General features: G+C 39.2%; 1 protein-coding gene across 1 annotated transcript; it reads left to right on the top strand.

Annotated features, from left to right (window-relative positions):
* Positions 1–22,935: 22,935 nt before the first annotated feature.
* On the top strand, positions 22,936–23,850 carry LOC130962921 (uncharacterized). The gene has a single exon (XM_057889078.1). It carries the CDS (start codon positions 22,936–22,938, stop codon positions 23,848–23,850), a length of 915 nt encoding a protein of 304 aa, XP_057745061.1.
* The last annotated feature ends 37,098 nt before the right edge of the window (positions 23,851–60,948 follow it).

The following is a 60,948-nucleotide window of genomic DNA, read 5'->3' as shown; positions in this document are numbered from 1 at the left end:
ACTTTGAGTGGTTGTTTGGTTTATTTTAGGTGAAGAAAAGAAAAGAAAATGAAAAGCGTGGCCTAAGAAGCGTGACAAAAGAAAAGGGAAGCATGGCCAAAGAAGGGAGAAGCGTGCCGCATCACAATGGAGGAAGCAACCTTGCCCTCCACAAGGGCAGAATGCCCTCTAGGAGGGCAGCATTAAGTGACCGAACCAAGAAAGGCAACTCTGCCCTGCCCACTCCAAAGGGCAGAGCACAAAATAATGCCTTGGAACCAAGAGAAGCAATTTCTGCCCTGCCCTTGTGGAGAGCAGGATCGGGCTCCATGAGGAAAGAAATCCAATGAAAAATAGCTCCCATGCATGCTACAAGGTTCGAACCAAGAACCATGAGGAAGCCAAGCCTTGAAACCAACTAGCGTGCCAAGAAATCAAAAGAAAAAGTGGCGTTTTTGCAAGCTCCCAGGATCGAACCCGAAGCGTGAAGGAAGGACCCTGCCCTGCCCTTGGCACGGGCAGGGCGGCAATTGAACTTGGCGCATCAACAAGCACCAACGCGCGCACCAATTCCTTCCTTGGCACGATCCTGGCGCGCGCGTCCCATCCCTGGCGCACCAACCCGTTTCTGCCCTGCCCTTGGCGCGGGCAGGGCAGCCTCCCACGCACCAGCGATCCTGGCGCGCGCGTCCCATCCATGGCCGCACCAACTTCTTGTGACTAGCATCAATTTTCTGCCCTGCCCTTCACAAGGGCAGGGCAGCCTCCTGGGAGTGGATTTTTTGGGCCAAAATTCAAATTAAAAATTAATTTGAATTCATTTCTTCACCAATCCAAAAGCCCATCCAAATCCCAAAATCCAAGAATAGAAAGTGTATAAATAGTAGTTAGTTTGATGTAATTAGGACTTTTAGCTACTTTTATGCTCACTTTTGAATTTTTACTTTTACCTTGGCTTTTGAATTTTCATTTTCACATTCCTTTGGAGCTTTGACTCTCTTGGAATTGTTCTGGAGAGAATTGGCCGAGACTTCAGAGGATCAAAGGAGAGTTGATTGATCTCCTTCCTCAATTCCCTTGGGCAATTCTACTCTTCTGTTTTCTGAGTTGTGGATGTGTGAAATTGGGGAAATTCTGTCCCAATTCCCATTCTAGCTCTGTTTAAATTTGCTTTCTGCATAATTCACTTTAAATTCTGTTCTTCTACTGCTTCATCTTTAATTTTCTGTCAATTGCTTAGTTCATTCAGATCTGGGAAGGAAATTGGGTTTTAGGCTCTGCTACCTAAGCCCTTGGGATCCTGAGATCACTTTTGGTTCCTCTATGAACCTTACTGCACTTTAATTTCCTTGCTGTTTAAATTTCTGCTTGCATCCAATTCAATTTCTGCTACCTTCTTTACTGCAATTTACTTCTTCTTGTTTAGATCCTGCAATCCCATTCCTCAATTCCCCTTTACATTCAGCAATTTATCTTTCTTGCCATTTAAGTTACTGCAATTTAAGTTTCTTGCACTTTAAGTTCCAGTCATTTACTTTCTTGCTCTTTAAGTTTCTGCACTTTTACTCTTCTGTTCTTTATTTTACTGCATTTCTCCCTTCCCCCTTTACATTTACTGTCATTTAATTTCTGATAAACACAAATCACTCAACCAACACTTGATTCGCTTGACTAAACCACCCACTAAACTAAAATTGCTCAATCCTTCAATCCCTGTGGGATCGACCTCACTCATGTGAGTTATTATTACTTGATGCGACCCGGTACACTTGCCGGTGAGTTTTGTGTTGGATCGTTTTCCACACATCAGGCACCATGACCTTTGAAAAAGCTCTGTGTGATCTGGGGTCAGGGATAAATCTTATGCCACTCTCTGTAATGGAGAAGCTGGGGATCATTGAGGTACAACCTGCCTTGTTCTCATTACAATTGGCAGACAAGTCATTGAGACAAGCTTATGGAATAGTGGAGGACGTGTTAGTAAAGGTTGAAGGCCTTTACATCCCTGCTGATTTCATAATCTTAGACACTAGGAAGGAAGAGGATGAATGCATCATGCTTGGAAGACCTTTCCTAGCCACAGCAGGAGCTATGATAGATGTCAACAGCAGTGAATTAGTCCTTCAATTGAATGGGGATTACCTTGTGTTTAAGGCACATGGCCATCCCTCTGTGACAAAAGAGAGTAAGCATGAAGAGCTTCTCTTAGTTCAGAGTCAAGAAGAGCCCCCACAGGCAAATTCTAAGTTTGGTGTTGGGAGGCCACAACCAAACTCTAAGTTTGGTGTTAAGACCCCGTATCCAAACACTAAGTTTGGTGTTGGGACTATACAACATTGACTTGATCACCTTGTGGCTCCATGAGAGCCACTGTCAAGCTATTGACATTAAAGAAGCGCTTGTTGGGAGGCAACCCAATTTTATTTATCTAATTTTTATTTTATTTTATTTTATTGTTATTTTGTGTTTTATTAGGTACATGATCATGTGGAGTCACGAAAAAAATATAAAAATTGAAAATAGAATAAAAAATAGCAGAAGAAAAATCACACCCTGGAGGAAGCACAGGCTGGCGTTCAACGCCAGTAAGGAGCATCTGGCTGGCGTTCAACGCCAGAACAGAGCATGAATCTGGCGCTGAACGCCAAAAACAAGCAACATTCTGGCGCTGAACGCCAGGAATGTGCCTAGAAGAAAAGCTGGCGCTGAACGCCAGTAACAAGCATGAAACTGGCGTTCAATGCCAGAAACATGCTTTACATGGGCGTTGAACGCCCAGAACGTGCACCACTCGGCGTTTAAACGCCAGAATGGTGTGCAAAGGCATTTTACATGCCTATTTGGTGCAGGGATAGAATTCCTTGACACCTCAGGATCTGTCGACCCCATAGGATCACCTCAGGATCTGTGGACCCCATAGGATCCCCACCTACTATATTCCCACCTTACCTCCTAATCCTATTTTACTCTTCCCCATGTCACACTTCCCAAAAACCCTTCACCAATCACCTCAATCTCTCTTCCCAATCACTTATTCACCACTCACATCCATCCACTCTTCCCCATAAACCCCACCTACCTTCAAAATTCAAAAATATTTTCCCACCCAATCCCACCCTAAATGGCCGAACCTACCCTCTCCCCTCTCCCTATATATACCCTTCCATTCTACTTCATTTTCACACAACACTACCCCCTCTACTATACCTTGGCCGAATCCATCTCCACTCACTCTCTTCCATTTTATTCTTCTTCTTCTTCTTCTCTTCTTTCTTCTCTTGCTCGAGGGTGAGCAATATTTTAAGTTTGGTGTGGTAAAAGCATAAGCTTTTTATTTTTCCATTACCATCAATGGCACCTAAGACCGGAGAATCCTCTAGAAAAGGAAAAGGGAAGACAAAAGCTTCCACCTCCGAGTCATGGGAGATGGAAAGATTCATCTCTAAGAGCCATCAAGACCACTTCTATGATGTTGTGGCAAAGAAGAAGGTGATCCCTGAGGTCCCTTTCAAGCTCAAGAAAAATGAGTATCCAAAAATCTGACATGAAATCCAAAGAAGAGGTTGGGAAGTCCTAACCAACCCCATGCAACAAGTCAGAATCTTAATGGTTCAAGAGTTCTATGCCAATGCATGGATCACTAGGAACCATGATCAAAGTATGAACCTGAGTCCAAAGAATTACCTCACAATGGTTCGGGGGAAATACTTAGATTTTAGTCCGGAAAATGTGAGGTTGGCATTCCACTTGCCCATGATGCAAGGAGATGAACGCCCCTACACTAGAAGGGTCAACTTTAATCAAAGGTTGGACCAAGTCCTTACGGACATATGTGTGGAAGGAGCTCAATGGAAGAGAGGCTCCAAAGGTAAGCCAGTTCAACTAAGAAGACTGGACCTCAAGCCTGTGGCTAGAGGATGGTTGGAGTTCATTCAACGCTCCATCATTCCCACTAGCAACCGATCTGAAGTTACTGTGGATCGGGCCATCATGACTCATAGCATCATGATTGGAGATGAAGTAGAAGTTCCTGAGGTCATCTCCAATGAAATCTACAAAATAGCCGAAAAGCCCTCCACCATGGCAAGGCTAGCTTTTCCTCACCTTATTTGCCATCTATGTTACTCAGCTGGAGTTATCATAGAAGGAGACATCTCCATTGAAGAGGATAAGCCCATCACCAAGAAAAGGATGGAGCAAGCAAGAGAGACCCTTCACGGTTCTCAAGAGATGCATGAGGAAGCTCATCATCAAGAAATCCTTGAGATGCCTCAAGGGATGCACTTTCCTCCCAATAACTATTGGGAACAACTCAACACTTCCTTAGAATATTTGAGCCACAATGTGGAACAATTAAGGGTGGAACATCATGAGCACTCCATCATTCTCCAAGAAATAAGAGAATATCAAAGAGCAATGAGGGAGGAGCAACAAAGGCAAGGAAGGGACATAGAAGAGCTTAAGGACATTGTTGGTCCTTCAAGAAGAAGACGCCACTAAGGTGGATTCATTCCTTGTTCTTATTTCTTTCTGTTTTTTCAGTTCCCATGTTATGCTTATCTATGCTTTGTGTCTCTACTTCATGATCATTAGTATGTAGTAACCATGTCTTAAAGCTATGAATAAAATCCATTAATCCTTCACCTCTCTTAAATGAAATATGCTTTAATTCAAAAGAACAAGAAGTACATGAATTTCGAAAATTGTCCTTGAATTTAATTTAATTATATTGATGTGGTGACAATACTTTTGTTTTCTAAATGAATGCTTGAACAGTGCATATGTCTTTTGATCTTGTTGTTTATGAACGTTAAAATTGTTGGCTCTTGAAAGAATGATGAACAAGGAGAAATGTTATTGATGATCTGAAAATTCATGAAATTGATTCTTGAAGCAAGAAAAAGCAGTGAAAAAGAAAGCTTGCGAAAAAAAATAAAAAAAATAAAAAAATAGAAAGAAAAAGAAAAAGCAAGCAGAAAAAGCCAATAGCCCTTAAAAACAAAAGGCAAGGGTAAAAAGGATCCAAGGCTTTGAGCATCAATGGATAGGAGGGCCCAAGGAAATAAAATCCAGGCCTAAGCGGCTAAATCAAGCTGTCCCTAACCATGTGCTTGTGTCATGAAGGTCCAAGTGAAAAGCTTGAGACTGAGTGGTTAAAGTCGTGATCCAAAGCAAAAAGAGTGTGTTTAAGAGCTCTGGACACCACTAACTGGGGACTCTAGCAAAGCTAAGTCACAATCTGAAAAGGTTCACCCAGTTATGTGTCTGTGGCATTTATGTATCCGGTGGTAATACTGGAAAACAAAGTGCTTAGGGCCAAGGCCAAGACTCATTAGTAGCTGTGTTCAAGAATCAACATGCTTAACTAGGAAAGTCAATAACACTATCCAAAATTCTAAGTTCCTAGAGAAGCCAATCATTTTGAACTTCAAAGGAAAAAGTGAGATGCCAAAACTGTTCAGAAGCAAAAAGCTACAAGTCCCGCTCATCTAATTATAATTAATATTCATTGATATTCTGGAATTTATAGTATATTCTCTTCTTTTTATCCTAATTGATTTTCAGTTGCTTGGGGACAAGCAACAATTTAAGTTTGGTGTTGTGATGAGCGGATAATTTATACGCTTTTTGGCATTGTTTTTAGGTAGTTTTTAGTAAGTTCAAGCTACTTTTAGGGATGTTTTCATTAGTTTTTATGTTAAATTCACATTTCTGGACTTTACTATCAGTTTGTGTGTTTTTCTGTGATTTCAGGTAATTTCTAGCTGAAATTAAGGAACTTGAGCAAAACTCTGAAAAAAGGCTGACAAAATGACTGCTGATGCTGTTGGAATCTGACCTCCCTACACTCAAAATGGATTTTCTGGAGCTACAAAACTCCAAATGGCGCGCTCTCAACGGCGTTGGAAAGTAGACATCCAGAGCTTTCCAGAAATATATAATAGTCCATATTTTATTCGGAAATTGATGATGTAACTTGGCGTTGAACGCCAAGTACATGCTGCTGTCTGGAGTTAAACGCCAGAAACACGTCATGATCCGGAGTTGAACGCCCAAAACACGTTATAACATGGAGTTCAACTCCAAGAGAAGCCTCAGCTCGTGGATAGATCAAGCTCAGCCCAAGCATACACCAAGTGGGCCCCGGAAGTGGATTTATGCATCAATTATTTACTCATGTAAACCCTAGTAGCTAGTCTAGTATAAATAGGATAATTTACTGTTGTATTAGACATCTTTTGACAGTTTAATCTTTTGACAGTTTAATCTTTTGACTGTTTAGTCTTTGATCATTCGGTCTTTTGATCATTCAGGGGGCTGGCCATTCGGCCATGCCTGAACCTTTCACTTATGTATTTTCAACGGTGGAGTTTCTGCACACCATAGATTAAGGGTGTGGAGCTCTGCTGTACCTCAAGTTTCAATACAATCACTATTATTTTCTATTCAATTATCTTTTATTCTTATTCCAAGATATACGTTGCACAACACTTTGATGAATGTGATGATCCGTGACACTCATCATCATTCTCACCTATGAACGCGCGTGACTGACAACCACTTCCTTCTACCTTAGGCCGGGCGCATATCTCTTAGATTCCCCAACAGAATTTTCGTGGTATAAGCTAGATAGATGGCGGCATTCATGGGGATCCGGAAAGTGTAACGTTGTCTGTGGTATTCCGAGTAGGATCGCGGGAATCCAGAAAGTCTAACCTTGTCTGTGGTATTCCGAGTAGGATTCCGGTATTTAATGACTATGACGAACTTCAAACTCCTGAAGGCTGGGCGTGATGACAAACGCAAAAGAATCAAGGGATTCTACTCCAACCTGATTGAGAACCGACAGATGATTAGCCGTGCTATGACAGAGCATTTGGACCATTTTCACTGAGAGGATGGGATGTAGCTATCAACAAGGGTGATGCCTCCAGACGATTAGCCGTGCAGTGACAGCGCATAGGACCATTTTCCCGAGAGGATTAAAAGTAGCAATTGATGATGGTGATGCCCTACATACAGCTTGCCATGGAAAGGAGTAAGAAGGATTGGATGAAAGCAATAAGAAAGTAGAGATTCGAAAGGATTCTAGCATCTCCACACGCCTATCTGAAATTCCCACTATTGATTTACATAAGTATTTCTATCCCTTTTTATTTTCTATTTATTATTAATTTTCGAAACCCATAACCATTTAACCTGCCTAACTGAGATTTACAAGGTGACCATAGCTTGCTTCATACCAACAATCTCTGTGGGATCGACCCTTACTCACGTAAGTTATTACTTGGATGACTCAGTACACTTGCTGGTTAAGTTGAACGGAGTTGTGGAAAGAAAGTGCTGAGTTAATTTTTATGCACATGCCAAAGAGCCATTATTGTTGATCACAATTTCGTCCACCAGTTGCCCAATTGGCTGTTGATGACATTTTTATTTAATGATATTTGAGGTATTTCAGTTTAATATTGCTCTCTTTGATTTATGTTATTGATGCTTCCCATCTGAGGATATTTTCACTCTAGCAATTTTACTTTTTCCCCTTTTGGTTCTGATTAAGAATTTAGTAACTCAACAGTTATTAAACTCAACGTAATTAATAATCGTTATCTTGCTAATTGAGCTGAACCTGAATAATCCCAACCTTTTCTTAGGAAATAATTAGGATTCAAAGGTCAATTTAATTAGTCCCTTGACTTTCCTTTGCCCTGGTAAAGGTTGACCAAGTGGAGTTTAGATTCAACTTTTATTATAGTTGAGAGAGATAACTAAGTTAGACCTCCAAATTCCATTATCTTGCCAAGAGTTGTTTTACAGTTATTATTTATTTTTAATTGCCATTTAATTCACTCCTCATTTAAATTACTTGCTTCTCACCTTCTAACCCCGATTACAACCTTTATAACCAATAATAAGAACATACTTCCTCGCAGTTCCTTGAGAAGACGACCCGAGGTTTGAATACTCGGTTAACAATTTTTAAAGGGGTTTGTTACTTGTGACACCCAAAACGTTTGTATGAAAGGACTTTTGAAGGTTTAGAAACTATACTTGCAACGAGGATTTATCTGCAAATTTCTAGACCACGCAAAAGTCCTCTCATCAAAATGGCGCCGTTGAAGAACTTATTTATTTTTAACCAAGTAGGTAGGAACATTTTGCATTTAGTTGCATTTAATTTAGGTTGCATTGCATTCCATCACTTTAACCTTAATTATTTACCTTGAATTTAGCATGAGGACATGCTAGTGTTTAAGTGTGGGGAGGTTGATAAACCCATATTTCATGAGATATTTTGTGCTTAATTTGAGTGATTTATACAATCCCTCACCTACTTATTCACATTAATTGCATGGTTTTACTTTCCCTTTCTTATTATGTCATATTGTGAAAAACATGTTTCCTAAGCTTTGAAAATTAATTATTTTAATTACCTTTATTTCTATTCGATGCCGTGATTAGTGTGTTGAGTAGTTTTAGATTTTCTAAGGCAGAATGACTTAAAGGATGAAAAATGAAACATACTAAAAGGAAAGGAGAAAGCAAAACGGAGCTTTAAGGAAACTGGTATCCACGCGATTGCATGGACGACGCGATCACGTGCCAAGCACGAATCAGCAGCGACGCGGCCGCATGACTGACGCGACCGCGTGCCTTAAGCAAAACGCACATGACGCGATCGCATGACTGACACGACCGCGTGGCAAGGAAAAGCTCCGAATGATGCGACCGCGTGACAGAGGCCACGCACCAGAAAATTACAGAACATGCCCCAGCGAGTTCTAAACCCCTTTTTGGCCCAAATCCAAGTCCAGAAAGCATAGACCAGAGGTTATAAAGTGGGGGAATGCATCCATTCATAATCATGCCTCTCATAATTTACTTTTCATGTTTTAGATGTAGTTTTGGAGAGAGAGGTTCTCTTCTCTCTCTCTCTCTTAGGATTTAGGACTTCTCTTTCTAGAGTGACTCTCGATCCAGGTTCAATATTCCTTTTTCTATTTAAATCTCTCTTTTATATTTTGATTATTCTGAAGCTTTTATTATGTTTGATTGATGTTGCCCAATTAGCTGTTGATGACATTTTTATTTAATGATATTTGAGGTATTTCAGTTTACTATTGCTCTCTTTGATTTATGTTATTGATGCTTCCCATCTGAGGATATTTTCACTCTAGCAATTTTACTTTTTCCCCTTTTGGTTCTGATTAAGAATTTAGTAACTCAACAGTTATTAAACTCAACGTAATTAATAATCGTTATCTTGCTAATTGAGCTGAACCTGAATAATCCCAACCTTTTCTTAGGAAATAATTAGGATTCAAAGGTCAATTTAATTAGTCCCTTGACTTTCCTTTGCCCTGGTAAAGGTTGACCAAGTGGAGTTTAGATTCAACTTTTATTATAGTTGAGAGAGATAACTAAGTTCGACCTCTAAATTCCATTATCTTGCCAAGAGTTGTTTTACAGTTATTATTTATTTTTAATTGCCATTTAATTCACTCCTCATTTAAATTACTTGCTTCTCACCTTCTAACCCCGATTACAACCTTTATAACCAATAATAAGAACATACTTCCTCGCAGTTCCTTGAGAAGACGACCCGAGGTTTGAATACTCGGTTAACAATTTTTAAAGGGGTTTGTTACTTGTGACACCCAAAACGTTTGTATGAAAGGACTTTTGAAGGTTTAGAAACTATACTTGCAACGAGGATTTATCCGTAAATTTCTAGACCACGCAAAAGTCCTCTCATCACTTAGCCATCTCTATGACCAAAGTAGGGAATGGGAGTGTGCCTCTGACATGGGCTCGCCACATAAACTTCTCGATCAGTTGGGGAAAGTACAACTTATTCCCCTCCATAATACACCCAATCAAGACGAGCATGTCCACTGGAATCTCAGTAAAGTGCGTGGTAGGCATGACATAGTGGGCAAGAATCTGCTGCCATATCCTAGACTCCCTCATCAAATAGTCAAACATCATCCCCTTGGGTTTCACTTTAGTGGCATCCATCTCCCAAGGGGCATCCGGCTGTGCAATAACACTCCACAAGGCATCATAATCATAAGTCAGGCAATGCATCTCCTCTTTAGCCTTCTGAAAAGCGTCTTTCTCACTAACCTTGGGCTAACAGTGGAGTGCCTGCTCAATATCCACCTCTGTAATCAGAATCTGTCCTCCTCTCAAGTGAACCGAGTCAAGGGTCAGTCTAAAGAAATTACAGTAAAATTCACGGACCCATGACTCGTTCACCCGAGGTAGCTCCCTATCCACAAAAGATAAGCCCATCCCCTCAATCCGAAGCTCAATAGATTGCCTCAAATCAGCAAGAATAGGCAGCTTCTTCTCCAAGTTGAGATGCCACTTCTGAAAGAGCGGGAAGCGAAGCTCACAGTACAAATTAGGGAACCTTTCTGCTTCAGTCGGAGGCAATAGCTGATCTGCCTTATCCTTCTCAGATAGATATATCTTGGCATAACTGGAGGTTACAGAAGCAGTGGAAGATTAAGAGTTCTTCCTTTTTTGTGAGGTAACATATGCTTTTCCTTTTCCTCTGTCACATATCCTGGAGAAAACAGAGATCACAGGATACAAACAATTAAGCAAAGCAGAGGAGTGTAAAGTAAGGAATCAAGCATCAGACAGAAAACAAGCAACCAGAGGATATTGAGACATATCATGATGTGAGTTAAAGAAAAGAATTATTGGAATGCATGAAAATAGAATTCAAATATCAATCAGGAATACAAACCAACAATTCATACAAGAATAACAAATATGCTTGTCTATTAAGCAACAGTAATCGTCATGCCCGAAGGAATATGAAAGAGTTAAAGTAACAACTAAAAAGAAGAGTCAGAAGGTTAATCAAGTTAGAAATAAAAAAAACTGGGTCAAAGATTAGTGGCACGATGGTTATTGGCGTAACTAAGAGAAATTCAAAAAGTGTCGGAAACAAACATACTCACATTCATTAAAATGATGCAAGTCATTGATGATGAAATATAAAATGCATACAAGCATAGAAGAGAAAAGTAAGTCATCATCAATGTTTTGGTCACTAACTTTGTAGAAAATTGGTGTTGAAAGATTTAGGATTAGCACTTGGGTGAGAGCAACTTCAATTTAAAAGGTTCACCAGTGAAATGCACTAATTAATACAAATGTGAGAACCTTAAGTAAAAAGGAACAGGTTTAAATCAATTGGTAAACTATGGCATTAGCTTCATTGATTAAGGAAAGTCGAAATTAACCTGAACCAAGAAGCTATAAAATTTTGATTTAAACCGAAATGTTGAAAGCACAAAGAAGGTTCACATTGACATAGTTAATCATGGTTCTATTTGACACAAAATTTCGTCAAATATTTCCTTGATTCTGTCAATCATCAATACATATTAATTGAACTTGGTATAAGTCAATTGAGTCTTAAATCAAAGAGTGTCAAGTTCAATGCCTAAGTTGCAAGTTTAAAAACAAGACGATTTCCAAAATTTTGGCAGCATTCCGGCAGTAAATTGGATGTTTTCGGATAACAAACAGCAGCAATATAACACACATGAATCTAGATTACATCAAACAGGTAAAACAAGCAGCCAATTCATATGGTTTAAGCATTATTAGGCAAAATAAAACAACTCAACTTAAATCAGCACAGTAGCATCAAACAGTAGGAAGCTCCAAAATTAACAACAACAGCACATGCAAACAAAATTACAGAACATCAACACCATCACCATTTAGCAAAGCAAATGAGCATTCACCATTTCAGACAGCAAAAAATAGCGAAAATAAATCAGACCTAAATCCACTAACCACATCCTAAAACTTCCTAACCACATGCATTCTAACTAGTGAGCCCTAACAAAAATTAAACAAAGGTAACAAAATTATCTAAACAGAATAATAAAATAAGAAAAGAAATGCAGGGGGAGACAAGGGAACCTGAAGGAAGCAGAAGCAGAACTAGAAATGGAAAGGAAGGGGGACGAAAACTGGAAGGGCTAAACCAGCTTACTAGCGGCGTTGCCACAACGGAAGAATGGAGGCGCTGAGAAGTCACGCAAAGCAGAGAGTGACGGTGTAGAGCAGCAAGGGTACTAGGCTCTGTTCCGGTCAGGAGATGGGAAAGGGAATGATTGAGAGAAAAAGAAAGGTTGGGTGATGGTGAGTGGTGGTTCGTCGGCGGTAATGGATGACCGCGGCAGTGCTTACGGTGACAGGGAGGGGAAACGGAGAGAGAGGGGCAGAGAAGGTAAGAAAGAAAGAAAGAGAATAGGGTGGCGGTCGGCGGCGGTCAGGTCGCCGGCGTGGTGGTTGGCGAAAGCTGGAAGGTGGCTGTTATGGTGGTTCTGCAATTTTGGAGGGAGAAGAAGAGGAAAATGGAACGTTAGAGGGAAGAAGTGAAAGGACATGACTGGCTAGGACTTGCGCGTCCTGATTGTTAGTGGGTTTGAATCCACGCGTACGCGTAGTGCACACGTGTGCGTAGGTGGACAGAAAAGGAAAACACGCGGAAGCATCATCGACGCAAACACGTACAAAGGGTGAGTGCTCATCGACGTGTATGTGTAATGCACGCGTACGCGTGGAATGAAAATTGTGCTAGGCGTAAAATTCTCGCACCAAACTCGCACAACTTTCGGGAAAATGTACGAGGGCTGTGCTGACGCATACGCGTCTATCACGCGTACGCGTGACTGCCCATGCTTTTTTTAAGAAGCATAAAAACATAGCTTAAAACTCTCCTAACATTATCTACAACTCAAAACCAACCAAAATGCAAAATTAACAAAAATCTTTTTAGATTTTGAAGAATTTCTAAATACAAAACAAGCAAAACTTGCACCTCAAGAAAAATGCAATTCAAGACAAAAGTGCAATTTAAACAAACTAACAACCAAAGCATTAAAACAAGAATATCCAAGGAAGAAAAACTACCTACAATGGCAACTCAAATCACTCATTGATTATATCTACAAAAGAATGGAAAGCGTTTACCATGGTGGGGTGTCTTCCACCTAGCACTTTTATTTATTGTCCTTAAGTTGGACTTATGGGGAGCTCCTAATCAAGGTGGCTTGTGTTTGAATCCATCCTTGAACATCTACCAATGCTTGAGTTTCCAATAAGCTCCATCATTCAAAATCAATAACTCTAAGCTATGATGGAGTTCTTCACAAATCATGAGCTCCCAAAGTTGATTCTCCTTGTGCGATCTGGGATCCCACACTTTGTTTTGACACCCGTCTTCAAGTTGATCTCGGTAATTTCCTCCGGGTGGTAAGTTCTTGGAATTCTCATTTAAGCACCCAAACATCCTCCTAGACCTAAGCAATCTAGTTCTACACCAAACCTTGCAATCAAACCTTGAACATGCAACCATCATGAACCTAAGATGATGTTTCCAACCACTAACCATCTCTCTTTTGCTCTTAAAGCCACAAAGAGCTCTGAGTTGCCCATCCGTCTCAAGCAAACCATATTCAAGTGGAATAATAAAGCTTAGGGATAAGAGATTTACCCACATGAATGAAAGAATGGATGGTGATGGCTTGGGGAGAGGTGTTTCCAATGGCCTTACAAGCTCCACTCCCTTGTGTTCTTCCTCGATTTCTTCCTTGATTACCTCCACCTTGATGGTATTTTTGTGGAAAAACGAATTTCCAACACACAAATCCAACCGGCAAGTGTACCGGGTCGCATCAAGTAGTAATAACTCACTTAGAGTGAGGTCGATCCCACAGGGATTGATGGATCAAGCAACTTTAGTGGGTGATTAGTTTATTCAAGCTAACATTGAATGAATTGTGTGAAGTTGAGCAATAGAATGTAAATTTACAGGGAATTTAAATTGCAGAAAGTAAAGTGGCAGGAAACTTAAAGAGCAAGAAAAGTAGATTGACAAAATCTTAAATGACAAGAAATGTAAATTGCATCAAATGTAAAGGGGGCTGGGGTGCTGGAAATTAAATGAGAGCAGTAGATCCAAGCTTAGAACAATTGCAAGGAAATTAAATTGCAGGAAAAGTAAATTCAAGGTCACAGTAGCTTAAATGTAAATTGCAGAAGAACACAAGTGCAGGAAATTAAATTGGGAGCAATGAGATGCAACAGAGAGACATAGATCATTTCTCAAGTCTTAAAGTGAAATTAACAATTTCAATGAAACAGTAAAAATAGAAGGAAAGTCAAGAGCTCAATTGCTCACTTGATCAAGACAGAAACAAAATTCAACTCAATTGTGAAATTCAGAAAAGAAATTCAAGATCTCAGGGAATCAATGAGACTAGAGAACAAGTCTAGATCTCAAGCCCTTCCTTGATCAATGTAGAAAGCAGATTGAAGAAGAAAGAAAGATGGAAGCAGTAAATGAGAACGCAGATTCAACTTTCAATTCTTAGAAATTATGCAGAAGATGAACAAAGATGGATTTCATATTAAAGATTGAAACAGAATTCCTCTAACCTCAATCCAAAATTTCAAAACAGAAATGAAAACTAAGAGAGAGAGCTCTTAAATCCTAATACTCCCTAGTGGAGCTAGCACTCCTCCTAATTGAGCTCTCATTGATGCCTTTATATAGGCTTTACAAAATGAAAAATGAAAATGAAATTAAAACAAATTACAAAAATGAAAATCCTAATTTAATTGATCCATGTGCCTTTGAGTGATGATGTGGGCTTTGCTTACTTTGGATTTGAGGGAGAATGGGTCTTGGATGGCCTTGATTCAATTTGGTGAGGAATTGAATTAAATTGAATTTTGGTTGATTTTGGCCCATATGTTGCTCCCAGGAGGCTGCCCTGCTCTTGTGGAGGGCAGAGCAGGGAAACTTTGTGTGGGTATCCAATTTGCGTGCCAAGGCTTGGAAGCATCAGGATGCTGCCCTGCCCTTGGGGAGAGCAGGGCAGTGGTGTCATGGTGTGCCTTCTGTCCGTGTCAAGTGCTGCGCTCCTCACTCCCCTTAGGTGCTTGGTTCGAAACCCATAGGTGGCACTTGGAGTTGATTTTTCTTGGATTTTCTTCAAGAAGAGCACGACATTGCCCTGCTCTCCAAGAGGGCAGAGCAGAATAATGAGCGCTACTTTGCTTTGGAATGAGGCTCCAGCTTCGAACCTTGGTGGAAGCACTTTGGTTTATTTTCGCTTATTTTTGGCTCTTAAAGATGCCTTTAATTTATGCCTCAATTGTACGCCAAATATGGATTTCTATATATCGTTGGAAAGCTCTGAATGTCAGCTTTCCAACGCAATTGGAAGCACATCAATTGGAGATCTGTAGCTTAAGTTATAGCCCTTTGAAGTAGGCATGGTCATGTTGTGAACGCCCAGATTTTAACTTAGCGAAAATTTGCTTCCAACCTCACTTTGCATCACGATATTGCCCTGCTCTTGGCAAGGGCAGGGCAGTGTGCGTGCTGGTTGCTTTCTTCTTTGATTTGGTCATGGGCCACGCTTTTAAAAGCGTGGCCTAAGGCTCCAAAGTGTACCCCAACTTCAAAGTGTACCCCAAAGCTCTTTTTTTCTCCTTTTTAGCTTATTTTGTGCTTCTTTGCTTCTTTTTCTTCTTATTTCCTACAAGATTTATAAAATTAAAAGATCAAGAAAATATATCATTTAAGCACAAAAGAATGCAATATTTAAGCACTAATCATCAATTTATTGTATGAAAAAGCATAGAAAAATAGGTATATGATGACTTGTCATCACACTTCTTGACAACTTCTTTCAATTTCTCCTTGCTTGTCAACTTCTTCCAATTCCTCCTCATCATCAATCAAATCAAACCTTGAAAGTTTTGTGAAGTCCACTTCAACATCGACTTTACATCCAATGGAAAAGTCTTCAACAAGGCCACCAACGTCACTTGGTGTAAATTTGTCTTCAGTAACCTCAAATTCATGCCCAATGGGGATGAATTCAATTTTAGACAAGAATTCATCAATGATGGAATCCATCACTTGATCAACCTCTTCAAAGTCTTCAACCATGATATGCCTTGGAGGTTGTCGAGACTCCCATGGTTGTTCCGCATCTCCTAAATCTTCAACCACTTCTTCCTCGTCTTCAACAATCATGGCTTCCTCTAATTGCTCCAATACAAAATCTAATTCCTCATTATCCACTGGATTTTTCAATCTCTCCTTCATGCTATGCTCTTCTTTTGATCCTTCATATGTGGCCGTGGAAGTACTTTGAGTGTATGAGTATTGGGAGGCCAAAGTGTGTACTACCTTGGTCAAGATAGTCACAAATTCTAGTGCATTCCTTTGCATATCCTCTTGCCCTTGAAGTAGCAAAGTGAGAGAATCGTCTAATGGGGCTTGGGGTGGATAGGAGGGTTCATTATTTTGGAGAAAGGGTTCATAATAGGAAAGTGGTTCTTCTTGGTAAAGGTATGGAGATTGTATGTATTGAGGTGGTTCTTGGGGGGTAATTGTGTTGGAATGTAGGTGGTTCTATAGGGTTTCTCTCATAATGGTCACAAGGATGTGGTAGAGGGGGTCGATGGTATGATGGATATGGATCATAGGAAGGTATTTGGTAAAAAAGGGGCTTGTGAGTATGGTTGAGGGTCATGTTGAGGATGAGGTTCATGGGCATATGATGGTGGTTGTTGATTGTCACAAAGAAATTCACCATAGCCATTGAATTGACATGCATTAGGATGGGAATTATACCTATAAGTAACCAGAGGTTGTTGCCAAAAGGAGTGATCAATGCCTTGAGGCTCCTCCCATCTTTGATTGTTCCATCCTTGATGCATGTTGTCATTGATATTCACATTTCCTACAACATAATTTGAACTGAACTCATAGCTAAAGGGGTGAGAATTCATAGTGAAAGGACAAAATGAAAACAAAAACTAACAAGAAACAAGGAAAACTAGATCCTAAAACTAGTAAAACAACCAAAATCAAGATATATACAATATCAACATATGTACAATAACCAATAAAAATAACCGAAGTATTTAAACCTCGAGTCGTCTCTCAAAAAATTGCAGGGAAGTGTTCTTGTTATTGGCTATGAAGGAATGTTTTGGGGTTTTTGTAATAAGGTACAAGAAATGTAAATGGCAAAGGAAATAAACTAACAACTAAGAGCGCTCTTGGCAAGGAATGAGAACTAGAAGTCCTTTCCTCATTATCATCATCAATTGTGAAAAGAATTGTCCATTGCTCCTACTTAGTTAACCTCTAACTATGAAGGAAAGTCAAGTGGATACAATCAACTTGAGTCCACAAGTCCTAGTCAAATCATAGTGAAAGACTAGCTTTAGTGGCATTCAAGTCAACTAGCAACTTCCAATTATCAATCAACAAAAGAGTTTGATAACTCAAGAGTCTCCAATTACTCAACCCAAGCCAAGAGGAGAAAAATCTATTCTAACATCCTACCAAGTATTTTATCAAACACTTGGAAGGCATAAAAGGAAAGCATAGTAAAATTGTAACAATTGTAAATCTACAACTACCAATTGCACGGAAATAATAATAACAAAGCAATTAAACAATAAGAGAACATGAAACATGAAATTGCATTAAATGGAAGCTGAAATTTACAAGAGTGTTCATAACATAAACATAAACAAAATGAGAAATTAACAAGAGGAAAGATAGAAATCAAGACAATAAAACAAAAAATTGTAAAGGAAAAGTAGATGAAAACATGAAATTAAACCTAGATCTAAGAGAAATTAACCTAACCCTAACCTAATTCCTAGAGAGAAGAGGAAGCTTCTCTCTCTAGAAAACTAACTAATGGCTCATCATAACTACCATAAGTGCTCCCCCCTTGTCCAATCTTCAATTCTGCATGAAATAGTCCTTGGAATCAGTTGGATTGGGGCATGGGAAGCTCAGAAATCGCCCCCAGCATTTTTACTTTAATGAGGTCACGTCCGAGTAGCGACGCGTACGCGTCTGTCACACGTACGCGTTGCCATGCGACTTCATCTTCCACGCGTGCACGTATGTAACGCGTGCACGTCGATGGAAGCTCTCCGAATCCTTGATTTTCTATGTATTCTCTACTTTGCATGCTTTTCTTTTCACTTATTTGAACCATTCCTAGCCTTTTTAACCTGAATTCACTAACAAACACATCAAGGCATTTAGTGGAATCAAAGGTGAATTAAAACTAGCAAATTAAAGGCACGAAAAGTATGTTTTTACACTTAAGCACAAATTAAGGGAGAATTACAAAACCATGCTATTTCATTGAATAAATGTGAGAAAAGTTAACAAAACCCTCTAAATTCATCACAAGATAAACCCTAAAATTGGGGTTTATCAAGCTCTATCCAAGAAGAATGAAATGCCTCTAAACCCTATTCTTGAGGTTGAACTATTTGACGTTTGGAGCATAGACTTCATGGGACCATTCCCTTCTTCCTACTCTAACAGCTAGATCTTGGTTGCAGTTGATTATGTCTCTAAATGGGTGGAAGTTACACCTCTAGCCACCAATGATACCAAGGTGGTGATGAGTTTACTTATGAAGTACATCCTTAGTAGGTTTGGTGTTCCCCAAACTTTGATTAGTGATGGTAGCAGTCACTTTTGCAATAAATAGTTAGATTCACTTCTTCTGAGGTATGGTGTCAAGCATAAGGTAGCTGCTCCTTACCATCCTCAAACCAGTAGTCAAGTGGAGGTCTCTAATAGAGAGCTTAAGATAATTCTAGAGAAGATTGTGGGTGCTTCAAGGAAGGATTGGGCTAAAAATATTGATGATTCCCTCTGGGCCTACCGCACAGCCTTCAAGATTTTGATTGGGATGTCGCCTTATCAGCTTCTCTATGGCAAGGCATGTCACCTATCGGTAGAGCTAAAGCACAGAGCTTACTGGGCAAAAATTTTCTGAACTTTGATGTAAAGGCGCCTGGAGAGAAAAGACTCCTCCAACTCAATGAACTTGATGAGTTTCAGATGGAGGCATATGAGAATTCAATACTCTATATGGGAAGACCAAGATGTGGCATAACAAGAGAATTACTTCAAGAATTGTTTAGCTTGGATAGCTAGTGCTTCTATACAATTCCAGGCTCAAATTATTTCCCGGAAAGCTCAAGTCCAGATGGTCCGGTCCTTTTACAATCAACAAAGTTTCTCCACGTGGTCATGTAGAGATTATGGAAGGCAATTCAGGGAGAACTTACACTGTCAATGGTCAGCGGTTCAAGCATTATCTTGGAGGCAAGATAGATCACCAAAGGACTACACAACTCCTCACTTAGAAGGGGTGAACTGTTAAGCAAGTGACGTTATAGAAGCGCTTATTGGGAGGCAAGAAGATTTACAGGAAGTTTATTATCTTGTTGTTTTTTTTTTACATAGTTTTAGTTATTATCTTGTGTTATAATATGCATGAACATTTACAGGAAGTTTGGTGCAAGAAGATTAAAGGAGAACATTTGATTCGACTTAAAGTATGGTGTGGGGGAAGCCCTTACATTGTACGTGAAGGCACTAATGACAAGTCATCTTACGCTAGTTTTACAATTATTTTTCATTAGTTTCATTAGGTTTTATGCACTTTCTTGCACCATAAGTAAATAATTGGAGTGGATTTTCATGATTTTGTTGAATCAATCAAACATCATTTATTTTACACAAAATTATAGGTTTTATGCTAAAATTAATTGATTTTATAAATGATGCAAAGATCCAGTGATTTTGGTGGGACTTTGATTAGTTGTTTGGTTGCTTGTAGGTGAAGAAATGGTGGAAAGAGGAATTTTTGGCACACTTTTGAAGTCTGAGCACGCTTTGGACCTTACGCCATGCTTTAAAAAGTGTGGCCCATGAAAATAAAGCGTAGCACACCAAGAGGAAAGCTGGGCACATGAATCAAGCCAAGGAGGTAGCGCTCCAAAATGTGAACGCTACGCTCACTTTCTCTCACTTTTTCTTGGAGCTTAGCTTGGAAACAAGGGAGTAAGGGTGCAATGTAGCGCTCGAAGAGGGAAACCAAGCAAGGCTGGGCGCATCAAGACAAGGGGGAGTAGCACTCAAAAATTCGAGCGTAGCGCTCCCTTTTGCTACCTTTTTTGTGCTCTCTTGGCCAAGGAAATTTGAGTTTAAAGCTGGCCAAGGAAGGAGCGTTCAAAAATTCAAGCGTAGCTCTCCCTTTCTTTCACTTTTTCGTGCTCTCTTGGCCAAGGAAAGCAAAGCTCACCCAGGGAAGCAAAAGAATGTAGCACTCAAAGAGTGAGCGAAGCATTCAGAAAGTGAACGCTAGGCCAAGGAGCAATTGCAACCAAGGCTCACCAACAAAGAGTGAACGCTAAGTTCACAAGACCGAACAGAGCGCTCCCTTGGGAGCTGACCCATGCCTCCAACTCAATTGTTCAAATCCAAAAACCAAAAGGCCCACTCCAAGCTTTGAAGACCAAAAATAGAAAGTGTATAAATAGAAGTTAATTTAATTTGTAAAGGACATTTTAGCTCATTTTTACTTTTCACTTTTGAATTTTCATTTGGGAATTTGGGAATTGGGAATTGGATTTAGTTTTCTTTCTGTTTTCATTTTCTTTTCTTCTGCAACTTCTGCTATCTGTTCTTGGAATTTGAATTGAGATTGAAGAGCTCCATTAATTCTAAATCTGAGACTCATCTTTCACCTTTCTTCTCAATTGTTCTAAGAATTGGATCTGAGTTTCATTTACTATTTTCCTTTTTATTTCTTCTGCAATTACTTTTATGCTTGATCAAGAAAGCAATTGAGATTTAGATTTGCTTTCTAATCTCATTTCTCTTCTTCGATCTTCAATTTATCTTTAAGAATTTTATAATTGAATCAAGTTTTCTTGCTGTTTGTTTCCTCAAGCAATTTTCCATTTCTGTTTGGCTACTTAGCTGAATCTTTTCATCTCATAGCTCTCTGATTTACTTTAACTTGCATTTTCTTGTTCAATTCTGAATCCCAGCACCCAAATCCTTTTATTCTTCAAGCAATTTACATTCCTCGGCAATTTACATTTCTTGCACTTTAAGTTTTTGCAATTTACTTTTCTTGCAATTTAAGTTTCAGCTCTTTCATTTTCTTGCAATTTAAGTTTCTGTAATTTATCTCTTCTGCACAATTTACTTTTTGCACTCTTATTTACTTGCAATTTAGCTTCTGTCAGTCAAAATCACTCAAACCATCAAATATTCGCTTAACTAAATTTATCACCTAACTAAAATTGCTCAATTCATCAATCTCGGTGGGATCGACCTCACTCTTGTGAGTAATTACTACTTGATGCGACCCGGTACACTTGCCGGTGAGTTTGTGTGGAATTATTTTTCCCTCATCAAGTTTTTGGCACCGTTTCCGGGGATTGATTTAGATTTACAATGATTAAGTAGGGTGATAATCTAGATTAAGCATTTTCTTTTTCTTTTTACTAAGCACTCTAACTATTTGAAATTTTTTTTAAACTAACCTTAACATAACTCTAGCAATAGAGTAAATTGTGTTTCTTGGTTTCTGGTTTCGTGTGTATGACAAAAGCAATGAGAGAGTTCTCCACCTCTGGTGACATTGATGAGAGAACTCTTCGAAGAATAAGAAGAGAAGCCAGAGGAAAGAGAGTTATTGGTGGAGAGGAATCAGAGGAAGAGAACCAGGAAATGGAAGAAAATGCTCCTAATCCACAAGAGGGAGTGGCTAACAACAATGGCCAGCCTCAAAGGAGGGTTCTAGCCTCCTACACTTTTCCTAATCCAAGGCATTATGGAAGTAGCATACTGACACCAAATGTCAATGCAAACAACTTTGAATTAAACCCTCAACTCATCACATTGGTGCAAAATAACTGTTCTTATGGAGGAGGTCCCTTGGAAGATCCAAATCAACACCTGTCCACCTTCTTGAGAATATGTGACACAGTAAAAACCAATGGTGTGCATCCTGACATTTACAAGTTGTTGCTGTTTCCATTTTTCCTGAGAGACAAATCTACTCAATGGTTGGAGACATTCCCAAGAGAAAGCATCAACAATTGGGAAGGTCTAGTAAACAAGCTCTTAGCCAAGTTCTATCCTCCCCAAAGGATCATCAAACTCAAAACAGAGGTCCAAACATTCACTCAGATGGATGGAGAGTCATTGTATGACACATGGGAGAGATATAAAGCTTTACTCAAAAGGTGTCCACCAAAGAGGTTCAATGAATGGGACAAACTGCAAAACTTCTATGAAGGACTGACATTGAAAGCTCAAGAGGCACTTGACTACTCAGCAGGAGGTTTATTACAACTCATGAAGACAGCTGAGGATGCTCAGAACCTCATTGACACTGTAACAAACAACCAATACTTCTATGGTCATCAAAGGCAATGCCAACCAGCTCAAAGGAAGGGTGTATTGGAGTTGGAAGGTGTGGATACCATCTTAGCTCAAAACAAGATGATGCACCGACAAATCCAGCAACAAATGGAGATGATGGCCAAGAGGATTGATGGCCTCTAAGTTGCAGTAGTGAATACAAGTCAACCATCACCTACATGGGAGCAAAATAAGGAAAACTATGAAGAGCAACAGTAAGAACAATTCTAGTATGTGCACAATCAAGGTTCTAGCCAAAATAAATTCTATGGTGACACCTACAATCCTTCCTGGAGAACCACCCAAACCTGAGATGGGGAGATAATCACAATCAAAACTAGCAGCCTTGGCAAAAAAACTTAAACCAAAATAACTCAAGAAACACAAACCATCAAAACCATCAAAACACTAACCAAAATCAGTACAGAAAACCACAAAATAATCAACCTCAATCCAACTACTATCCATCCAACAACTCATCCAATACCCAAAATAACTACCATCCACCCTCAACATCCCAAAATTAGCCACAGATACCACAAGAAGCTCAAAGGATCTCCAACGTGGATATAATAATGGAAAAGATGATGAAACATTAGGAGCTCACTAGCAAGAACCATAAAGCCTCAATGAGAAATCTAGAAAGGCAAATTGGACAACTGTTCAAGCAAGCAGTGATTGAAAGACTAACCATCTCACTCCCAAGTGATACCATTCCAAACCCCAAAGAAGAATGCAAAGCAATCCAATTAAGGAGTGGAAGAACCTTGGTGAATGACAAAGAAGCCAACAAGAAGCCTATGGAGAATGACAAGACCAGCAGCAGGGAAGAAGCTATACTTGACAAGAAAAACCAAGAAGAACCCAAACAGAAGGAGGAGGAGCCACAATCTTCAAGGAAAGGGAAGCAAGTTAGGGAGGAACCATCACAAGAACAGAGGAAAGAAGTAAAGGCTTACACACCACCTTTGCCGTATCCTCAAAGACTACAGAAAGAGCTCAAGGATCAACAATTTCCCAATTTCCTTGAGGTCTTCAAGAAGCTGGAGATTAATATCCCACTTGCTAAAGCATTGGAGCAGATGCCCCTATATGCTAAATTCATAAAAGAGCTCATCAACCAAAAGAGAAGCTGGCATGAGAAGGAAATAGTGCTTCTAACTGAAGAATGTAATGCAGTAATCCAAAGAGGTCTCCCACCAAAAATCAAAGACCCTGGGAGCTTCTTCTTGCCTTGTACTATTGGTAATATAACCATTGATAAGGCACTGTGCGATTTAGGAGCCAGCATCAATCTAATGCCATATTCTATGATGAGAAGGCTATGTATAGAGGAAGTAAAACCTACACAGATGTCATTGGAGCTTGTGGATAAATCACTGATACTTCCCAAAGGAGTGATTGAAAACCTCTTGGTCAAGGTGGATAAATTTATATTCCCTACAGATTTTGTGATCTTGGATCTAAATAAGGAAGGAGGTGACTCTATCATACTGGGAAGACCCTTCCTGGCCACAGCAAGGGCCATCATCGATGTTGAATAAGGAGAACTGACCTTAAGGGTACATGATGAGAGAATCACTTTGAATGTCTTTCAAGAAGCACATCATACTGATAAAGAGAAAAGCTACATGAAGATTAAAGAAGAGGATTTACAGTGGAAAGAAAAACCCAACGAGGAGATCATCAGCTTACCTGTGGAGCAAGAGATGAAGAGTGGAGAAGAAAAAGAGGGTAAGGAACATGTGAAGGTCAAGAAGAAAAGGCAAGAAGGGATTGAAGAGGTGATTATTGAGAAGGAGGTCCCTAACATAAAACTTGCTGTAGAAAAAGCAGGATAAGTGAAGAAAGGAAAGAGGAGTAAGAAAAGAGTTCCAAAAGGGTGGAAGAATAAGAAGATACCAACTGAAGGATTCTCAAAAGGAGATAGAGTGAGATTAATATACCAGTAGTTGGAGACAAATCCACAAACTGATGATTACTACACCATCAATAAGATACTCTCACTGGAGCATGTGGAGATTGACCATCAACGTACAGGAAGAAGGCTCACAGTGAGAGGAGACAAATTGAGGCACCATAATCATCAACCACCCTAATAAGGGACCAATGTCAAGCTAGTGACAATAAAAGAGCATTCCATGGGAGGTAGCCCATGATTTAATGTTCTTACTGTTATTTTAATTTCAATAACTAATGATTTTTCTAGCATGAATTTGAGCTCTCATGAGTGGATTTAATAATTGCACATATCATTTTAGAGCATATGTTTGACTCCTAAGTTTGGTGTGCTTAAAGGCACTTTAAAATAGATTTTCAAGCATGATTGATCATAGAACCATTCTAGGATATATACTCATTCTTTCTGTTTAAGTATATAGCCAAACCTTAAGTTTGGTGTCCGTATATGCTATGAATTTCAAGAAAGTCAATTTTTCACTCAAAGGCTCAAATTCATGAATGGATAAACCATACATTGCATCATTTTATGAGTTTATGGTAGCATGGTAACAAATAAAGTGTTTCTTATAATGAATATACTAATTATGATAGATATTCATTAGATTTCATATAAGTCACTTAGAAGAAAACAAGTTTGGTGTTCACCAAAATTTTGTTTAATCTCTAAGAGGCATGGTTGGTTATTCACACATAAGGAACACATAGCAACATTTTCTTTATATATATATATATATATATATATATATATCTAATACACCACCACCGTATGACATTTGAAAGTTTAAGCTCACTATCTGTGGTTCACATGATAGAAATGCTAAAATTTGAAGAAAAGGACAAAAGAGGCATGCACGGTCATCACAAGATGAAAAAAGGGAGTCACATGTGCCTAGGGAAGTGTGCTCTCTTGAGAACAAAATCTGCATGGTTTAGCACTTTAGAGGCCGAACCACATGCACCTAATGGAGAAGCAATCCTTGTCTCCAACCATCTCCACATGCACATCGTCCACTTCATGGATCCTCAACAATATTTTACTCAATCCTCACCCTTCATTGCCAAATAACCGAGCAAATGCTTCCCTCCAACAATACCTCCCCTTCTATAAATTGGCAGCAACATTCCTTAAGCCACACACCTTGCTTTCTTCATATAAATCCTCCAACTCATGAAAGCAGGGGACATAGAATCAAGCCTTGAACCCTCACTGGTAGTGTATATCACTCTACTCTCTCAAGTGTATAGGGTCAATCACTCTACTCTTCCCTAGTCATGCTTTCTAAGCTTTGTTCTTCATCTAACCAATCAACAAATATTTAGTGTATACATACAAACATCATGAGGTCTTTTTCAAGGTTGTAATGGGGCCAAGGCAAGGGTGAGGATATATGTATGGCTAAGTGAGCTATAAATTGAATCTTTGAGTAACCTGAGCTATCACCTAACATACATACATTCTCTATAATTTTTAAAATCATGCCTAGCTACCCATAATTCCCACTTTTATATCACATACTCATGTGTCAACTTTTCTTTTGATTTGTGTCACATATGTATTGATCTTTTATTAACTTAACATTGGGGTAACTATGTCCCCTTATTTATTTATTTATATTATATATTTTTTTCTTTTCTTTTTTTCTTTTTTTATAGAGACATAAAAACTAAAATAACATATCAATGCATATGGAATTTTTTTTTTAATTTTCTGTTTTACATGAGTAGATACCCAAATTTCCCAATATTCAGAATTAGAAACATGATGCATTCCCTTATTAACCCATGTTCCTATAGTTTCCCCACACTTAGTTGATGCACAACCTCCATCTTAAGCTAACTAAAGATTCAATTGGGATATTTAATTTGTTTTTTCTGCTTAAGGCTAGTGATGTGGTTATAAAACAGAAGGGGATTAAAAAGCTCAAAGTGGCTAACAAGGGTGACATAAAAGTGTAGGCTTTATTTGGGATAAGTGAGCAAAAACAAGTAATGGCCTCAATCATATGCAAGTATGTAAATACACTAAATATTGGACATATAGATTGGAACAAAATAAAGATTGCAATCATAGAGAAGAAAACACACAAGAATAAAAATTTATGGTTAAATAATGTAACCATATAAATAAGCTCAAACCTCACAGGTTGTGTGTTCTTTGGCTCAAAAACCATGTTCCAAATACAACTTCAAACAAATTTAACATATAGAAATTTTTAAATTTTTTAATTTAAATTAGTGAAATTTTTCAAAAAAAGGGTCTTTGATGAGCGGATAATTTGTACGCTTTTTGGCATTATTTTTAGTATGTTTTTAGTATGATCTAGTTAGTTTTTAGTATATTTTTATTAGTTTTTAGTTAAAATTCACTTTTCTGGACTTTACTATGAGTTTGTGTGTTTTTCTGTGATTTCAGGTATTTTCTGGCTGAAATTGAGGGTCCTGAGCAAAAATCTGATTCAGAGACTGAAAAGGACTGCAGATGCTGTTGGATTCTGACCTCCCTGCACTCGAAGTGAATTTTCTGGAGCTACAGAAGCCCAATTGGCGCGCTCTCAACGGCATTGGAAAGTAGACATCCTGGGCTTTCCAGCAATGTATAATAGTTCATACTTTGCCCGAGATTTGATGGCCCAAACCGGCATGGGAAATCAGCCTCAGAATTTCCAGCGTTTAACGCTGGAACTGGCATAAAACTTGGAGTTAAACGCCCAAACTGGCATAAAAGCTGGCGTTTAACTCCAGAAAAGGTCTCTACACGAAAATGCTTCATTGCTCAGCCCAAGCACACACTAAGTGGACCCAGAAGTGGATTTTTACGTCATTTACTCATTTCTGTACACCCTAGGTTACTAGTTTACTATTAATAGGATCTTTTGACATTGTATCTGTACCTCATGACACTTTACACGTTTCTTTGTGTACTTCTTACAGCATGAGTCTCTAAACCCTATGGTTGGGGGTGAGGAGCTCTGCTGTGTCTTGATGGATTAATGCAATTACTACTGTTTCTTATTCAATCATGCGTGCTTCCGTTTAAGATATCACTTGTTCTTAACCCGGATAAACATGATGACCCGTGACACTCATCATATTCTCAACTATGAACGCGTGCCTGACAACCACCTCCGTTCTACTTTAGATTAAGTAGATATCTCTTGGATTCTTTAATCAGAATCTTCGTGGTATAAGCTAGAATTGATGGCGGCATTCAAGAGAATCTGGAAGGTCTAAACCTTGTCTGTGGTATTCTGAGTAGGATTCAATGATTGAATGACTGTGACGAGCTTCAAACTCCTGAAGGCGGGGCGTTAGTGACAGACGCAAAAGAATCACTGGATTCTATTCCGGCCTGATTGAGAACCGACAGATGGATAGCCGTGCCGTGACAGGGTGCGTTGAACATTTCCACTGAGAGGATGGGAGGTAGCCACTGACAACGGTGAAACCCTACATACAGCTTGCCATGGAAGGAGCCTTGCGTGTTTGATGAAGAAGACAGTAGGAAAGCAGAGATTCAGAAGATGGAGCATCTCCAAAACCTCAACCTCTTCTCCATTACTGCATAACAAGTACTTATTTCATGTTCTTTTGCTTTTCACAATCAACCCTGATAATTTCTGATATCCTGACTAAGATTTACAAGATAACCATAGCTTGCTTCAAGCCGACAATCTCCGTGGGATCGACCCTTACTCACGTAAGGTATTACTTGGACGACCCAGTGCACTTGCTGGTTAGTTGTGCGGGGTTGCAAAAGTGTGATTGCAATTTCGTGCACCAAGTTTTTGGCGCCATTGCTGGGGATTGTTCGAGTTTGGACAACTGACGGCTTATCTTGTTGCTTAGATTAGGACTGTTTTGTTTTTATTGGTTTAGAGTCTTTTAGTTGAGTCTAGTTTCATATTTTAAGTTTGGTGTCAATTGCATGCTTTTGCTTTTCTTTTAATTTTCGATTTTGCATGTCCTTAGTCCCTTTTTGATCCGTAAAAGTTCTAAGTTTGGTGTCCTCTTTGTGTTTTTCTCTTAAAAATTTTCGAAAAATTGTGTTTGATTTTCTAAAATTTTAAGTTTGGTGTCATTTTGTTGTTTTTCTCTTTCCTCTTTTCAAAAATCAAATCTTTTTCATAAAAATTTTTTCAATCATATCTTTCTAATTACTAATCTCAAAATCTTTTTAATTAACTAATTGATTCAGTTTTCAATTTGCTTTGATCTTATTTTCTTTCAATTTTCGAATTTTTTTTTATTTTATTTTATTTTCCTTTTGTTTTTATTTTATTTTTCGGTTAATTCAAAAAAAAAATTTATCTATTTGCAATCCATATCATTTCCCTTTATCCATTATGAACCTAAGTGGGATCGATCAGTCCAGAAGGACTCTGGGGTCATATGCCAACCCCATTACAGCTGCATATGGGAGTAGCATCTGTACACCTCCCATCAAAGCAAGCAGCTTTGAGCTAAACCCTCAACTCATTATCATAGTGCAGCAAAATTGCCAGTATTCCGGTCTTCCACAGGAAGAACCTACTGAGTTTCTGGCACAGTTCTTACAAATTGCTGACACAGTACATGATAAAGAGGTGGATCAGGATGTCTATAGACTATTACTGTTTCCATTTGCTGTAAAAGATCAAGCTAAAAGGTGGTTGAATAACCAACCTACAGCAAGCATAAAGACATGGAAACAGTTATCAGACAAATTCCTGAATCATTTTTACCCTCCAAAGAGGATGACATAGCTAAGGCTAGACATCCAAGGCTTTAAACAAGAGGATAATGAATCCCTTTATAATGCCTGGGAGAGGTATAGAGGTATGCTAAGAAAATGCCCTTCTGAAATGTTTTCAGAGTGGGTACAGTTAGACATCTTCTACTATGGGCTTACAGAAAAAGCTCAGATGTCTTTAGACCACTCAGCTGGTAGATCTATACACATGAGTAAGACAATTGAAGAGGCTCAAGAGCTTATAGACACTGTTGCTAGAAACCAATATTTAAACTCTAGCAATGAGTTCTCTCCAAAAGAGGAAGTCATGGCAGTAGTCACTAATCCTAATCCTCAAGAACAGATGATTGAGCTTAATCAACAATTGCTCCTGATGACAGAACAGTTAGCAGAATTTAAAGAGATGCTCCATGAAACTAAAGTTGCTAACAAGAACATAGAACTGCAGTTGAATCAAGCAAAACAGCAAATATCCAAACAGATAACAGAAGAGTGTCAAGCAGTTCAACTGAGGGGTGGGAAGATACTGAACAACACCACTCAAAAGAGCAAAAAGTCAAATAAGGAACAATTGACAGAGGATAACCAAACCACTGTTCAAAATCCCTCTGAGGACAGTAAGAGCCCAGAGAGGAATGCTAGTGGCGTTCAAACGCCAGAAAGGGAGGGAAAGCTGGCGTTAAACGCCCATTCCCTGCCCAGTTCTGGCGTTCAAACGCCAGAAAAGGGGGAAAAGTTGGCGTTTAACGCCCATTTTCCACCCAACCCTGGCGTTCAGACGCCAAGGAAGGATCAGACACCTGAGAGTGCTGACAGTAATCCCTCTAAAAAGGATTCTTCAACCACTTCTGTAAGGAACAAGCCTGCAGCAACTAAGGTTGAAGAATATAAAGCCAAGATGCCTTATCCTCAGAAACTCCGCCAAGCGGAGTAGGATAAGCAATTTGCCCGCTTTGCAGATTATCTAAGGACTCTTGAAATAAAGATTCCGTTTGCAGAGGCACTTGAGCAAATACCCTCTTATGCTAAGTTCATGAAAGAGATCTTAAGTCATAAGAAGGATTGGAGAGAAACTGAAAAAGTATTTCTCACTGAAGAATGCAGTGCAGTCATTCTGAAAAGCTTACCAGAAAAGCTTCAAGATCCAGGAAGCTTTATGATACCATGCACATTAGAAGGTGCTTGCACCAAGACAGCCCTATGTGATCTTGGAGCAAGCATCAATCTAATACCTGCATCCACTATCAGAAAGCTTGGGTTGACTGGAGAAGTCAAACCAACCCGGATATGCCTCCAACTTGCTGATGGCTCCATTAAACATCCATCAGGCATAATAGAGGATATGATTGTCAAGGTTGGGCCATTTGCCTTTCCAACTGACTTTGTGGTGCTGGAAATGGAGGAGCACAAGAGTGCAACTCTCATTCTAGGAAGACCTTTCCTAGCAACTGGACGAACTCTCATTGATGTACAAAAAGAGGAAGTAACCCTGAGAGTCAATGAGGATGAGTTCAAGTTGAATGCTGTGAAAGCTATGCAGCATCCAGACACACCAAATGACTGCATGGGCGCTGACATTATTGACTCTTTGGTGGAAGAGATCAATATGACTGAAAGCCTAGAATCAGAGCTTGAAGACATCTTCAAGGATGCTCAGCCTGATCAAGAAGAACCACAGGAAACAAAGGAATTTTCGAAAATTCCTCAGGAGGAGGATAAGCCTCCCAAACCTGAACTCGAACCACTACCACCATCCCTGAAGTATGCATTTCTGGGAAAGAGTGACACTTTTCCAGTGATTATAAGCTCTGCTTTAAATCCACAGGAAGAGGAAGCACTGATTCAAGTGCTAAGGACACACAAGACAGCTCTTGGGTGGTCCATAAGTGATCTTAAGGGCATTAGCCCAGCTAGATGCATGCACAAGATCCTGTTGGAGGATAATGCCAAACCAGTGGTCCAACCACAAAGGAGGCTAAATCCAGCCATGAAGGAGGTGGTGCAGAAAGAGGTCACTAAATTACTAGAGGCTGGGATTATTTATCCTATTTCTGATAGCCCCTGGGTGAGCCCTGTCCAAGTTGTCCCCAAAAAGGGAGGCATGACAGTGGTTCATAATGAAAAAATGAACTGGTTCCTACAAGAACAGTCACAGGGTGGCGTATGTGTATTGACTACAGAAGGCTCAATACAGCCACCAGAAAGGATCATTTTCCTTTACCATTCATAGACCAAATGCTAGAAAGACTAGCTGGTCATGATTATTACTGCTTTTTGGATGGCTATTCAGGCTACAACCAAATTGCAGTAGATCCTCAGGACCAAGAGAAAACAGCATTTACTTGCCCTTCTGGCGTGTTTGCCTACAGAAGGATGCCTTTTGGTCTGTGCAATGCACCTGCAACCTTTCAGAGGTGCATGCTCTCTATCTTCTCAGATATGGTAGAGAAATTTCTGGAAGTCTTCATGGATGACTTCTCAGTATATGGAGACTCATTCAGCTCCTGTCTTAATCACCTAGCACTTGTCCTGAAAAGGTGCCAAGAGACTAACCTGGTTTTAAACTCGGAGAAATGTCACTTTATGGTGACTGAAGGAATTGTCCTTGGGCACAAAATTTCAAGCAGGGGAATAAAGGTGGATAAGGCAAAGGTGGAGGTGATTGAAAAATTACCACCACCTGCCAATGTTAAGGCAATCAGAAGTTTTCTGGGGCATGCAGGATTTTACAGAAGGTTCATAAAGGATTTTTCGAAAATTGCAAAACCTCTGAGTAATCTGCTAGCTGCTGACACACCATTTGTGTTTGACACACAGTGTCTGCAGGCATTTGAGACCCTGAAAGCTAAGCTGGTCACAGCACCAGTCATCTCTGCACCAGATTGGACATTGCCATTTGAATTAATGTGTGATGCCAGTGACCATGCCATTGGTGTAGTGTTGGGACAGAGGCATAACAAGCTTCTGCACGTCATTTATTATGCTAGCCGTGTTCTAAATGATGCGCAGAAGAATTACACAACCATAGAAAAAGAGTTACTTGCAGTGGTCTATGCCATTGACAAGTTTAGATCCTATCTAGTGGGATCCAAAGTGGTTATGTACACTGACCATGCTGCTTTTAAATACTTACTCACAAAGCAGGATTCAAAACCCAGGCTTATAAGATGGGTGTTGCTTCTGCAAGAGTTTGATATAGAAATAAGAGACAGAAAAGGGACAGAGAACCAAGTAGCTGATCATCTGTCCCAAATAGAACCAGTAGCTGGGGCGTCCCTCCCTTCTACTGAGATCTCTGAGACTTTCCCAGATGAGCAACTCTTTGCCATTCAGGAAGCTCCATGGTTTGCAGATATTGCAAACTACAAAGCTGTGAGGTTCACACCCCAGGAGTACAGCAGAGTGCAAAGAAAGAAATTAATTTCAGATGCCAAGTACTACCTATGGGATGAGCCATATCTCTTTAAGAGATGTGCAGACGGAATGATCCGCAGATGTATACCCAGAGAAGAAGCACAAAGGATCCTATGGCATTGCCATGGATCACAGTATGGAGGACATTTTGGAAGTGAGCGAACAGCCACTAAAGTCCTCCAATGTGGCTTCTACTGGCCTACTCTCTATAAAGATTCCCGAGAGTTTGTGCGTAACTGTGACAGTTGCCAAAGAGCTGGTAACTTGCCTCACAGATATGCCATGCCTCAACAAGGGATATTAGAGATAGAATTGTTTGATGTATGGGGAATTGACTTCATGGGTCCATTCCCACCATCATACTCAAACACTTACATTCTGGTGGCAGTGGACTATGTATCTAAGTGGGTAGAAGCAATTGCTACACCCACTAATGATACCAAGACCGTGCTGAAATTCCTCCAGAAACATATCTTCAGCAGGTTTGGTGTTCCCAGAGTACTAATCAGTGACGGGGGCACTCATTTCTACAATAGACAGCTATACTCTGCTATGGTTAGATATGGAATTAGCCACAAAGTGGCAACTCCGTATCATCCACAGACAAATGGGCAAGCTGAAGTCTCTAACAGAGAGCTAAAAAGAATCCTAGAACGGACTGTGATAGCCCGAAGAAAGGATTGGGCAAAGAGCTTGGATGATGCTCTGTGGGCATACAGAACAGCATTCAAGACTCCTATAGGAATCTCTCTATACCAACTGGTGTATGGGAAGGCCTGTCATCTGCCCGTGGAACTGGAACATAAGGCCTACTGGGCAACCAGATTCCTAAACATGGATGCTCAGTTGGCTGGTGAAAAAAGATTACTCTAGCTAAATGAGCTAGAGGAGTTCAGACTCAATGCCTTTGAAAATGCAAAAATTTATAAGGAAAAGGCAAAGAAATGGCATGACAAGAAGTTGTCATCCAGAGTCTTTGAGCCAGGACAAAAAGTTCTGCTCTTCAACTCTAGGCTCAGATTGTTTCCAGGAAAACTTAAATCCCGGTGGAGGGGTCCGTATGTGATTACAAGGGTGTCACCATATGGATATGTTGAGCTTCAAGATATTGATTCTGACAAAAAGTTCATTGTTAATGGACAGAGAATCAAGCATTATCTTGAAAGCAATTTTGAGCAGGAATGCTCAAAACTGAGACTTGAGTGATTCTCAGTAAAGGTCCAGCTAAAGACAGTAAAGAAGCGCTTGCTGGGAGGCAACCCAGTCATTAGGAGGTTATATGATTTGTTTTTACAGAGGCAAGTATCAAAAATGAAGGAATTCACAGAGTTACAGAAGGATTCAACTCAAAAAGCAGAGAAAAAGAGCTTACTGGCAAAAAAACGCCAGTAAGGGGCATTTTTGGGCGTTAAACGCCAGAATGGGTACCATTCTGGGCGTTTAACGCCAGGAATGGTGCCATTTTGGGCGTTAAACGCCAGAATGGGCACCATTCTGGGCGTTTAACGCCAGGTGTGCAGCATCCTGGGCGTTTAGCAAAACGCCCAGTGACAAAGGGGATTCTGGCATTTAACGCCAGCCAGGTGCCTGGCTGGGCGTTAAACGCCCACATTGGGCATCAAATGGGCGTTAAACGCCATAATGGATGCCATTCTGGGCGTTTAACGCCAGAAAGGTGGGGGACCAAGATTTTGTTTTTCCATCAAATTTTTTTTAAACTTTCCTTTTCTTACCCATACTTTTCTACATAAACACACTTCAACCTTTCATCATTCACTTTCAAATCTTCAAAAATCAAAACCATTCTTTAAATCTATCTCAAATCAATTCCAAATCACATTCAAAAACTCACCCTTCTCTCAAATCCTCTCCATATCTTCTCAAATCTCTTTTCAATTTTTTTCGAAATCTCCTTCCCCCCCCCCTTATAAAAACACGTTCGGCCTCACCATTCCCCCACACCATTCGAATTTGCTCTTCTCCTCTCTCTCCTCCTTCCTTTCTTTTGCTTGAGGACAAGCAAACCTCTAAGTTTGGTGTGCTTTTCCGTGATCACTAAAGCCAAGATTCATCAAGATCATGTCCCCTAAGGGAAAACAAACCAATTTAAGAGGAAAGAAAGAGAATAATCCAAATAATCTTTGGAATCAAGAGAAGTTCTTAACCAAAGAACATGAAGACCATTATCACAAAATAATGGGTCTGAGGTCAGTGATCCCGGAAGTGAAGTTTGATCTGAAAGAAGATGAATATCCGGGGATCCAAGAGCAAATTCGAAACAGAGGATGGGAAGTTCTAACCAATCCTGAAATAAAGGTTGGAAGGAATATGGTTCAGGAATTCTACTCAAATCTGTGGCTAACAGATAAGCAGAGAATGAATGGAACTGCTTACCATACCTACAGAACCATGGTCAGAGGGAAAGTTATGTACTTCCATCTGGACAAAATAAGAGAAATCTTCAAATTACCTCAACTGCAAGATGATCCTGAATCCTTTAATAGGAGAATGGTGAGAGCAGATAAAGGGTTGGATCAAGTTCTAGAGGACATATGCCTCCCTGGAACTAAGTGGATAACCAACTCTAAGGGTGTCCCAAACCAACTCAAGAGGGGAGACCTCAAACCAATTGCAAGAGGTTGGCTAGACTTTATTGGGCGTTCTATACTACCCACTAGCAACCGTTCTGAGGTCACTATCAAGAGAGCAGTGATGATTCATTCCATTATGCTTGGAAAAGAAGTGGAGGTTCATCATGTGATTGCTTATGAGATCTACACAATTGCAAATAAGAATTCCACTAAAGCCAAATTGGCTTACCCAAGCTTGATCTCCTTGCTCTGTAAAGAGGCTGGGGTAAAGATGGGAGTAGATGAATTCATACCCATTGAACATCCAATCACCAAGAAGTCGATGGCAGGAACAAGAGAAGCAGGGGCGTGAACTCCAAGAGTTGAAATGCCAAAAGCTCTCCTCTCAAGCTGAGGACGCATCCACTTCTCAAAATCAAGGTTGTTGAGTCCTAACTCTGTGAAAACCTCTATCATTAGGAGCCTAGTTTAAATTTTTGTTTTCTAATTTTTTTTAGTCTCATCTTATATCTATTTTTGAGTCTTGTTCTTAATTCATAATTAATAAAATTTAAAATTCATGTCTTGAAGCTATGAATGTCCTATGAATCCATCACCTCTCTTAAATGAAAAATGCTTTAATCACAAAAGAACAAGAAGTACAGGATTTCGAAATTTATCCTTGAAACTAGTTGAATTAGTTTGATGTGGTGACAATACTTTTTGTTTTCTGAATGAATGCTTGAACAGTGCATATGTCTCTTGAATTGTTGTTTGAGAATGTTAAAAATTGTTGGCTCTTGAAAGAATGAGGAAAAAGAGAACTGTTATTGAGGATCTAAAAAAATCATCTAATTGATTCTTGAAGCAAGAAAAAGCAGTGAATACAAAAAAAAATTTCGAAAAAAAAAAGAGAAAAAGAAAAAAATAAAGTTGTGAACCAAGGCAAAAAGAGTGTGCTTAAGAACCCTGGACACCTCTAATTGGGGACTCTAGCAAAGCTGAGTCACAATCTAAAAAGGTTCACCCAATTATGTGTCTGTGGCATGTATGTATCCGGTGGTAATACTGGAAGACAGAGTGCTTTGGGCCACAGCCAAGACTCATACACTAGCTATGTTCAAGAATCATTATACTTAACTAGGAGAATCAATAACACTATCTGAGTTCTGAGTTCTTATAGATGCCAATCATTCTGTACTTCAAAGGATAGAGTGAGATGCCAAAACTGTTCGGAGGCAAAAAGCTACTAGTCCCGCTCATCTAATTGGAGCTAAGTTTCCTTGATATTTTTGAAGTCTATAGTATATTCTCTTCTTTTTATCCTATTTTGATTTTCAGTTGCTTGGGGACAAGCAACAATTTAAGTTTGGTGTTGTGATGAGCGGATAATTTGTATGCTTTTTGGCATTATTTTTAGTATGTTTTTAGTATGATCTAGTTAGTTTTTAGTATATTTTTATTAGTTTTTAGTTAAAATTCACTTTTCTGGACTTTACTATGAGTTTGTGTGTTTTTCTGTGATTTTAGGTATTTTCTGGCTGAAATTGAGTGTCCTGAGCAAAAATCTGATTCAGAGACTGAAAAGGACTGCAGATGCTGTTGGATTCTGACCTCCCTGCACTCGAAGTGGATTTTCTGGAGCTACAGAAGCCCAATTGGCGCGCTCTCAACGGCATTGGAAAGTAGACATCCTGGGCTTTCCAGCAATGTATAATAGTCCATACTTTGCCCGAGATTTGATGGCCCAAACCGGCGTGGGAAATCAGCCTCAGAATTTCCAGCGTTTAACGCTGGAACTGGCATAAAACTTGGAGTTAAACGCCCAAACTGGCATAAAAGCTGGCGTTTAACTCCAGAAAAGGTTTCTACACGAAAATGCTTCATTTCTCAGCCCAAGCACACACTAAGTGGACCCAGAAGTGGATTTTTACGTCATTTACTCATTTCTGTACACCCTAGGTTACTAGTTTACTATTAATAGGATCTTTTGACATTGTATCTGTACCCCATGACACTTTACACGTTTCTTTGTGTACTTCTTACAGCATGAGTCTCTAAACCCTGTGGTTGGGGGTGAGGAGCTCTGCTGTGTCTTGATGGATTAATGCAATTACTACTGTTTCTTATTCAATCATGCGTGCTTCCGTTTAAGATATCACTTGTTCTTAACCCGGATGAACATGATGACCCGTGACACTTATCATATTCTCAACTATGAACGCGTGCCTGACAACCACCTCCGTTCTACTTTAGATTAAGTAGATATCTCTTGGATTCTTTAATCAGAATCTTCGTGGTATAAGCTAGAATTGATGGCGGCATTCAAGAGAATCCGGAAGGTCTAAACCTTGTCTGTGGTATTCTGAGTAGGCTTCAATGATTGAATGACTGTGACGAGCTTCAAACTCCTGAAGGCGGGGCGTTAGTGACAGACGCAAAAGAATCACTGGATTCTATTCCGGCCTGATTGAGAACCGACAGATGGATAGCCGTGCCGTGACAGGGTGCGTTGAACATTTCCACTGAGAGGATGGGAGGTAGCCACTGACAACGGTGAAACCCTACATACAGCTTGCCATGGAAGGAGCCTTGCGTGTTTGATGAAGAAGACAGTAGGAAAGCAGAGATTCAGAAGATGAAGCATCTCCAAAACCTCAACCTCTTCTCCATTACTGCATAACAAGTACTTATTTCATGTTCTTTTGCTTTTCACAATCAACCCTGATAATTTCTGATATCCTGACTAAGATTTACAAGATAACCATAGCTTGCTTCAAGCCGACAATCTCCGTGGGATCGACCCTTACTCACGTAAGGTATTACTTGGACGACCCAGTGCACTTGCTGGTTAGTTGTGCGGGGTTGCAAAAGTGTGATTGCAATTTCGTGCACCAGTCTTTAAAAGAAACTTATTATTTTTCAACCAAGTAGTACTTAAATGCAAACAATCAACTACACATGCAATCTATTATGCAATGCAACAATGAACAAACAAAGAAAATAGAATATTGGTGTTGAGAAGAGAATAACTAACCCATGGAGATCGATATCGACCTCCCCACACTTAAAGATTGCACCGTCCTCGGTGCATGCTAAGATGTGCAGGTGGACGGGCTGTTCCAACTGATGCTTTTCTTCAAAGATTGAGCAGATGAACTTGTTTGTCTCCCCAGTAAGAAGCTTTTCCTCTCCCTTCGTGGTGGCCATCCTGAAAGAAGAGGGAAAAGAAGAAAAGTAACCCAAAAATAAAGATAGAAAACAAATAAAATATGGGTGTTAATGCCAGATAAAAAGGGTCTCAATTACATGGTAGCTACAACATGCAAGCGAGAAAAAGTATAAGCACATGGCAAATCAAGAGTGCAAAAATTTGCAACAATAGGGAAGAGGGTATGGGTAAGGAGAGATAATATAAATTCATGTCAATGCAAAAGTAGTACAAGTATAAAAGATTGGCATTGATTTAAATAATATTACCTAACCAGAATAAAATAAGTCACTAAGCACCCAAAATGATTCAAGAGAAGATGCAACAGTTAAATAAGAAAATCAACACCAAAGAAAAAATAATAAATTTAGAAAAGAAAAGAAAAATATGCACTAAATTAAAATGCAATGAATGAAATATGCAAATAAATTAAGTAAAATAAAATGAAAGATAAGAAGAATGAGAAGGGAAAGAAGGGAAGAACGAAGTAAGGAAGAAAGGAGGGAGGAAAAATTAGGATTGTGGAAGAAAAGATAAGATATTTTGGCAATTTAGGGTCAGCTGTGCGGTGCAAGTGACGCGGACGCGGTCGCGTGACTTGCGCTTAAATTAATTGATGCAGTTGCGTCGGTCACGCGGACGCGTGATGCATTTTGTGCTACTGGCACGAGGGCAGCCTCGCGCTCGCACAACTCTCTGTTCAAAAATTCATTATTGCCAAATTCCAGGGTGACGCGGTCGCGTGGTCGACGCGATCGCGTGAGTGGCCATTATAGGGATGTGACGCGGACGCGTCAGCCATGCGTCCGCGTGGTAAGGCTCGCACGTTCAGCACTAAACCAGCACCACTCCAGCACAACTTTCGGTCGTGCACCCTTTCTTACGTCGAATTTCAGGTCACGCGTCCGCGTGGGTCATGCGGACGCCTGGGAGGCATGTTTCCCATGGGACGCGGATGCGTCAGCGACGCGGTCGCGTGGAATGATTTGTGCCAAAGGCACGCCACCAGCCACACTCTCGCGTGACTCTCTGTGCAATTTCTTTTCTTCCGAATGCACATGCGACGCGGACGCGTTGGCGACGCTTACGCGTTGTGTGCGTGTTTTTTTTTCATTTTGTTTATGCAAAAATGTAGAATGCAATGCTAATGCGGATGTTATGAATAATTCCAGGTTCAATGAAATAAAATAAAATAAAATTCAAAAACAAACAAAACTAGATAAAATTATAATTGAAAAAGAAAAGATCATACCATGGTGGGTTGTCTCCCACCTAGCACTTTTAGTTAAAGTCCTTAAGTTGGACTTTTGATGAGTTTCCTGCTATGGTGGCTTGTGCTTGTATTCATCTAAAAATCTCCACCAATGTTTGGAATGCCAACAGCCTCCGGGGTCCCAAACTAGGCATGTGAAGCTTCTGAGCAGCTTCAAACAAATTCTCAGGCTCCCGGGGTGACGAATATCAGAATCTTTTCCAGGATCCCAAATTTTGCTTTTAAATCTGCCTTTGGCTTGATCTATATTCTTCCATCCGAGCGGCTTAGAAATTGTATTCTCACCAAGATTACCAAACGTTTTCTGAGATCCATTCGATTGAACATGATACCAATCCGTGCACTTCAAGTTGAAGCATGGAACCTTATTGAACCTTGTGCACCAGCTCTGAGTATGAGCCATTTCCTTTTACTCTTAAAGCCGCAAAGAGCTCTAAGCTGGCCATCTGTTTCAAGTAAACCATATTCAAGTGAAAAATTGAAGAGAAAGGTCAAGGAGTTTACCAACTTGAAGGTTGTGTCCGGTGATAGTGGCCTTCGGATAGGTGTTTCCAGCGGTTCTGCAAGCTTTACTCCCTTGTGATCTTCAGTGAATTCCTCCACCTCTTTGCAAATTTCTTCAACTTCACCCATGTCTTGATCAAAGTCATTGATATCTTCCTCATCACTTGAGTCATAAACAGGAGGTTGAAAAAAGTCGACCTCTGCATCATCTTCATATTCACTTGGGGGAGATTCTTCCATCTCAAAGAATTCACTTGCGGATGCAAGTTCGTTACTAAGAGAACTTGGCTTGTGATCATCATCAACAAGGAAACTTGTATCTTGGGTTATTCCGTCCAGTTCTTCATAAGATATTTGCATTGGGGGCTGTGCAAAATCCTTCTTAGCATCAATTGTAACGTCTTCGACGGAATTCTCCATAACTCTGGATTCATGCAGAGGTTCAGCATTTCCTAAATCCTCAACCAACTCTTCTTCTTCTACAATGACAGTGTCCTCTACTTGTTCCAGTACGAAGTTATGCTCTATGTTGTCCACTGGAGTTCCTAGCGTCTTCTTTGTGTTGCGTTCTTCATTAGATTCTCCATATGAAGCCATGGGAGTCTGTTGAGTGACTGAATGTCTGGAAGATAATTGATTTATTGCTTGCTCCAGTTGATGAAGGGTTGCATTAAATTGGTTTACTGATTCTTTGAAGCGAACCTGTGATTCTTGACTTGATGGATATGGACATGGTGCATAGGGGAGTGGTGGTTATTGGGAGTGATTGGATTGGCGTTTGGGCGGATAAGGATCATATGGTGGCGAATGGTGAAGAGAAGCTTGTGAGTATGGTGGGTTAAGGTTATGTTGAAAGGATGGTCTCTGAGCATAGGGTGGGGCTTGTTGGTAGCTACAAGGTGGTCCACCAAATCTATTAGTTGGGTATGCATTGTAGAATGGTCTTTGTCCATGATATCTAGGAGGTTGTTGTTGCCTAAAAGGGTGATCAGATCCTCGTAGCTCCATCCATCTTTGATTGCTTAGACCTTGATGCATAGTCCCGTTATAGCTTCCAATCCTTGCAACAAAATTAGAACCAAACTCAAAGCGAGAGGGGTGAGAATTCATAGTAGTTATCAGAAATAAAGGGGGAAGAGAAAAAAAACAAATAAACAAGTAAAAGAAAAATATTTACAATAACTAATAATAAGGCACACATTTGCAACTCCTCGGCAACGGCGCCATTTTGAAGAGAGAACTTTTGCGTGGTCTAAAATTTAGAATAAATTCCCGTTGCAAGTATAGCTTCTAAACCAACAAAAGTCCTTTCTTACAAATGTTTTGGTTGTCACAACTAACAAACCCTTTGGAATTGATAACCGAAGTATTTAAACCTCAGGTCGTCTTCTCAAGGAATTGCAGGGAGGTGTGTTTTATTATTGGTTATGAAAAACAGTGTTTTTGGGGTTTGAAAAGGTTTTGAACAAGAGAAAGGGATTGCAGGAAATTAATAAATTAATAACAAAAGAATCTCTTGGCAAGGTATGAAAAATTAGAAGTCCTATCCTAGTTATCCTTATCAATTGTGATGAGAATTAGATTTTTCCCCCACTTTGTTAACCTCTAACTATGAAGGTAAGTTAAGTGATGAATTAATTTCGATTCCTCAGGTCCTAGTCTTTCCTTAGGAAAGGCTAGAGTTATTGAAACTCGAATTAATTCTTGAAGAATTCCAATTTTCAGTCAACAATGAATTTGACAACTCAAGAGTTACCAATTAATCAACCAAAGTCAAAAGGAAAAAATCTAAATTATTTATATAAATAAAGGAAACAAATCATAGATCTAAAAATACCTCAAATTATATTTAAATAAGAAAATCATAACATGGATGTCATTAACAAATAAAAGAGACAATAAATAGAAGAACATTGAACCTGAGATGAAGAAAATATTCCTAATTTCTAAAAATCCTAATCCTAATCCTAATCCTAATCCTAAGAGAGAGGAGAGAACCTCTCTCTCTAAAAACTACATCTGAAATTATGAATTATGAGCTGATATGAATGAATGATTGGATTCTCTCACTTTATAGCCTTTAATCTGTGATTTCTGGGCCGCAAACTGGGTCGAAAACAGCCCAGAAATCGCTGGAGAAGAAATCTGCCACGCTGATTTTCGTCACTGCGACGCGTCCGCGTGAAACACGCGTTCGCGTCGCTTATCTGTACGGACACTATGGCAAATTATATATCAAATCGAAGCTCCCGATGTTAGCTTTCCAACGCAAGTAGAACCGCATCATTTGGATCTCTGTAGCTCAAGTTATGACCATTTGAGTGCGAAGAGGTCAGGCTGACAGCTTTGGCAATTCCTTCAGTTTCTTGTATTCCTTCCACTTTTGCATGCTTCCTTTCCATCCTCTAAGTCATTCCTGCCCTGTAGTCTCTGAAATCACTTAACACACATATCAAGGCATCGAATGATAATAAGAGAGGATTAAATAAAAGAAAATAAAAAACAAAGAAGCATGTTTTCAATCATGACACAAAATCAGGAAGGAAAATGTAAAACATGCAAATCATATGAATAAGTGAGTAAAGAGTTGATAAAAATCACTCAATTGAGCATAAGATAAACCATAAAATAGTGGTTTATCAGGGGTTGAGGTAGATTTTAGCCCATCGTCCATTATGAGAGTACTGCAGATAAGGGTGATAACCTATGGAGAACCCAGCTTTGATGACAGAATACAGGGTGAAAGTGATCCTGATGAGATATTAAGTGGTATATACTTTGAAGGCAAAGATTAGAAAAGGGACTCAGAAGGAAATCCAAGCCACTTGAAGAGAGTGGATCTCATACCTGAAGCCAAAGGTTGGTACGAGATAGTGAGAATATCCATCCTCCCTACTGCAAATACATCTGAGGTCACAATCAAGAGAGAAATTCTGACCTATTGCATACTTAGGGGAGGAGAAGTCAATGTCCCACAGCTCATCGTGGATAGTATTCAAGAAATAGCTGAGGATACTGGTAAAAGTAAACTTGGTCACCCAAGCACTATTCTGAGGCTGTGCAAAAGAGCAAGAGTACTCTTTGAGGATGAAAATACTGAGAAGGTAAAAGGAAGCAGATGAGTCACTAAGCAAAGCATGGAAGGTGTCACTGATGACACTGACAATCAGCAAGAGAGGAGAGCTCAAGGAAGAAGGAGAAGACCACAAGTTGAGGGGGAACAAGCTCCTAATGCAATAGATCTGAGCCAAATGTAAATAGCCATTGAAGAAATGTCTCAACAGTACATGAGATCACAGGAGCAACAACAGGAGTAATACTTGAGGCAACAAGAGCAATATTTGAAGGATCGTGAGCAACAACTGCATTGGCAGTAGCAAATGATGGAGAAGCAAGAAAACTTATAACTTCAAATGTTGGATCAACAGAGGGAGTTTCAAGCAAAAATTCTTGAGGGGCAAAAGGAACAATCAGCAAACGTTCAAGAATCAGTTAATGGATTGTTCCTACGACAGGCCAAGTATGGGGAGTACACCCAAAATCTCTATCAATGGAAGAATATATATCATACTATTGGAGAGCATAGGAATTTGGACAGAATGGAGTATGATATGAAAACTCAAGCAAAGTTGGACTATGTAGTCCATGGCATGCCAACATTGAACCAAGAGATCAAGCCATTTGCCCAATGCCCAGAATTTATAGAGCAGCAGAGAGCACAAGTCAATAAGAATATAGCACACATGCAGCATGGATTGGAGAAAGCTGGACTCTCGGGTCAAGTAGACCAAATTTGGGATCGTAGATGCCCTGTTGAAGAACCTCAAGAAGCACACAAGAAGAGGAAGAAGAAAGGACAATCTAGCAAGAGACAAGAGCACAACAACTAGAGGTGGTGAAGTTCCTTTCATGGTCTTTAATTAAATAAGGAAGATGCATGTCTGAAACATGATATGCCTCCAATTCTTTCATGTTTTACACTTTCATGATTCAATAGAGTTCTTGTTAGGATCTACATAATGCTTGTTGTCATTCACTTACTTAAATTCATGTCTTGTTCCCATTTTTTTGCATCAATAAAGAGAAAATGTTTGAAATAGAAAGTGAATGTCCAATGTGGTAGGAATTAGAATGAAGTTCAGTGGTGGTGCTTGCTTGATTTAATGAATAGATCAATAATAAAAGCTGCATAATAGAGTGTTCTTTGTAGTGTGAACTTGGTTGCTATTATAAAACCTTTCATAAATGAAATTCCCTGAAAAGTGAAGCAAAGTGAGAAAGAAAAAGAAAAGAAAAGCCAAGAATTAGCAAAGAAATAAACAATAAGGCTAGACACCAATAGCTTGGACCTTAGGACATATGTCTGTGGTGCTTTTTGTACTAGGATATGCTTGGACAATTAGGTTCTGTGGAGTCTTTTAAAACTTGGTAACTTAGATTAACTAATCCGGGATTACCAACCGAAAGTCCATCATCAAGAGCAATGATAAACCTTATTTGTAGGGTTTATCTTATGCTTTATTTAAGGAATTTTATGACCTTTTACCCACATTTATGCAATGAAATAGCATGGTTTCATGATTGTCTCCCAATTTGTGCTTAAGTGTGAAAACATGCTTTCTATGTCCTTAATTAGCTAAATTTAATTCACCTTTGATTCTACTAGATGCCTTGATGTGTTTGTAAAGTGATTTCAGGTTGAAAAGGCTAGGAATGAATAAAAGGAGTGAAGAGGAAAGCATGCAAAGTGAAGAACACATGAAAAAGCCAAGGATTTGGATATCTTCATCCACGCGCACGCGCACTGTACGCGCACGCGTGGATCGCGAAAAGGCAAAGGACGCGCACGCACGCTGTACGCACATGCGTCGGTGGGCGCACGTGATTTTTAAATAGAAAACGTGCCCAGCGATTTCTGAGAAGCTATGGGGCCGAGTTTTCAACTAATTTTGGCGCCAAAGTGCTTTAAAGGACTAAAGATTGAAGGGGGATTCAATTTTTTTCACTCATTCACACTCATTAGGATTAGTTTAGAGTTAGTCTTAGAGAGAGAAGCTCTCTCTTTTCTCTAGGATTAGGATTAGGTTAGATCTAGATTAGGATCTCTTAGATCTAGGTTAATTTCATGCTTAGATTTACTTTTCCTTTGCAATTTCTTCTTCTTCTACATCTCCTCTCTTTAGTTTAGCATTTAATCCTTGTAATTCTCTACTTTTATGTTCATGCACTTTTGTTTCTTCTATTTCTCTTTAATGCAATTTATGATTCATGTTCCTTTATTGTTCATTTGATTTGTTGTTTTTTAATTCCTTGGAATTGAGTAGTGTAGATTTACTTTCCTTGCAATTTTACTATGTTTTTCTTTTATGCCTTCCAAGTGTTTGATGAAATGCTTAGAAGGATTTTAGAGTAGAATTTTAGTGCTCTTGGCTTGGAAAGGTAACTTAGGAACTCTTGAGTTACTAATGTCCAAGTAATTGATGGTTGGGAGCCATTAACTCTAGATCTCACTAATTGATTTGGTGGAGAACTAGGACTTATGGACTTGGATTGACATAGCTCATTTGACTTTTCTTTATTAGTTAGAGGATGACTTAGTGAGGTTGATCCATGCCAATTCTCATGTTGTGGTTAGTGATTAGGATGGAGATCCTTGACCACCAACCTTTGCCAAGACCTTTTTAGTTGTTAGTTTATTTTCATTGCCATTTACATTTCATGTCTCTTATCCCAAAAACCCCAAAACATAACTCATAACCAATAACAAGAACACTTTATTGCAATTCCTAGGGAGAACGACCCGAGGTTTGAATACTTCGGTTATTAATTTTAGGGGTTTACAAACTATACTTGCAACGAGACTTCATTTATGAAATTCTAAACCACAAAAAAGTCCAATCATCAAGCAACCTAGCTACAAAGCATTTAGTGATCCAAAGAGATGCTGGACATCAATGTTCCTAAGAGGATTTGTGAGCCAAATATCTGTAGTGAAGAAGTGTTGAGCAAAAATTTAGCTAAAAGGCTGTTGCAACACTTGACACTGAGTATTATTGAGAAATAAGCTTTCTAAGCAAAAGAAAGAAAGGAAAATCAAAAGGGGATCAATCAAAGAGCAAGGCATTATGACAGCAACTCTAGTGAATCATCAAAAAGGCATTTCTTATCTATCAGCAAAGAATAATTGAGCTGTATTTTTATCTGCATAAAACCCCATAGTCTTAATTCTATAATCTGCTAAATAAGGACATGTATGCTTCTCTGCTTCATTTCATTTCTTCTCAATGTTTAGTGCTTGCTTGGGGACAAGCAAGATTTAAGTTTGGTATTGTGATGACAAGTCATCTTATGCTAGTTTTACAAGCATTTTTCATTAGTTTCATTAGGTTTTATGCACTTTCTTGCACCATAAGTAAATAATTGGAATGGATTTTCATGATTTTGTTGAATCAATCAAACATCATTTATTTTACACAAAATTATAGGTTTTATGCTAAAATTAATTGATTTTATAAATGATGCAAAGATCCAGTGATTTTGGTGGGACTTTGATTAGTTGTTTGGTTGCTTGTAGGTGAAGAAATGCTGGAAAGAGGAATTTTTGGCACACTTTTGAAGTTTGACCACGCTTTGGACCTTAGGCCACGCTTTAAAAAGCGTGGCCCATGAAAATAAAGCGTAGCGCACCAAGAGGAAACCTGGGCGCATGAATCAAGCCAAGGAGGTAGCGCTCCAAAATGTGAACGCTACATTCAGTTTCTCTCACTTTTTTGTGGAGCTTGGCTTGGAAACAAGGGAGCAAGGCCAGTGCTAAAAGGGTGCAACGTAGCGCTCGAAGAGGGAAACCAAGCAAGGCTGGGCGCATCAAGAAAAGGGGGAGTAGTGCTCGAAAATTCAAGCGTAGCACTCCCTTTTGCTACCTTTTTTGTGCTCTCTTGGCCAAGGAAAGTTGGGTTCAAAGCTGGCCAAGGAAGGAGCGTTCAAAAATTCAAGCATAGCGCTCCCTTTCTTTCACTTTTTCATGGAACGCAAAAGAATGTAGCGCTCAAAGAGTGAGCGGAGCGTTCACAATGTGCTAGGCCAAGGAGCAATTGCAACCAAGGCTCACCAACAAAGAGCGAACGTTAAGTTCACAAGACTGAACGGAGCGCTCCCCTGGGAGCTGACCCATGCCTCCAACTCAATTGAACCAAGGCCAACCAGACCTATCTCTCTTCAAATACAAAAACCAAAAGGCCCACTCCAAGCTTTGAAGACCAAAAATAGAAAGTGTATAAATAGGAGTTAATTCAATTTGTAAAGGACCGTTTAGCTCATTTTTACTTTTCACTTTTGAATTTTCATTTGGGAATTTGGGAATTAGGAATTGGATTTAGTTTACTTTCTGTTTTCATTTTCTTTTCTTCTGCAACTTCTACTATCTGTTCTTGGAATTTGAATTGAGATTGAAGAGCTCCATTAATTCTAAATCTGAGAATCATCTTTCACCTTTCTTCTCAATTATTCTAAGAATTGGATCTGAGTTTCATTTACTGTTTTCCTTTTCATTTCTTCTGCATTTAATTTTCTGCTTGATTAAAAGAGCAATTGAGATCTAGATCTTCTTTCTAATCTCATTTCTCTTCTTCGATCTTCAATTTATCTTTAAGAATTTCATAATTGAATCAAGTTTTCTTGCTGTTTGTTTCCTCAAGCAATTTTCCATTTCTGTTTGGCTACTGAGCTGAATATCTTCATCTCAGAGCTATCTAATTTACTTTAACTTGCATTTTCTTGTTCAATTCTGAATCCCAGCACCCAAATCCTTTTATTCTTCAAGAAATTTACATTCCTCAGCAATTTAGATTCAGCAATTTACATTTCTTGCATTTTAAGTTTCTGCAATTTACTTTTCTTGCAATTTAAGTTTCAGCTCTTTCATTTTCTTGCACTTTAAGTTTCTGCAATTTATCTCTTTTTCACTTTACTTTTCTGCACAATTTACTTTCTTCACTCTTATTTACTTGCAATATAGCTTCTGTATGTGAAAATCACTCAAACCATCAAATATTCGCTTAATTAAATTTATCACGTAACTAAAATTGCTCAATCCATCAATCTCTGTGGGATCGACCTCACTCTTGTGAGTAATTACTACTTGATGCAACCCGGTACACTTGTCGGTGAGTTTGTGTGGAATCGTTTTTCCCTCATCAGGCACCACATACAACGTGGTTAAATTATTTACTTCCAAGAGAAATTTCTCATCCAGCGTACAACATGAAAGTTTTCACATACTATACTGAGCAAGGGTCATGCATATGCGTACTATATGCGTTCACGTGCTGGTGAAAATTTTGGCATGGCGCATACGCATGCCGTACGTGTATGCGTGAGTGGCAGTTCGCATACTACGTGAGATTTCTCACGTATAACACCTGGGGGCAAAAGCCACACCCAGGGAACTTTTGTTCCATCACGTACTACGCCACTTTCCCAAGTACTATGTGAGCCTCATCCATCCTCCTAGGGTACTTGTTGTTCTTCACGTATAACGTGAATCAACCTATGTACTACGCATGAATTAAAAGCTACTCTCAGGGATCCAGTTGTACACTCATGTATAACGTATTAGGCTCCAAGTTGTATGTTAGGGCATTAAATTCACATGGCAAACCCTTCATTAAGCCCTAATCATATTACGTTCTATATACACCACAATCTAGTCTTCATACAATCATGCATGATCATTCCTCAGCACATTATCTTTACACCACATTGATGAGCGGATAATTTATACGCTTTTTGGCATTGTTTTTAGGTAGTTTTTAGTAAGTTCAAGCTACTTTTAGGGATGTTTTCATTAGTTTTTATGTTAAATTCACATTTCTGGACTTTACTATGAGTTTGTGTGTTTTTCTGTGATTTCAGGTAAATTTCGACTGAAATTGAGGGATTTGAGCAAAACTCTGAAAAAGGCTGACAAAAGGACTGCTGATGCTGTTGGAATCTGACCTCCCTACACTCGAAATAGATTTTCTGGAGCCACAGAACTTCAATTGGCGCGCTCTCAATGGCGTTGGAAAGTAGACATCCAGGGCTTTCCAGCAATATATAATAGTCCATACTTTATTCGGAAATTGACGACGTAACTTGGCGTTGAACGCCAAGTACATGCTGCTGTCTGGAGTTAAACGCCAGAAAAACGTCATGATCCGGAGTTGAACGCCCAAAACACGTCATAACACGAAGTTCAACTCCAAGAGAAGCCTCAGCTCGTGGATTGATCAAGCTCAGCCCAAGCATACACCAAGTGGGCCCCGGAAGTGGATTTATGCATCAATTACTTACTCATGTAAACCCTAGTAGCTAGTCTAGTATATATAGGACCTCTTACTATTGTATTAGACATCTTTGGTCTCAGTTTTATTTTATTCTTCATCCTAAGAGGCTATTGATCACGTTTTAGGGGGCTGGCCATTCGGCCATGCCTGAACCTTTTACTTACGTATTTTCAACGGTGGAGTTTCTGCACACCATAGATTAAGGGTGTGGAGCTCTGCTGTACCTCAAGTATTAATGCAATTCTATTTTCTTCTATTCAATTCTCTCTTATTCTTATTCCAAGATATTCATTCGCACCCAAGAACATGATGAATGTGATGATTATGTGACGCTCATTATCATTCTCACTTATGAACGCGCGTGATTGACAACCACCTTCGTTCTACATGCAACCGAGCTTGAATGTGTATCTCTTAGATTCCCCAACAGAATCTTCGTGGTATAAGCTAGATAGATGGCGGCATTTATGAGGATCCGGAAAGTCTCACCTTGTCTGTGGTATTCCGAGTAAGATCCTGGGAATCTGGAAAGTCTAACCTTGTCTGTGGTATTCCGAGTAGGATTCCGGTAATGAATGACTGTGACGTGCTTCAGACTCGCAAGTGCTGGGCGTTAGTGGATGGGATGTAGCCTTCGGCCAGGTGATGCCTCCAGACGATTAGCCATGCGAGTGACAGCCGCAGAGGACCATTTTCCCGTGAGGATAGAAAGTAGCCATCGTCGAACGGTGAACCCCTATACACAGCTTGCCATGGAAAGGAGTAAGAAGAATTGAGTTGAAGCAGTAGGAAAGTAGGCGTTCTTGAGCCATACAGTATCTTCATATGCTTACTCGAAATTCCTACCAATGAATCTGCATAAGTATCCCTTTTATTATTTCTTTATATTATTTGATTTTCTAAATTCCATAATTTTATCTGCCTAACTGAGATTTACAAGGTGACCATAGCTTGCTTCATACCAACAATCTCTGTGGGATCGACCCTTACTCACGTAAGGTTTATTACTTGGACGACCCAGTACACTTGCTGGTTAGTTGAACGGAGTTGTGAATTCAACTGGTGCCATAATAATGATTTCATACAAGTACAAAAGAACATGGATCACAATTTCGTCCACCAAGTTTTTGGCGCCGTTGCCGGGGATTGTTCGAGTATGGACAACTGACGGTTCATCTTGTTGCTCAGATTAGGTAATTTTCTTTTCAAAAATCTTTTTCAAAATTTTTCTTTCTTTTTCGTTTTTCCTAACTTTGTTTTTGAAAAAAATAATAAAAATCCAAAAAAAAATTAGAAAATCATAAAAATCAAAAATATTTTGTGTTTTTTTGTTTAAGTCTTGAGTCAATTTTTATGTTTGGTGTCAATTGCATGCTTTGAAAATTTTTCTTGCATTCTTTTCAAAAATTCATGCATTCATGGTGTTCTTCATGATCTTCAAGTTGTTCTTGGTAAGTCTTCTTGTTTGATCTTGATGTTTTCTTGTTTTGTGTTGTTTGTTGTTTTTCATGTGCATTTTTGCATTCATATTTTCCATGCATTAAAGATTTCTAAGTTTGGTGTCTTGCATGTTTTCTTTGCATCAAAAATTTTTCAAAAATATGTTCTTGATGTTCATCATGATCTTCAAAGTGTTCTTGGTGTTCATCTTGACATTCATAGCATTCTTGCATGCATTCATTATTTTGATCTAAAAATTTCATGCATTGAGTATTTTTGTTGTTTTTCTCTCTCATAATTAAAAATTCAAAAATCAAAAAATATCTTTTCCTTATTTCCCTCCAAATTTTCGAAATTTTGGGTTGACTTGGTCAAAAATTTTTAAAATTAGTTGTTTCTTACAAGTCAAGTCAAAATTTCAATTTTAAAAATCTTATCTTTTCAAAATCTTTTTCAAAAATCATATCTTTTTCATTTTTTTTATTATTTTCGAAAATTTTAAAAATTATTTTTCAAAAATCTTTTTCTTATCTTTTATATCATATTTTCAAAAATTAGCTAACAATTAATGTGATTGATTCAAAAATTTGAAGTTTGTTACTTTCTTGTTAAGAAAGGTTCAATCTTGAAATTCTAGAATCTTATCTTGTAGTTTCTTGTTAGTTAAGTTATTTTAAAAAAATTAAATCTTTTTCAAAATATCTTTTTCTTAAAAACTTTTATCTTATCTTTTTATCTTATCCTTCTCAAAATTTTATCTTTTTCAAAATTTGATTTCAAAATATCTTATTATCTTCTTATCTTTGTAAATTTTGATTTCAAACCTTATTCAATCAACTAACTAACTTCTTGTTTGTTTCTTATCTTTTTCAAAACCACCTAACTAATTCCCCCTCTTCTATTTTCGAAAAATATCTCTCTCTTTTCAAAAATTCTTTTTAATTAATTAATTATTTCAAATTTTAATTTCAACTACATTTATCTCTAATTTTTGAAAATCACTAACCCCTTTTTTTTTAAATTATTTTCGAAATTTCCCTTCTCTTTTCTTCTTCTATTTAATTATTTAATTACTAACACTTCTCTCCACCTCTCTTCATCCAAAAATCTGAATCTCCCTCTTCATTCTTCTACCCCTTCTTTTTCTACTAACATAAAGGAATCTCTATACTGTGACATAGAGGATTCCTCTTTCTTTTCTTGTTTTCTTCTCTTTCATATGAGCAGGAACAGGGATAAAGGCACTCTTGTTGAAATTGATCCAGAACCTGAAAGGACTCTGAAGAAAAAATAAAGAGAAGCTAAATTACAACAATCCAGAAACAACCTTTCAAAAATTTTTGAACAAGAGAAGGAGATGGCAGCCGAAAATAATAATAATAATGCAAGGAGAATGCTTGGTGACTTCACAAAGCCAACGTCCAAGTTTGATGGAAGAAGCATCTCCATTCCTGCCATTGGAGCCAATAACTTTGAGCTGAAACCTCAGCTAGTTGCTTTAATGCAACAAAACTGCAAGTTTTATGGACTTCCATCTGAAGATCCTTACCAGTTTCTAACTGAGTTCTTGCAGATCTGTGAGACTGTAAAGACGAATGGAGTTGATCCTGAAGTCTACAGACTCATGCTTTTCCCTTTTGCTATAAGAGACAGAGCTAGAGTATGGTTGGATTCGCAACCCAAGGATAGCCTGGACTCATGGGATAAGCTGGTCACTGCCTTCTTGGATAAATTCTTTCCTCCTCAAAAGCTGAGCAAGCTGAGAGTGGATGTTCAAACCTTCAAACAAAAAGATGGTGAATCCCTCTATGAAGCTTGGGAAAGATACAAGCAGCTGACCAAAAGATGTCCATCTGACATGTTCTCAGAATGGACCATATTAGATATATTCTATTATGGTCTCTCTGAATTTTCGAAAATGTCATTGGACCATTCTGCAGGTGGATCTATTCACCTGAAGAAAACGCCTGAAGAGGCTCAAGAACTCATTGACATGGTTACAAACAACCAATTCATGTACACTTCTGAGAGGAATTCCGTGAATAATGGGATACCTCAGAAGAAAGGAGTTCTTGAAATTGATACTCTGAATGCCATATTGGCTCAGAACAAAGTGTTGACTCAACAGGTAAACATGATCTCTCAAAATCTGAATGGATGGCAACATGCATCCAACAGTACTAGAGAGGCAGCTTCTGAAGAAGCTTATGTTCCTGAGAACCCTGCCATGGCAGAGGTTAATTACATGGGTGAACCTTATGGAAACACCTACAACTCATCATGGAGAAATCATCCAAATTTCTCATGGAAGGATCAACAAAAGCCTCAACAAGGCTTTAACAATGGTGGACGTAATAGGCTGGGCAATAGCAAGCCATATCCATCATCTTCTCAGCAACACACAGAGAATTCTGAAAAAAACACCTCTAATTTAGCCAATGTAGTCTCTGATCTGTCAAAGGCCACTTTCAGTTTCATGAGTGAAACAAGATCCTCCATTAGAAATCTGGAGGCACAAGTGGGCCAGCTGAGTAAGAAAGTCATTGAAACTCCTCCCAGTATTCTCCCAAGCAATACAGAAGAAAATCCAAAAGGAGAGTGCAAGGCCATTGACATAGTCAATATGGCCGAATGCACAAGGGAGGAGGAGGACGAAAATCCTAGTGAGAAAGACCTCCTGGGACGTCCCTCAAGCAAGAAGGAGTTTCCTATTGAGGATCCAAAGGAATCTGAGGCTCATATAGAGACCATAGAGATTCCATTAAATCTCCTTCTGCCATTCATGAGCTCTGAAGACTATTCTTCCTCTAAAGAGGATGAAGATGTGACTGGAGAGCAAGTTGCTCAATATTTAGGAGCTATCATGAAGCTGAATGCCAAGTTATTTGGTAATGAGACTTGGGAAAGTGAACCTCCCTTGCTCATTAATGAACTGGATACTTGGATTCAGAAAATTCTACCTCAAAAGAAACAAGATCCTGGCAAGTTCTTAATACCTTGTACCATAGGCACCATGATCTTTGAAAAAGCTCTGTGTGATCTGGGATCAGGGATAAATCTTATGCCACTCTCTGTAATGGAGAAGCTGGGGATCATTGAGGTACAACCTGCCTTGTTCTCATTACAACTGGCAGACAAGTCATTGAGACAAGCTTATGGAATAGTAGAGGACGTGCTAGTAAAGGTTGAAGGCCTTTACATCCCTGCTGATTTCATAATCTTAGACACTAGGAAGGAAGAGGATGATTGCATCATCCTTGGAAGACCTTTCCTAGCCACAGCAGGAGCTGTGATAGATGTCAACAGAGGTGAATTAGTCCTTCAATTAAATGGGGACTACCTTGTGTTTAAGGCACATGGCCATTCCTCTGTGACAGAAGAGAGTAAGCATGAAGAGCTTCTCTCAGTTCAGAGTCAAGAAGAGCCCACACAGTCAAACTCTAAGTTGGGTGTTGTGAGGCCACAACCAAACTCTAAGTTTGGTGTTAAGACCCCATATCCAAACTCTAAGTTTGGTGTTGGCAACTATACAACATTGACCTGATCACCTTGTGGCTCCATGAGAGCCACTGTCAAGCTATTGACATTAAAGAAGCGCTTGTTGGGAGGCAACCCAATTTTATCTAACTTTATTTTATTCTATTTTATTGTTATTTTGTGTTTTATTAGGTACATGATCATGAGGAGTCACAAAAAAATCATAAAAATTAAAAACAGAATCAAAAACAACAGAAGAAAAAAATTTCACCCTGGAGGACGCACAGGCTGGCGTTCAACGCCAGTAAGGTGCATCTGGCCGGCGTTCAACGCCAGAACAGAGCATCATTCTGGCGCTGAACGCCAGAAACAAGCAACATTCTGGCGCTGAACGCCAGGAATGTGCCCAGAGAGGAAAAGCTGGCGCTGAACGCCAGTAACAAGCATGAAACTGGCGTTCAACGCCAGAAACATGCTTTACATGGGCGTTGAACGCCTAGAATGTGCACCAATGGGCGTTTAAATGCCAGAATGGTGTGCCAAGGCATTTTACATGCCTATTTGGTGCAGGGATGGAATTCCTTGACACCTCAGGATCTGTGGACCTCACAGGATCCCCACCTACCTCGCCCTCTCTCACTCTATTCATGGTCATCCCTTCTATTTTTCATACACCCTACCTACCTTTACAATTCAACTTCTCTTTCCCACCCACTCCCACCCATATAGCCGAATCCATCTCCCCTCACTCACCTCCATTTTCATCTTCTTCTTCTTCTTCTACTTCTCTTCTTTCTTCTCTTGCTCGAGGGTGAGCAATATTTTAAGTTTGGTGTGGTAAAAGCATAGCTTTTTTGCTTTTCCATTACCATTAATGGCACCTAAGGCCAGAGAAACCTCAAAGGGAAGACAAAAGCTTCCACCTCTGAGTCATGGGAGATGGAAAGACTCATATAAGCCGTCATAGCTCAGTGGTAGAACATGTGGCTGCAAATCAAGAGATCCCTGAGATACCTCAGGGGATAAATTGTCCTCCACACAAATATTGGAAGCAACTAAGGGTAGGAACACCAAAATTATTAGGAATCATTCAACAGAAGCAAGGAAGAGACATAAAGGAGCTCAAAGAGCACCATTAGACCTTCAAGAAGGCGCCACCCTCACTCAGGTGGATTCATTCCTTGTTCTTTATTTCTTTCTGTTTTTCGATTTTTAATGTTGTGTTTATCCATGTTTTGTGTCTCTACTTCATGATCATTAGTATGTAACCATGCCTTAAAGCTATGAATAAATTCCATTAATCCTTCACCTCTCTTAAAAGAAAAATGTTTTAATTCAAAAGAACAAGAAGTACATGAATTTCGAATTTATCCTTGAATTTAATTTAATTATATTGACGTGGTGACAATATTTTTGTTTTCTGAATGAATGCTTGAACAGTGCATATGTCTTTTGATCTTGTTGTTTATGAATGTTAAAACTGTTGGCTCTTGAAAGAATGATGAACAAAGAGAAATGTTATTGAGGATCTGAAAAATCATGAAATTGATTCTTGAAGCAAGAAAAAGCAGTGAAAAAGAAAGCTTACGAAAAAAAATTTGAAAAAAAAATGGCGAAAAAAAAATAGAAAAAAAAAGAAGGAGCAGTAGAAAAAGCCAATAGCCCTTAAAACCAAAAGGCAAGGGTAAAAAGGATCCAAGGCTTTGAGCATCAATGGATAGGAGGGCCCAAGGAAATTAAATCCAGGCCTAAGCGGCTAAATCAAGCTGTCCCTAACCATGTGCTTGTGTCATGAAGGTCCAAGTGAAAAGCTTGAGACTGAGTGGTTAAAGTTGTGATCCAAAGCAAAAAAAGAGTGTGCTTAAGAGCTCTGGACACCACTAACTGGGGACTCTAGCAAAGCTGAGTCACAATCTGAAAAGGTTCACCCAGTTATGTGTCTGTGGCATTTATGTATCCGGTGGTAATACTGGAAAACAAAGTGCTTAGGGCCACAGCCAAGACTCATAAGTAGCTGTGTTCAAGAATCAACATGCTTAACTAGGAAAGTCAATAACACTATCCGAAATTCTAAATTCCTAGAGAAGCCAATCATTCTAAACTTCAAAGGAAAAAGTGAGATGCCAAAACTGTTCAGAAGCAAAAAGTTACAAGTCCCGCTCATCAAATTATAAGTAATATTCATTGATATTCTGGAATTTATAGTATATTCTCTTCTTTTTATCCTATTTGATTTTCGGTTGCTTGGGGACAAGCAACAATTTGAGTTTGGTGTTGTGATGAGCGGATAATTTATACGCTTTTTGGCATTATTTTTAGGTAGTTTTTAGTAAGTTCAAGCTACTTTTAGGGATGTTTTCATTAGTTTTTATGTTAAATTCACATTTCTGGACTTTACTATGAGTTTGTGTGTTTTTCTATGATTTCAGGTAAATTCCGACTGAAATTGAGGGATTTGAGCAAAACTCTGAAAAAGGCTGACAAAAGGACTGCTGATGCTGTTGGAATCTGACCTCCCTGCACTCGAAATGGATTTTCTGGAGCTACAGAACTCCAATTGGCACACTCTCAACGGCGTTGGAAAGTATACATCCAAGGCTTTCCAGAAATATATAATAGTCCATACTTTATTCGGAAATTGACGACGTAACTTGGCATTGAACGCCAAGTACATGCTGCTGTCTGGAGTTAAACGCCAGAAAAACGTCATGATCCGGAGTTGAACGCCCAAAACACGTCATAACTCGGAGTTCAACTCCAAGAGAAGCCTCAGCTCGTGGATTGATCAAGCTCAGCCCAAGCATACACCAAGTGGGCCCCGGAAGTGGATTTATGCATCAATTACTTACTTATGTAAACCCTAGTAGCTAGTCTAGTATATATAGGACCTCTTACTATTGTATTAGACATCTTTGGTCTCAGTTTTATTTTATTCTTCATCCTAAGAGGCTATTGATCACGTTTTAGGGGGCTGGCCATTCGGCCATGCCTGAACCTTTTACTGATGTATTTTCAACGGTGGAGTTTCTGCACACCATAGATTAGGGGTGTGGAGCTCTGCTGTACCTCAAGTATTAATGCAATTCTATTTTCTTCTATTCAATTCTCTCTTATTCTTATTCCAAGATATTCATTCGCACCCAAGAACATGATGAATGTGATGATTATGTGACGCTCATTATCATTCTCACTTATGAACGCGCGTGATTGACAACCACCTTCGTTCTACATGCAACCGAGCTTGAATGTGTATCTCTTAGATTCCCCAACAGAATCTTCGTGGTATAAGCTAGATAGATGGCGGCATTTATGAGGATCCGGAAAGTCTCACCTTGTCTGTGGTATTCCGAGTAAGATCCTGGGAATCCGGAAAGTCTAACCTTGTCTGTGGTATTCCGAGTAGGATTCCGGTAATGAATGACTGTGACGTGCTTCAGACTCGCAAGTGCTGGGCGTTAGTGACAGACGCAAAAGAATCAAGGGATTCTATTCCAGTAGGAGCGAGAACCAACCAGTGATTAGCCGTGCTGTGACAGAGCGCGTGAGCGTAGTTTTCACTGCGAGGATGGGATGTAGCCTTCGGCCAGGTGATGCCTCCAGACGATTAGCCATGCGAGTGACAGCCGCAGAGGACCATTTTCCCGTGAGGATAGAAAGTAGCCATCGTCGAACGGTGAACCCCTATACACAGCTTGCCATGGAAAGGAGTAAGAAGAATTGAGTTGAAGCAGTAGGAAAGTAGGCGTTCTTGAGCCATACAGTATCTTCATATGCTTACTCGAAATTCCTACCAATGAATCTGCATAAGTATCCCTTTTATTATTTCTTTATATTATTTGATTTTCTAAATTCCATAATTTTATCTGCCTAACTGAGATTTACAAGGTGACCATAGCTTGCTTCATACCAACAATCTCTGTGGGATCGACCCTTACTCACGTAAGGTTTATTACTTGGACGACCCAGTACACTTGCTGGTTAGTTGAACGGAGTTGTGAATTCAACTGGTGCCATAATAACGATTTCATACAAGTACAAAAGAACATGGATCACAATTTCATCCACCACACATCCAAGCCTAAGTTTGGTGCGGTGACCTCCATGCATGCATTATAAGGAAGCACACCTCAGATACTATACCTCATGCATAAGTCCTTCGTTTTTCACAATAATTATCACTTGAGTTTGTCTGTATATGTAGTATGGTGCACGAAATTGTGATCACTACTTTTCACAACTCAAATAATCCCTAGTGATGGCCTCAAAGACTTGGTGCTCAATACCATGGCATAAACACAACTTCGCATAACTAACCAGCAAGTGCACTGGGTCGTCCAAGTAATAAACCTTACGCAAGTAAGGGTCGATCCCACGGAGATTGTTGGTATGAAGCAAGCTATGGTCACCTTGTAAATCTTAGTCAGGAAGACTCAAATGATTATGGATGATAGATAAATAAAACATAAAGATAAAGATAGAGATACTTATGTATTTCATTGGTTAGAACTTCAGATAAGCGTATGAAGATGTTTTGTCCCTTCCGTCTCTCTGCTTTCCTACTGTCTTCATCCAATCCTTCTTACTCCTTTCCATAGCAAGCTGTATGCAAGGGTTTCACCGTTGTCAGTGGCTACCTCCCATCCTCTCAGTGGAAATGTTCAACGCACCCTGTCACGGCACGGCTATCCAGCTGTCGGTTCTCGATCATGTCGGAATAGAATCCAGTGATTCTTTTGCGTCTGTCACTAACGCCCCACAATCGCGAGTTTGAAGCACGTCACAGTCATTCAATCATTGAATCCTACTCAGAATACCACAGACAAGGTTTAGACCTTCCGGATTCTCTTGAATGCCGCCATCAATTCTAGCTTATACCACGAAGATTCCGGTTAAAGAACCCAAGAGATAAACATTAGAGCCTTGTTTGCTTGTAGAACAGAAGTGGTTGTCAGTCACTTGTTCATAAGTGAGAATGATGATGAGCGTCACATAATCATCACATTCATCATGTTCTTGGGTACGAATGAATATCTTGGAATAAGAACAAGCTGAATTGAATAGAAGAACAATAGTAATTGCATTAATACTCGAGGTACAGCAGAGCTCCACACCTTAATCTATGGTGTGTAGAAACTCCACCATTGAAAATACATAAGAACAAGGTCTAGGCATGGCCATGAGGCCAGCCCCCAGTGATCAAAAGATTCAAAGATCTCCAGATGAAAAATACAATAGTAAAGGGTCCTATTTATAGGGAACTAGTAGCTTAAGAATTACAAAGATGAGTAAAAGACATAAAAATCTACTTCCGGGCCCACTTGGTGTGTGCTTGGGCTGAGCATTGGAGCATTTTCGTGTAGAGACTCTTCTTGGAGTTAAACGCCAGCTTTTGTGCCAGTTTGGGCGTTTAACTCCCACTTTGGTGCCAGTTCCGGCGTTTAACGCTGGGAATTCTAAGGGTGAATTTGAACGCCGGTTTGGGCCATCAAATCTTGGGCAAAGTATGGACTATCATATATTGCTGGAAAGCCCAGGATGTCTACTTTCCAACGCCGTTAAGAGCACGCCAATTGGGCTTCTGTAGCTCCAGAAAATTCACTTAGAGTGCAGAGAGGTCAGAATCCAACAGCATCTGCAGTCCTTTTTAGTCTCTGAATCAGATTTTTGCTCAGGTCCCTCAATTTCAGCCAGAAAATACCTGAAATTACAAAAAAACACATAAACTCATAGTAAAGTCCAGAAAAGTGAATTTTAACTAAAAACTAATAAAAATATAATAAAAACTAACTAAAACATACTAAAAACATACTAAAAACAATGCCAAAAAGCGTACAAATTATCCGCTCATCACAACACCAAACTTAAATTGTTGCTTGTCCCCAAGCAACTGAAAATCAAATAAGATAAAAAGAAGAGAATATGCAATGAATCCCAAAAACATCTATGAAGATCAGTATTAATTAGATTAGCGGGGCTTTTAGCTTTTTGCCTCTGAACAATTTTGGCATCTCACTCTATCCTTTGAAATTCAGAATGATTGGCTTCTTTAGGAACTCAGAATCCAGATAGTGTTATTGATTCTCCTAGTTAAGTATGATGATTCTTGAACACAGCTACTTTATGAGTCTTGGCCGTAGCCCAAAGCACTCTGTCTTCCAGTATTACCACCGGATACATACATGCCACAGACACATAATTGGGTGAACCTTTTCAGATTGTGACTCAGCTTTGCTAGAGTCCCCAATTAGAGGTGTCCAGGGTTCTTAAGCACACTCTTTTTGCCTTGGATCACAACTTTATTTCTTTCTTTTTCTTTCTTTTTCTCTTTCTCCTTTTTTTTTTGTATTCACTGCTTTTTCTTGCTTCAAGAATCATTTTTTATGATTTTTTAGATCCTCAGTAACATGTCTCCTTTTTCATTATTCTTTCAAGAGCCAACATTCATGAACCACAAATTCAAAAGACATATGCACTGTTTAAGCATACATTCAGAAAATAAAAGTGTTTCCACCACATCAAAATAATTAACCTGTTATAAAATTCAAAATTCATGCAATTCTTCTCTTTTTCAATTAAGAACATTGTTAATTTAAGAAAGGTGATGGATTCATAGGACATTCATAACTTTAAGGCATAGACACTAAGACACTAATGATCACAAGACACAAACATAGATAAACATAAGCATAATTTTCAAAAAACAGAAAAATAAAGAACAAGGAGATTAAAGAACGGGTCC

This window comes from Arachis stenosperma, chromosome 2 (genome assembly GCF_014773155.1).
Source record: "Arachis stenosperma cultivar V10309 chromosome 2, arast.V10309.gnm1.PFL2, whole genome shotgun sequence".
Taxonomy (NCBI): Eukaryota; Viridiplantae; Streptophyta; class Magnoliopsida; order Fabales; family Fabaceae; genus Arachis; species Arachis stenosperma.
The sequence above is the reverse complement of the archived record's forward strand: the minus strand, read 5'-3'. Positions and strand labels throughout refer to the sequence as shown.

What these genes read in the sequence shown, in the direction of transcription:
- LOC130962921 (XM_057889078.1), top strand. Translation starts at nt 22,936, where the DNA reads ATGAGAAATCTAGAAAGGCAAATTGGACAACTGTTCAAGCAAGCAGTG.